We start from the raw sequence: 72,089 nt of genomic DNA, 5'->3' as shown, positions 1-72,089 counted from the left end.
CTTATCCATTTTTTTTTAATACTGGTGCCGGCAAACAGGGTTGCGAAAGATTTTCTGTTGTAGATGTAATTGGAGTTTGAATAGACACCGCGTAATGTGAACTCACACTAACGACAGAACGTCAACAGAGTACTTGTCTTGTCAAGGGTCACTTAGTAATGTACCTTCTGAATTTAAATAAAAAAATGGTCCACAAATACGTTCTTGCAACATATCTTCATCCAAGCGCCACTTAGTGATCCAATTTTTTTGAAAAAGTGTTTGAATATAACCAAAAACGGACTAGTAATGAGATTTTTAGAAATTTTTGGATCACAGCGCCACCGGCAGAGTAATATTTTCAGTAGTAAGTAGTCTATAACCTACACCGAAAATTTCCCTATCTACTATTAGGTTAGGGAATAAGTTCGTAGCGTTTTTACCGAAGACTTTCATTTAAGCAAAAAACAATAATGATATCAAAAAGTTAATGAATTATATATTCGCTGTTGCCGTTGCTTAAAGAAGTGAATTTTGTGGCACGTTCAAATATACTAATGTATGTCAACCACTTTGGTAGATATATTAATATATGATTAAGCATAATAAATTCGTCGCCATTAAATTTGTATCCTCGACAAAACTTTCTTTAGTAAACTATTTGCTCAAAGACAACAACAGTCATTCTGTTTATTAAACAAAAAAAAAAAAACAAAAACAAAAAAAAACCAAGGAAAAATCGTTCTTTGTCGTTAGTGTACAAATATTTACTTTATTTTGGTAAATAATGTAGTTGCCTACCGAATATAAAATTAAAGGTCATCAAGTCATATTATTATGGTATATATTAACAATAAAAATATATATAATATTTACACTTAAGTATACACAAACAAGTTCAAGTGCGTTATATTGTCTGTTAGCTAAGTGATTTTCGGGAGGCAAAACGGAAAAGAAAGTTCAGCATTTGCACGCTAACCGCCGAAATTAATTGCGCCTCCATAAAAATACCAGAAATTTGTATTTGATAGATGAGTGGTAGAAATTTGACGTCAAGTGGCGTTAAAATGACGCAAAGTGTCAAATAAATGGCAGAAAAAACAAAGATAACCGATTTATTTTTATAAAAATGGGATGTTATAGAGTTTAAGCGATCACTTGCAAAGCAACCCTACAATTAGGGTTGACCAAGAATAATAAATGGCTTTATGCTATGAATATAACTTATTTAAACGCTTCAGTTAAGAGGTATTATGAGTAGCGTGTAAGTCATACAGAAGTCATTTCCTAATATCCTACAGCAAAAATTTAGAATAATTGGGAAATCGTAGCTCAGAGGCTATGCCCTCATAATGAGCTCATTTAAGAATTCGCAATGAATAAGTTTTTTTTTTTGTTTTAGGGAGGGACCGTTTGTAGGCTAATAAGTAATGTCAGCGTAAGTGTACAATTTTACACCACATGTTGACAAGTTTTGACGTTTTATTTATTTATTTTTTAATTGAAATTTGTTTTTGTATTAAACCATTGCTTATACTAGAACAAAAACTATATAAGAGCGCAAACCATATAAAAAAACATGGAGAAACATGGAGGAAAACACAAAAATCGCCAGCTCAAAAAATAGTCAAAAATCAACGTAATATTTTAGTCACTTGAAACTTGCACTTACTAAACCTCATTGAACAGCAAAACAGCAAACATGAAATTTTTCTAGAAATTCAGATTAAAAAGTTTGAAATTTGTGTGAAATTCGATGAGTTTTTAGGAATTTTTTATAAAGTTTGAAGCTTTGCGTTATATGGGTTTTGTTTCATATATGTACAATTCATTTCGGATTCGTGTGATACTCTTCTTTATCCAATAAGACTGGTTTTAGATCACTGTCTGACGTTTATTGGCGTCACACACGGCTCATGTTTGAAGCCTGTTTGCAAAATTTCTGCAATAGTCTACGAAAATAAGTTTCTTTCCATAAGAAATTATACATTTTAGAAATATTTATATTTATGTTTCTTATTTTAGTTTTCAGTATTTTTTTTAATCCATTGTGAAAAAATAAAAAAATGTTTTTTGGCCATACGAGGTTCGTTCAAAGAGTAGTCAGCTTTAGATAAAAAATATATATACAGATATGTAATTGGCATTTACACCTTATTTTGGGAGTTTGGCTGAGTTCCTCCTCCTATTTGGGATTACCTACGTTCTTCGAATGGCTACGGCGGTTGGCTATTTGGGCGGTAGCCGGTAAAAAATGGTCTTCCAAACAAAGGTGTATCGTTGGCTACACGCATTTCGGGACTCACAGGTGTCTTAAATTAAAAAGATAACAAGGTTATTTATTGTTCAGTATGAATGTCATTATCGCGTGAACTACGATCTTAAAAAAAAAAATTAAATTAAAAAAAAGGCAGACTTTCACAGATTAAAAGCCGTTTTTTTACCATTTTTTGATCCTAGTTTATAGGATAATGACATAAATTTTACGTCATTTAAATTTTATTTAATCAAAATCTGTTCAATAGAACCGGCTATATCCGCGTACATTATCCTTGTGAAGACCATGTTTTGAAAGCTGATAACTTTTTACACTAATCTTGTATGGCCAAAGAAATTTTTTTATTTTTTAGCAATAGATCAAGAAATAAAACACTGCAAACAAAAATAAAAAAATATTTTTTCGTTTTCATTTTACACGCTTTTAAAAAACACCAAAAAATATCTTTTCAAATAAGGCGAGGGCGTTAAGGGGGGGGGTAAGGGATAAACGCTAAAAAAACACTTTTTTCATGAATTTATTGTAGCGAAACGGTTCAAGTCAGTTTATTAAAAGTTATTGCATATTATAAAGTAACATTTCAAGAATATTTGATAAAATTTTCATGTAAAAATATTGCAAAATGAGCGAATGAGAGCACATTTACGTAGACGTCTTTTCAAAAATACATTTTGCAGTAGTCAGCATATCTCAGCGTAGAATCATCTGAAATCAAAAAAATCGAATAATTTAGTTAAAGTATAAACTTGCCCCCAACGTTTATTTTGACGATTTATTTTCATTTTCAGCCATTTGGTAGTCGTTTGAAGTAAAAAGTGATTTTTGACGAAAAAATGCCGCCATTTTGTAGGTGTAAAACCACCTTAATATAAAAAAAATGGCGAAAAAAAATGTTGGGAGGAGGTTTTTTATATGTAAAATATGTGTGCAAAATTTCAAAAGGATCGGTTGAGTAGTTTTCAAATGCCAATGACTACGCACTTTAAAAAAAAAGGTTCGAGAAAACCACGTTTAAAGTTTGTAACGGACTATGCGCGCAACTGCTGCGTCTCGGCAGATGTTTGAGGCGGCTCGGCTTTATGCTCTATAACTTAAAAAGTTTTGCTCGGATTGACTTAAAATTTTAACACGGTATTTTTGAAATGTTTTACTACAATAACATGCAAAAAAAACAAAATCGATTTTTATCCCTTACCCAAATGAATGAATGAAAATAAATGATTAAATAAAAAAGTGAGTTTTAATATCTGCTTGCCTTGAGCTTAATTAACTTGATTTATATGCGCTATAATAACAGACTAGATGACTCAAACCTTTAGCAGTGTTTGAAGAAGATTCTCCTCTAACTTGTGATGTTAAACTGTTGCTTTACATATGAAACGCGCTATAGTTTACAAGTACCTACCTGAGAGACAAATTTCATATTTTAATCACATTTCACTAATCCATTTGAGCAAAATTTGTGAAAATTATTAAATATTTATATCAAGCGTTACGAATTGCTGTAATGAATACAAAAATTTCTAAATTCAAATATGTTGTTAAATTGTGTGTTTGTATATCCATATACTTACGTACTTACGTACATATGTAATATACATATTGTTTTCGAGTGACTTGTGTTATGCTGTACCTCCTTGGCTTGCTGCCCAACATAAAAGTTCAAGTGGTTTCATTGACTTTGGGTTCAATGAGTTTCTAGTGCCAACAACCGCGCTGGTAAATTGAAAAAGAAAATTAATAGAAACTTTGAAGTGAATGTAACTTGTACCTATTTCCGTTTATTATGTTTTGAAGCATGCTGTCTAGCCGTACCAGTCATGGACATTTGAATTACATAATCGTGAACTTTTTAAACTTAGGTGACAGGGTTGGTTGGTTTATAGAAATTTGATAGTTTAAAAGATGCGACTTCTAGGTTTTAATTTCTTCGGAAACTAATTGCTGAGCGCTTTTTAATAAAGGGTTTTCCAATAAGTTATTGTGATATTCAAAGAAAAATGCTATTTTTTGATATAAATTGTCGGGTGTTTATTTCATTATAAAGATTAAGGTATGCCGTTAATAGTGAAAAATAACATCAGGCAATATCCTTTTCAAGAAATTTTCCATAGCCGAATTGCAAAGTGGCTGCCCTATGTCCTTGATAGCCTCACGAATTCCATCTTTGAGGTCTTGAATCGACCCTCGACTGTTGGCGTAGACCTTCTCTTTCACGTCTCCCCAAAGAAAAAAGTCACAAGGTGTTAAATCACAAGATCTCGTTGGCAAATTGTGATCACCTCTTCGAGAGATAAGACGGTCCGGAAACTTTTCCCGTAAAAAATCAATGGTTTCGTTGCTTGTGTGGCACGTAGCGCCGTCTTGATGAAAATAAACGTTGTTCTGATCAATACCATCCAATTCCGGCCATAAAAAAATATTAATCATCTCTCGAAATAGCACTTGTTATTCAAAATAACACTTGTTATTGGAAAGCCCTTTATAATCGACCTATTTTTCATAGGAGTGTATTGATGCATCTACAAGCTCTTTGCCTTTATTCTGGAATAGCTGAGTTGATGAATTCCATAGCATTTTTGTTCCTTAGCCGACTATTATTATGCGTATGCCGTCATAGTCAGGAGAACGAGACGCTTACTCCGTCGTCGACAATTAGATGATCGGCATCCTCATCTTCTTTTTGATCTTCGCTGGTGTCAACATTCAGAAGGTTGGAGAAGGGTTCCATTTATAATTTTAGCAAAATCTCAGTCAATAGTCGGTACCTATTTATATAAGTATATCATTAAGGAAAATGTCTCAGGCTTAAAACCTTAGGAGAGCTGCCGTGGTACTCTATGAAATTCGGTCGGTTTTAGGGTCGCCAAACAGCTTATTCTTTTCTTACATACTTTCTTCGACCAACATGCTTTAATTTTATGCGTATCTTTCGCAAACTAGCTATAAGTTGAAGAATTTTTGCTTTGGTGTGGATTATGATGGAACACTTGCCGATAGCAGTAAAAGAAAATTCTTTATGACAACTATTGCTCCCACAATGACATCAACCATACAGACAGAGGCACTTGCCATGATTGTCACCAAATGGAATGGAAAGTTGTGGTGAGGTGGCGCGCTTCAAGCTTAATCGGATTCGAAGTGTTTTATTTGAGCAAACGTTTATATATTGAGATAACGGTCATTTGCAGATGCGACAGACACAAGCGAGCTCTTAACTATGAATGCCTGTACTATGACTCGCCTTCGTACCTTATGTCATCCCACTCGCATGATACTTGAACGAACGAAAAGTGCTCCTTGAAGCGAATGCAAAAAAATTGTTTAAGGACACCTCCAAAGAACCAAATGGCACCCAAAAACTCTCGCCACTTTCGTGAATTTCTGTACATCAAATCATTTTCTTCGCACTCTGGGAAATTTTTATAAAATCGGCAATAAACTTGCAATTACTAGTAATTTAAAAAAGAGTAGAAGTAGATTAAATGACTGTGCACCAGTTAAGCTGACCTTGTGTGGCCTAATAAAGGTAACACCCCATTAAAGCGCGAAACGCACTAACACTCCGGCAGAGTCTTATTAAATGCAATTGAAGTGGCAGCGAGCTGCGGGGCCACCAAGGACTGAACGTGAAGTGAGTGAAGTGAGCAAAAGTAAAGAGCAAGAAGTAAAAGTGAAGTGGACGTGCTGAGTTGAGTCAAGGACCATTGACGCACCACTTCACTTTGTTGGCGGCAAATAACAACAAACATAAATGCGTAAAAATGAATACGAGTCTACAAGTATATCGCCAGCAGCTGTTGCCCTTCACGTGACGTTACGCGCCATAGATCTAGGTATATTCGAAAATGTCAACAGCAACAATACAAAAAAAGTGTTACACGTAGGTATAGCAAACGGGGGAAAGTGAGTGATGAATTGACTGAAAGGAAAATGGAACGAATGGCACAACTGATGATGACACAATGAATGTGACTAAGTGAAAGCTAAAATGGGGGGAGTGCAAAGTGAAGAGGTGTATCCTATTAGAAAATACAACAAGCGCGTGCAATGCGCATTGGTGGCGTTCAGTTAGCGCATGGGAGAGTGGCAAGCGAATGAGAGCGAAATGGAATTGGATGTAATTGGTAACATTAAAAAGAAACGAAGCGTGTTCCGGCATAATCAGCATGACGCGCGCTAAAATGAGCAGTAGCTCAAGTAGCAAAACAATAAATAAATAAAAAAACGTTAGATTCTACAATACAAAAGCACAATAAGAAGGCGAGTCAACAGAGAACAGAGAAAATATTGTAAAGGCTTGAAGCAGACAACTGAGAGTGTAAAACCAGAATGTAATTCTAAAAAATCTATTGAATGCCATTTGGTGTATGTAATCCAGCTGTGGATGAGACTGATGAAAATAACACAGTACCAACAGACGTTGAACGAAAAAATAATAATAAAAAAAGTATTTCTAGTTGTGAAAGCAATGACAATGACAATGGTGTACAAACACCAGACGTAGGTAGACGGACTTGAAGGTAGAAAGGTGTCATTGACAAAATAAATTGTGTACTTAAAGTTGTTTTAAAATATGGCTGGAATTCAAGTTAAGTGCTTTAGTCTGGAATATACAAACTGCACATAGGTAATATTAATGCCATCGTCGTGAGTTGTGAAATCCGTGTGACGTACGCATCATTTTTGTTTTGATGTCTTATTAAGAAGAGCAAGAGTTTATGAAGCGTCGAGATATATAAAAAAAATTATTAGGGGAATACAAAATTAGATGTCTGCCAACGTCAATTACTTATTGCGAGACAGGGTGGCGACGTTGTTTTAATGAAGAAAAGCGAGTACGTTATATGAAAAATGCTGAAATAAAGGGTTGTAATTTTAGCACAATAATTGTAATGGTTCAAATAGCTCGTAATTTTGTTTACATATTCGAAATTTTTTTACACACTTTTGTGTATGTTTTTTTTGTGATGACATTTTTTTTTAATGGAAAAAATGCCAAAAATCAGTTAAATTTTTCAGCGCCTTAAAATTCTTACTCCGAAAGTTTCACTGAAATTGAATGAGCTCGAAAATGCGCACTCGAATTTTTTTTTAATTCTCATTAAGAAGTGTGAAATTTTGATTAAAATTTGTTAATTTTTTTTTAAATTTCTACAGTATATGAAACTTGAATTCATATGAGATTAGCAAGAGAATGAACTATAAGTTCATAAAAACTTATAAAAATATAGTAATACTCATATGATTGTTGGAATGCCTGCTCAAAATTTTGTGTTTTGATACACCCGTTTTTTAGAAATACAAATATTAATTAAAAGTATGGGAGATTACGTTCATCTTGAAATTTGCTTAAAATCGTATTTATTTCTATGACCTCATCTTTTCTGACATACTTTTTGGCCTGTATTAATAAAAAAATAAAAACTTTTTTGTTTGCATATTAAAAAATTGCCTCTACTTTAATAAATGTTTTAATATTTACCATTTTTGTACCCAAAGTGGCAAAAAAAGGAAAGTATTTTCTTTAAATTTGAATTCTTTTTACTTAAATGACAAAATTTAAAAGCAGTAAGTTTATATATCTTATAAAATGGAGTTCCGAATTGTGTAGGGTTGAAATGTGTATGCTTTTAATTGTCTACAGGTTGCTCTGATTTGCAAATGGTTTTTTTGTATTTTGAAGATAATCCCTTTGCAAAGGTTCTTCTAGGCCATTATTGCATAAACTCATAAAAAAGGAGTTTCTGTGCACCAAAATGTGTGAAAAAAATCATATTAAACATTTTTAAACTATAACAAATCAAAAATTAATTAGAGTCACGTTTATTTGCTATACAACTTTCAAATGTTTAATATCCGTTTACTATCAATTTTTTCAATTATTTCCTATTACTATCAAAATTTTGGAAAATATAAAAAAATCGACACAAATATTTGCCTCAAAAAATTTGTATTCTTGGGCACTGTTTAGAATCGTTGTACACTGTGACACTCCTATATAAATATAAAGGATACAAATAATCAATTCTCATTTGATATTTTAACTTGTTTTAGGAAGTATTTTAAAATATAATCGCTATTCGCTATCCACAAGTTCTGCTACTGTTGTGCGTTTTAAACGTCTTCGAAGAACTCAGCCCAAGTAAGGATGGATGCTGCATCGTTGACATGATTTTTTAGTCGCTGTTTTTGAGCGATAGCAAATTGTTTCGTTACTTCACTCACAGTTGGCATGTCAAGATCACGATGAACGTGGCTATTCCTTATATATGTAGTACGGCGCGTTTGCTATGCTCCGCAGGATTTTGTTTTGCAGGCGTGGGATGGAGGTGATCTACTTTTGGCTATTTGGGGAGGTTTGGGAATCTGTTGCGGTTTGATAAGCCTTAGCGTCTACTAATGAGGAGCTGTAGATTATTTAATTTCAAAGTATGCTCCCCTCGTTTTTTTTTTGATATGAACTTTTCAGCGCAGTTCGGCATCAAGTGTTATGTCGAGATATTTGGCTTCGTCGACGCATGGGATTATCGATGCTTCGTTGAAGATTAACTTGTAAATAGCGTTTGTTAAGGAAAAATTAACTTGCTCTTGTTTCACTTTGCTTTCCATTTTCCACCAATTAGGTTCTTGGAGCTTATTTGTTGCGTTTTCGATAGTGCCATCCGAAAATGTTGCTGTTGCAGATATAGCAGAGTACCCAAAATGATGCCCTGTGGAACACCTGTGTTTATGTTTCTTATATACGAATATGTATGCGTGTTTAACGCAAAAGTACCTAGTATGTATTAAGATACGATGAGAGTACCTCGAAATATTGTGCTGGCAGCATGGGCTTGAGTTTTTGGATGAGCCCCTTTTGCCATAACTTGTGGAAAGGTTGTGATACAGCAAGGAAAACGGCTGAACCCACTGTTTTCTTTTCCATAACGCTTTTTGTAGTGCTTACGACTCCATGTTTTGTGTGATTGAGCATTGAATGAGGCTTTCTGAAACCAATTTGGTGAATGGGAGTCAGACGTTTATTTTCAATGAGTTACTGTAGGCGTTTTAAAATTATTTTTGCAAAACGCTTCAACATTACTGGTAGAAGAGATGTTGGCCTGTAAGAGGACACTACGTTAGGTGATTTACCAGGCTTAAATATCATACTAATTTTGGCGAATTTCAAAAATATAGGTAGGTCTCGCAAGATAAGACACTTATTAAATAAACTGGTTAAATATGCAATGCTAGTTTTTGGCAGATAATGAAAAAGAAGCATTTTGTGTGACAAACATATATTTTTTTCTCTTTTAAGAACATTTCCAAACCTTTGTCTGTTGTACTTGGGATAATTTGAATAAAAAGTATAAGGCAGGTATTGAATGTCGTTACTACTTCTGTCGATGGACATTATTGTTATTTTATTCGGTATTAGTTATTAACTATAGATGATTTTGTTTTTGAAAGTGTAAATGAATTCAATTCGTTCTATCAGCGAGTAAAGACACATCAATTGCAATAGATGAACGAAGTACATCTGCTAATAAGACGTACTATGCAAATATAAAATTGTTCAGATCAAAGGATTTATCACTAATGCAGAAAATCAAGATGTATAAAACTGTGATACGTCCGGTTCTTACTTATGGTGCTGAAATCGGGATACTGAAATTTAATGATATAAACCAGCTATTGCGATTTGAAAGAACCATAATGGGAAAAATCTATGGTCTTATTCGGCTAAAAAACGGCACGTATCGCATCCGTTATAACAACGAAATTGAAAACTTTATTGGTGGTGGAAATGTAATACGTTTTATTAAAGCGCAGCGGATTAAATGGATTGGCGAAATCATAAGAATGCCCAAGGAAAGAATAAAAAAAAGTTGTTTACTTTGAGGCCAACCAAGAAAGAGATGGATTGATAATGTAGAAGCAGACTTAAAAGCGATAAATGTTCGTAATAGGAAATGAGGCAAGAGAGAGGCTGCATTGGAGGAGGACTGTTGATGAAGCTATGGTCCACCGCAGACTGTGAAGCTAAGAGAGAGAGAGAGAGAGAGAGAGAGAGAGAGAGAGAGAGAGAGAGAGAAATTAGTCATTATATTCAGTTAGGTGTGGCTTAAAAGTTTAAACATCTTTGAAGTAATCTTAGAGGGAAATAGTATAATTCAAATATTTGTTTCTTATCGAGCCATATAATATAAGAAAATAATAGTACCACTTCGAGATGGAATTTTCGTTTTTTGTTTCTTTTTTATTTTGTTGCCTATTGTCTAGTATAGACAGATTGTTGCTTTAAGCGGAATGAGCGACTTAATTCGGAATTATCTCAGAGTACTAAGTACAACTAATCTGGATCAATTACTCGCCTTAATTCCCAAAATTTAAACGGATAAAGGAAAATTTCGATAGCAACATTGCCGAAAAACGACAGTTAATACCAATTGTGAATGAAAAATAATTAAACTTTTAGAAAGAAGAATAAAAAAGATTCGATGTAATGCTACAATAGCTTGCACTACCACCTTCAAAGTTACATTAATTATTATTTTTTTTTTAATTTCGGAGCAGTCAGAAAAAGATTTTTTTTAATAAATAATTATATTTTAGTATCAGGAGAGCTAATACCTGTATTTGTGGCCTGGGGTCCATTTGTTACTGAAAACAATTTTAAACATATTAACTACCCCGTTAATCCGGATTATTGCCGCCGTTAGGCAATGTTATTATGGCTAAAAATTCTTAAGTGGATCCCTCAAAGATCTTTGGATTCCGTTCTCTGTTATATATGCGCTTTTTCAGTTGATTTTCAGCCCCTTGTTTTAAAACCCAAAGGGGTTTGATTAAAAATAAATTTTCTAATAACACTGTGCAACAATTTTAGGCTGGAATGATTCCAGCTTAGGATGAAAAATCTAGATCCATATAGTAAAGCCTCTTCATAGTACAGACTCTTTTAGACCTCTATTTTGGAAAGTCTAAATAATATAAGATTTTCTAGTTTGCTAGAAAAAAATACCTATGAAAATTTCTTGTGCTGACTTGGATGGTTCGCCTCCTTTCCTATTGGGCATTGCCCTTTTAATACTTACGTAAGTAGGCTAAGTATGTAAAATATCAATGGTTTCGTTGCTTGTGTGGCCCGTTGCGCCGTTTTGTTGAAAATAAACGTTGTCCAGATCAATACCATCAATTAAATACCAATTCATAAAAAATCATATAGTAGAAATTTCTGTAATAAGGTAAGCAATAATTTGTTACATTTCCAAATTGCCGATAAAATTAAATTTCTTTTGTCGCCTCAACCAGAATCCATTGCCGAAAGCTTATTATTTTGGAAGGGTTTTATTTTGTCGATTCGTGAAATTAAACAAATTCAATCACTGGGCAATGATAATATTTGTTAATGCCTTTATTGAATTTTGAAACAAACGAAAGGCTACAGAAAAGTCATCACGCGGTTTTATATCGTTTTTATCGCCCACTGTCATCAGCTTAAAGTATACCCGTGTCTACTTTGTAGCGTCAAGATTAAAATGCAAGTAAAAGTGTTTTGCTATTTATTCACTTTTGTGCGCTTAAGACTTTAAAATATGCGGAATCTTGATTTTAAGCCCGTTTACGTTTTAGTGACCTCTGGCGCTAAAATTCCTTTCTCCACCTCTAGTCGGCTCATGTATCCAAATGTCACTTTTCAACCCTACCTACAACCTTTTTCTCTTTCGGTACTGCTAGCGAATTTTGTTGTCAATTTCTGTAAGCCATCGCGATAGTGTGGCAGAGGGGTATTTAAGTAGATTAAGAGCTGTTTGAAAGACGTTTACAGAAAACAATTACGGCTTAAGGCGATTGCTATGGCAGGCAAGTAAATAAACAAAATAAACAAAGAATCATGGAGCTGATATTTTAATCAAGAGTGCAAAGTAGTTTAAGCAGACTTGGCTTAGTTGGAAAGGGTTATTAGTTTTTGTTGTACCCGTGTATCATATTTGTATAAATCTAAAAATAAAAAAAGTACTATAAATGCGATTTCAGCTGCTTTTTAAAATAAGTATAAAAGCACAAGTTGCTGAGTGGGTAAGCTTTTTGATCTTGTCACAAAATAAAATTATACAGGTTCATCGCGAGGTACTTAATACTATAGGTATAATAGTAATTTTTAACAAACACAATTTTTTTTATCCATTTTGCGATCTGTTTTTTAAACATTAAGGAAGATTTTTACTTGAAGTAATTTAATGTATTTAAGAGAAAAGCATTTATGGAATACACCAAGTGGTGCAACCATTTACTAATTTTAAGGTACATAATAATTTAGGCTAATTTATTATCCTTTGAGGTATTTTCTAGATTTTCTGTTGAGTCTGGTGAAGGTTATGGTATTTGGAATTATTTTTGTGACGAGAGGACTTGAGTGCGATTGGAGTCGTGTGTGGTGTGGTGTGGCACATTTTCTTATTTTTTCAATTATTGTGGGTACTTTGAGATCATGATGAATTTGAGCATTTGTGATATAATAAAGGGCGGAATCTTTGCAGAATTTCGATGTAGGAGTTATCTGAAGTGCTCCAAAGTTGAATACCATATGTCCTAATATTTTTCAAGATAGCTAAGTAAAGAGGGAGCTTGCTTTCGAGAGAAACATGTGAATTTCGGTATGTGACGATAATTTGATTTCTTGTATTATTGAGCTTAACGGGTGGGGGAGTTTTTCGATTTAGTGTAAATGTGACTAGGGAAGATTTTGTCTCGTTTGGCATAATGCGTCATTATTTCAACCAATGACTTATTTAATCAAGTCTTTTCTGCAGGTTTTGGGAGACCCCCCCGAGGTGGGAGTCAATTGTGACAAAGAAATATCCATTTTCCAGATAGGACTTAATAAATATGTAACAATTTATCGGTAGAGTGTCTTCTATTTTATTGAGCAAGCCATCATGCCAAATGTGATAAACGGCTTGAGATATGTCGAGAAGAGCCGCTCTGCATTATTGTTTTTTGTTCAAAGGCTTTATAAATATTATATATACTATCTATGAGTCTATGTACCTGTTCGATGGCACTATGTTGCATGTTTCGTTTTTCTATTATAGGTATCATTCTGTTGAGAATAAGGGATTCCATTACTTAAGAGGCAATAGGCAATATGCTGATGGACCGATATGATTCGACTTGTTCAGTACTGTTTTCTGGTTTGAGGATCATTTTTACTTGAGTTACTTTCCATTGAGGTTGGGAATGTAATGGAATTATATATATATATGTAAGGAAAGTGAGTCCTTATACTGGGAGTTATTTCAGTACTTTTTCCGTTATGAGGCCATATCAAGGAGCCTTCCGTTTTTAAGTTTCTTTATCACTTATTTAACTTCATTTTTAATTTTTTATGGGTGGGTCCAACTGGTGCGTGTGTTCTAGGGTAGCTTTTACTGTTTAAGCAATGCTTGGAGAGGGTTCGATTTCATGGGGCATAATACTCGGGTTAAATAACGAGCAAATGTCTTTGCCTTTTTGAGATCTGTTTTAGCCGTAATTATCTTCAAACAATATTTCATATTTTTCCAACTGTAACGTAGATATATAGCCATGCAAAAAATGCCCGGAACCCCTTGTGATTATAATTAAAAAAAAAAAATTAATTGCTTAGTTTAATTTAGATAATTTTTAAATAAAATGCGGTTAATTTTTTAGCAAAAGAGGTATGAATCGAAATTCCAAATATTCAACAAAATTTGCAAATTTTTTTATCAGAATTTTTAGAAAACTGTTGAGTATGCAATTTTATAGTACATTCAATTTTGGTCATTTAGGTTCAAGTGAATGTCTGAAGTGCCTCAAAAATCGTTTTGGTTTTAAAAAATTTTCTTTACTGATGGTATTGCCAAATGAAAAATTGCATTGCCCTTACATAGGTTGATACTTTTGCGCCACTTTGTAGAAGTTAGTAGGAAATATTTTATACAAAATAATGCCCATTGATAGATACTTAACTTCGTATTGCAGTACCAACTTGTTATTCTGTGGCCAACAAAATTTTTCTTATTTTAAGATATCGGAGATCCTACTTTCGTGCCCAAAATGAAAACCTCGTATCAGACATGTAATGACGTTTTCTTGCCGTATCACATTCGTGATGTCTTGTTCTGGCCAAAATTTAGAACTTCTTATTAAATACGAGATTGTTTTGAAGTACAAAAAAAGCTTACACATAATCGTCGCTCTATTAATAAGGCAAGGGGCTAATTTGAAGTTTTTTAATCCAGGCTGACCTAGCATAAAAAATTCCAAAATTGAGGTGTGCCCTTAAAATTACGATCTCTGGTGATTACTACTTACGACAATATCTCATCCAATCCCTGTTTTCTCAATAAGTCTAGAATGAAGCTGGGTTGAGCTGTGCATTTCTATTGACCATTACTTTCAATTTACTCTTTAACAATCGCTCTGACCTCACACTCCAGTACCAAGTTTAGTGCTGTTTCTGGATATAGGTCACAGAACTGACAGAAATTTGTTCTGCATTTAACAGAGAAAATGCTTTAGTAGTAAGAATTTTCAGCTTGCCTTTATGGAAGCTTATGAGATGTTTTAATCTTTTTGGATATATCATCCCAGTTAGGATTTGGTTTGGTGCGACTATAAGTCTCTTAGTCTCAGAGTTTTGCTTCTACGCTCTTCTATTGCCATCCTGACACATAATCAGGAAGGATTCAAGTTTTATCAGTTTCAAGACCGCCTTTTTGGTCAAAGCACCCAATGCCTCGTGCACCGGTAAACATTTGCGCTCTGTTATCTATATTTGTTAAATGTGATTTTACGTTTCTCACAGATTTAATCTTTCTATACACTCGAGGACACTCAAACACGACAAGACCTTGAGTGCAGCCTTTTTGTCGCTCAGAATGGCAATCCGCTAGTTTCACTTCAAGATTAACTTTTGCGCCTAAATAGATGGCGTATACTTCTGCTTGAAAAATACTTGAAAGACAACTCATAGGAACAGACACCTTTGTTTTGTGACCAAATGCTCCGCCGCCTATGACTTTGGATGTTTAAGAGTTGGAACATTGGCTTATATATACATATATAAAGGGTTTTCCAATAAGAGGTGTTATTTTGATAAAAGATCAATGATTTCGTTGCTTGTGTGGCACGTAGCGTCGCCTTGTTGAAAATAAACGTTGTCCAGATCAATACCATGCAATTCCGGCCATAAAAAATTGTTAATCATCTCTCGATAGCGCAATCCATTTATCGTAACTGTTGCTCCAGCTTCATATTTGAAAAAGTAAGGTCCAATTAATCCGTCGGACCATAAACTGCACCAAACAGTCACACGTTGAGGATAGAGAGGCTTTTCGACAATAACTCTTGGATTTTCTGAGCCCCAGATGTGACAATTTTGCTTGTTGTCGAAGTCACCGAGGTGGAAATGGGTCTCTTCACTCAGGATTATTTTTCGATGGAATTCCAGATCATTTTCATGCATTTCAACGACCCAATCAGCAAAGACACGATGTTGTTGATGATCGGCCGGCTTGAGTTCTTGTGTTAACTGGCCTTTATAAGCCTTGATACCTAAACCTTTATGCAAAATACGGTGTAATGACGTTTGTGGAATGCTTAATTCCAAAGAACGACGAGGAATAGACAAACCTGGGTTTTCGTCAACACTATCGGCTACAACAGCAATATTTTCGGCTATTTTGAGCGACGTGCAAGGGTTTTATTCTTCACATCACTAACTTGTCCCAACAGCTCGACAATTGCATCAATTTCTGTATTGCGGTCCGACAAGGAGCTTCACGATGACTCAAAAATGTTTGAGTTTTACGAACCGTCTCTGCCAAATTTTCATCATTTTTATAGTGAATTTTAAACATTTCAATGCGTTGTTTAAGTGTGTATCGTTCCATTTTTATTAAAGGCGTAGTTTCTACTTGTCAAATATCAAAAAATGACAGCTTTAAAGTGACATCTACCGAAAAAGCGGGCTATTCAAAATAACACCTGTTGTTGGAAAACCCTTTATAATTGGCGCATACACTCTTCTCTGGAGCTCCTCCTTTATTTATGGCATGCGTCTTGATATTGCCCCACAAACGGAGGGACCTACAATTTCAAGCCGGCTCCGAATGGCAGCAATCATTCGGAGGTTTGCCATTGCCTGTCGCGGGGCAACCGCTATTAGAAAAATGTTTTTCTTAATTTTGGTGTTTCACCGAGATTCGAACCAACGTTTTCTCTGTGAATTCCGAATGGTAATCACGCACCAACGTTTTACGACGCTTCTAGGCGGAATCTTTTGCAACTTGAGAAGCGATACTCTATCACAGAGCCATAGGAAGAAATAGGTTTTATTCGAACCATGGCTATATAGATGCAATTTGAAATCTGGGGTAGGAGCTATCAGTATTTGTCTATACTCACCACCACATTACATTCTACAAAATGCCATTGCATTTTATTCCATATCAAAACTTCGGATTATAAGATACCATGTTTCATACACCTCCGTTCTATTATATTGTTTTTTCACTCATCTCCCTAAAGCAATGTTTCAAGTGAACGCTTCTATTCAAGTGAAACCGCCAAGAAAGTAAATAAAAAATCTTGTCCCTTAAAAGATTCAACGGATTTGCCCTTAGCTTATGATTGTCTCATATATGTATGTAAGTGCAATAATATTTTACTATTGGATATTTCAATGCATTACCACAATCCTTTCATATACTAGAAAACAACATTGGCATACATACTTACATATGTAAGTGTGCATGTAGTGTTAGCCATCTACCCAACGGCTTTTCAATGCGAGTAGTATTGCATTTATTGAGCACACAAATATCAAGAAATGTTTTCGTGCATATGTGCGATAAATAAAGGCCAAAATAACGAATGCATATGTACATATATATATGTACAGCTCGCGAAAAAAATTGCATCGCAATATTTTGACTATTTTATTGATTTTTGTTTTATGTCTTTTATAATTGTCATAATTTTTTTCATTGTCGAAAAGGAAGCTATATAAATGCAGTTTTCAAGCTTCATAAAAAAATGGAAAAAGTGGATCAATTTTCATCAAAATTTCAAAATTTTTAATCAGAATTTAACAAAATTTGGGCATGTATTTAGTTTTATAATAATAATAATAATTAAGTGCAATAGCCCCGTCTGGTGGGCACATAGTGCCTTTTGTTTCAGCAATATTATTCGATTCAGAAGTAATAGGTTGTTAGCCCAGAATTCCTATCCACGCGGAGGGATTGTCACCTTTGGTATAGCTGGCCGGAACAGCTATTTGTTTCTGGGCCGCTCAGTCCTTGGTCCGCGTTTTTTTTATTTCCCACCTATCCTGCGCATCTGCCGAGCGTTCCCCTATCCGCCACCTGGGGACGCGTCCGATGGGAGACTGGGAACCTCACAAGAAATGCAGTTTTATACCCCACACAATTTTAGTATAGTAAAGTGCAAGTTTAAAGTCGCTAGAAAGTCCATTTGATTTCTATAATTTCTTGTCAATTGTCAAAAATCAATAAGAATTCGGATCGCTTTCAAACTTACACTTGAATTTTTTGTAAAACTTGGAAAAAAACTTTTAAAATTAGGATCAACATGGTCTTTATTATAGATTGACCTATGTTAAAAAAAAAACTTAAACTAATAAATAAATATTCAAAACTTGTCCAAATGATAAGATTCTATATTTTTTCGCGGACTGTATATTAGCGCACAGTAACCTTTTAGTGCTCAAATGCAAATCGTAGAATTAATTGACAGAAATTTCAGAGCCCATTTTTAATACACAGTATGGCAATTATGTGGCGGGAACTTCTCAATAAAGTAAAAGTAAATTAAATTTCAAAACATGTTTTGTTATCGACCTCACCGAGAACCTACCTCCATGAGTTACAGTTTCATCACGGGAAATTAGAACAAATGAGTAGTGCGATTTAAGGGTGGATGCTGGAATAAATTGCAATTTTACACAATGAGTTGTAGCCGCCCTAAAATAGTCTACTCACTGCTTGCTCAGCAGGAACATAGACACGATGCCATCATTCATCATTCACTTATATTGAAATTAAATAATTAGGAATGCCTTTCTGCGCGGCTCCCATATACTAACTGCTGACTTAGTTCATTCGTCTCAAAGTTAAACTAAAATATCCAAATCTTATACCTACTAACTGCTCTCGGCTAATTCAATCTCCGCCGTCAATCAGAATCGGACCACTTATTGCTTATACATAAATGCGTATTTTATTCAATTTCTACATTACTTAGACTTTATGGTGGCCAAATCAAGGTCGATGCTTAGTAACGATGTAATAAGTAACTCAACTTCAGGATCTGTTTGCATTGAAAAGTCTACAATTTTGTTTGTCATCTTCTCAATCCCGGGCAGTTCTAAGGATGCTGACTTACCATATAAAAGTAGATGGTTTCAACTCGGGCTACCAGCATAAGAAATGCATGGGAGATTTTATTCCATATGTTTATTAGAGAAATTGTCTCTTATTGTATTAACAGAAATTTTTTTTATTCGAGTTAATAAATTCTAATTCGAATTCAATCACATGAGATTGTAAGTCATGTAATGTGTTTCGTATTCCTCGCTGTATGACCAACTACTTTTTAAATTAACCATTCGATCGATGTTTTCGGCCGCCAATGAGGTATTTGATCAGTTCGACCTATTGTCGGAAAGTGGAGATAGTTTGGAGACTTTGCTTTGATAAATTGTGTATATTTCCCTTAGTTGTTGTGTGCTTTATATATTTACTTAAAATTATTTAGTCTAGTACTCTATACGTATAAAAAAATAATTGATAAAATTAAATTAGTAAATAATAAAAAAATCGCTAATCTTGACTGCATCCGTTAGTGTAGAACTAAAGTCCATACTAAATATTCTACCGTCAAAGCATGCATTCCCTCAGAACTGCCGATAAGTATGTCGTCGCGAGCATTAAAAAGAAAGCCGCTATCCAGTGTGGACTATATGTCCCGACCTAACATTCTTGTAATTTACTATTGCTGCCCACGAAAATATCCTTTGCTACGTAGTTCTCGTAATGACTGAGGCCATGAGAAATTTCGGCACCCATTGTGTCCGTTTTCCTTTACTGAATTGTTTCTTCCATAACCGAACAGTCAAATAAACCAACCTGAATACGATTAGGGAAGGTTTTGAAAAAGAGAAAGTGATATTGGATTGATGGAGGAAATGATCTTAAAATTCCTGATTGCTCGACTCCTAAATACTAAAAATCTATCAATTTGAAGGAAAAGTTCAGAGTGGACCTAAATTACAAAGTACACTGAAATATTTCTGCAAGAATTCTGACAATGGTATTAAATAGTTTCCCAAAGCTTTTGGCTGAATGTCTGCTTTGTAAATGAACAACTTTAAGTCTACTTTTGGTTTAATTTTAATTGATATCTTAATTTATTTCACTAAGATGAGGAAATTATATCGGCCCCATGACCACATGAACCCGATTATTGCATTCTCCAAACTCATGTCGGAGCTTTCGGCGATGGGTAGAAGCATTATTAATGGATGCTCTCTTTGAGAACTTCTAGAGTATGAGACTTTTTGATAAATCCTTGTTACTTAACCCTGCACCAGTCGCGCGGTCTACATATGTAATCCACCATTGTTAAATTTTAAATTTCTTGAAAATCGTGTATCGATTTCATCGGAGATTTTTGCTACTTGTAACTAACAAATTGAGAGTTACTCTCAGTTTTCCGCTGTTAATTGTCGCATGCAGTTGTGTCGCTAGAGGTTCGTGAAATTCATGGTCTACGTATGTATGCCGCGCGACCGATTACGTAAGTATTTTAAATTAGGTTTTATGCTAATAGCTAGTTATACTTTGTAAATAAAAGTGGACTTTTGGCATAATTTTTCATTTTACAATTTTGTGGAACTTTTCTTATAATATTTACATATGTATGCTACTCTGCTGAAATGACTTTGGACGAACTACTCTTGTCCTTCAGAGGGCGTTGTTCTTTTCGGCAGTATATTCCAAATAAACCTGCTAAGTATGGCCTGAAAGTTTTTGCACTTGTAGATGTTCATTACCCATACGCCTATAACTTAGAAATTTACGCCGGCCAACAACCCGAAGGTCCATTTCGGTTAAGCGACGAGAGATTTGATATCGTGATGAGAATGGTGCAACCAATTTTGAATAGACATATCAGTATTACTATGGACAATTGGTTTTCCTCTCTGAAAATAGCAAAGCAATGATTTGATAATGGAATTACAATGGTTGCTACCGTTCGAAAAGATAAAAGAGAAGTTCCCCGGGAATTTAGAATTGCCTCTAACAATATGCTCCTCAAAATCACTCACTCTCCATATACTCTGGTTTCTTATGTACCAAAAGCCAACAAAGTAGTAATAGCCATGTCTACAATGCACAACGATACAGCGATTGATTCTGACACCGGAGATCAACGAAAGCCGGAAATATATTAATAACATACTAATATATAATCGCACTAAAAATGGCGTTGATCTGGTTGACAAGATGTGTTCTCTTTATGACGTATCTAGGAATTCAAGAAGGTGGCCGCTGACTAAGTTCTATAATCTTGTAAACCTCAATGCTCTCAACGCATTATGCATTTACACAGCAAACAGTAACTATGAATCTGTCAAAAGGCGTGATTTTCTCATAGACTTAGCCTTGTCTTGGATGAAACCACTGGCTCACCAAAGATTAACACTTACCACGCTACCTAGAACACTGACATTTAAAATAAAAGACTTCTTGGATCTTCCACAAGTTGTAAGTCATCAAGGTCCAACGCACAATAACTACGTCGGTCGTTGCTACGATTGTGGAAAGGCCCGTAATAAAAGCACCCATAAAGTGTGTAACGTTTGCAATAAATTCATTTGTCCTGATCATTCCAAGACTGTATGTTCGTCATGTTTCGAAAACAATTAAAACATCTACATTATCTTCTGGTTATTTTATATATATTTTATACTTTTGTGAAGTATCTTAATTTTTTGTTAAAAAATGAAGTTTTGGTTTTTATTTATTTTATGTAAGAACAGAAAGTTTATTTATGTTATTTTTGATTAATATTAATAAATTAAACAATAACAAGAATACTTAAAACAAAAGCAATCGAAGAATTAAATATTTATCTTTTGTATTTTTAATTTTAAAATGGATTACATATGTAGACCGCGCGACCAATTACGTCAGTTTCAGGGGCGCGACTACTGTAGGGTTAAAAAACCCATAAGAAGTAGTAGTATTTGTAAATACCGCTGATTAATGCTTCGAATTGCCTCACAAGTCGTCTCGTCATACTCCGGTCCTCACAGCGACATCTTCTGCCACAGTTGAGATATTCTCAGCAAAATTGATACTTCGGAGCCGGCCAGACCTAGAAGCATCTCGTGTTGCCCCATAATCTTTGAGGTGAGCGGCTAACCGCCGTAGCTTTTGTTCAGTTGGAGTCGGTCGATTAGTAAATCTGTACCGTAATTTATGATGAGCCATCCATCACGGTTGTCGAATTATTCTGCAATAAAAACAAAACAATTATTTTACGGCCCTAAGAAGTATAGTGACGATTCGAAACGTTAGAAGGCGTCAGTGAGAAGAATGGTATATACATATTTGTTTTCAGAAATAAACTAATAGTGAAACTATTGAAGATAGAGTTATCTTATGTGACAGTTGAGCTGCACTCACTCCTAGACAGGCTAACTGGACTTCCTATTAGCTGTGTAACACCATTCAGCTTTTCTAGATATGGGACCCTAACAAGAAATATAGAAGATGAGAGAGGAGGCTGCGACAACTAAACCAATAAGTCCCAAAACCCTCTTGGCGGTGAAACAATATACCACTAAAAATAATTTGGTAAAGAAGACACTAAGCTAAAAGAACTGTGCTGCCATTACCTTATGAATTAAAAAATCATAAGTCCTTGCTAGGTGGGTATCGTCTCAAAAGATTTAAACAATTTATCAATCGTTGAGGAAAAAAACTGCGATTGTTTTTCAGACATCCTCACGACTCACTGACTCATGTAGGTCGGTTTTGCGACACAGAGCCAAGGACGTCAATGCATCTGCTTTTCGAATGCAATGCGAATTTACCCAAACGAAGAAAGCAATATAGCTCTATACGTCCAAAGAAAGTGATTCAAACTCATTCGGTGTAATCTAATGACCTCTTAGACTTAAATGGCATTTTTTTCATCAAGAAGCAGTGTAAAATTAAAACACAAAATTCTTTTTAGATCCACGTGCATATACAAACGGATATTGTTCCTGGCATACGTTGACATTGATCTACAATCTATTACAAATTCGAGAAATGTATTCATCTATGACTCAATAAAAATCATTTCTTAAATTTTGCACAATACTGTGTATTTAACTTAACTATTAAATAGAAAGTGGCATAACAATACATAACATAAGTGATACATATGTATGTAGTTGCCGCTTGAGGTTATGCGCAATTTGATACACATTCGAGTGGTCGTCGACACACACACACACATCATACCCAATCACATATACTCATAATACTTATGGCAAATATTATTCGCATATTCTGTCGACATGTTAGATTTCAGCTTACATGTATGTATGTGTGCTTTACTCAAACATATTTAACTTATTTGGTATGAATATGTAAACTCAAATGTGTGAGCGAAAACCGCACATTTACAAGTGTAATACATTATTTATGTGTACGGGTGTTCTTGTATTGGAGCGTTGTGTTTCGCATATTATCCTGCGGCGCTTTTCAACTTTTTTCCGGTATTGAAAGCTTGTTCCTACAACTTTTTGTCGTTGCTTTTGTGCAGTTTGGGGGGTCACAACAGCAGACAGTCACACAACACATACACATAAAGCGCATACTCATACAACACATAGCGAAACTCATACAGTTAAATAAGCATTTATGAGACACGTATGAGCAGTTGGGCTGGCTTCCTCTTATCCTTATGCTTTTATTTGTATAGCCACAATGAAAATAAATTTGGCTGAATATCGACTTATCGATGAAAATGGTAAAATAAATTCATTTAAAGTTGAACTGTTGAAATATGAAAATGGCATTGCATGAGTGTTGTTTTATAAGAAAAATTTGGTCTCCTTAAGGTACGTCTCTCTTCAAGTATGTATGATACGTGTTAAATAAAAATACGTTCAGATATACATATAATATGTATATATACAAACAAATCCACAAAATGAATCTACCCGTTGACATATGGCAGATTACCTGTAAAATTGACAATTCATTGTCAATACTGTTGCGAAAGCCTTTTTTTCATCGAAATTATTTTGGTGTTTTTGGATTGTTTAATAATTATTAGCGATATGCTTAAAAATCAGAGGCCGCCGAATGGGTTGATGCGTGTCTACAAATCGAAGTCCGTGCGCGCAATACCCAAATGAAGAAAATTTTTTCTAAAATCGTTCGTCACTCAGCAGGGAAACCTCTCAGTTTATTTTTGTCATGAAAAAGCCCCTCATAAAAAATAGCTGCCGTTCGGAGTTGGATTAAAACTGTATGCCGATTCATTTGTGGAACAACATCAAGAAACACACCACAAATAGGAGGAGGAGCTCGGCCAAATACGCAAAAAGCGGGTAATTCAGAAATTTTACAGAAATTCTGATAAAAAGTTGCAAACTTTGATGAGCAGTTTTTAAATAATTTTTCTTGTACAAAGTTAAGAACTTTGTTTTTTATCTATAAATTTGAAATAATATTCAAATTCTCACTGAGAAGCATCATTTGTCTTTAATATGTGAACTGTAATGAGTCATAATCATTAGTCAGTTGACTATGAATTATACTTACCTTTATGACTTTGCAAAATTCTTTAATATAATAAAAGTATTTAATCAGCAGTAGCATTTGCTTAAGCTATATAAGATATAGGTATTGTGGAGAACTGAAAAAAAAAATTAAAATTTAATAAAAGGAACCAAGCAACTAATTAGTCCAATTGTTGCCTTCAACGTACAGTGTAATGTGCGTGGTCAAAAATAGTAAAAATGAAGGAGTTAAGTTTAGTTGAGATCGAAATACTCGAATTAAAAGGCGCTGAAATGTTCCATTTTTAATATAAAAATTCGCTTTTAAAAGTATAAATTTTAAAAACTGATTTTTGTTTTTCAAAAATTTACTTGTTTTGGAAACTGTCTTTATTAGGCTGTAACTTTTACATTTAGGAAGCAATTTTCTCTTATCTTTTTCATAACTAACTCTTCCTATACTTGGCTTTCAACGACTTGCTCTTCCATTTACTTATAGTTTTTCATTTCGGAATATCATTTAATAAGATAAGGCTCGAAGAAAGTAGCGAAGCAATTTGCTATAGCTCACAAATAGCGACTAAAAAATCATACTAACGATACAGCATCTAGCTTACTTCGACAAAATTCTTCTCGAAGACGTTTAAAATCCACAACGGTAGCAGACCTTATAGAGAGCGAATAGCGATTATATTTTAAAATGATTCTAAAAAGACATTAAATTATTAAATTTAAATGGCCTATTAGTATACTTTTATATACACGCTTCTAAAGGATGAATAAAAATAGTTAATAAAAAAAGGAAAAAAAATTAGGCAAGGCAATAAATACCAATATAGAAAAAATGGGAAATTAACAATCTTTTCAAAACTTTTCGTAACAGGGGTTAAAGGTAAATTATTATCTTCTATTAAAGAAAGAATTTAACCAAATAAATGCGGTTTAGTTTGTGCTTGCTTCACAATTACGAATTTGACAGTTGTCTACGAGTATTGCATCTCAGTGACTAAGTGTAAATACCCGTGCTCGAAAGCATTTCATATAGTCTCACATAATATATTTTGTATTGCGGCTATGATCTTATCTCGCCAACAGAATATCTCGCTAACATGAATATCTATCAGAAATTTAAAGTAATAAATCATACCCCTTTGTGGCCTCGTCTAGTGTGCCTCAGGGTAGTATTCTTGGAGCGATCTTCTTTGCCCTCTTCATTAGCAACATTGGAACTTGTTTTAAGCATTTCAAATTCGTAGTTTACGCCCATAACTCGAGACTTTATAGTAGAATTACATATTCGTCAACTGTTCCTTTACTGCAAAATGATTTAAGCAATCTAAATGTGGGAAGTATTAAAAATAAGCTATCGCTTAACATTAAAAAATCTTTTCATACGACCCTGTCGAAAGCTCACAATCATTTCGCCATAAATTATTCGATGCCACACACTTTTCTACTGTTGAAAAACATTTGGTTCTAGGAGCCCTTTTTGACTTAGGTTTTCCTTTTGTGAACCATGTAAATTGCGTTATACTCCTTTACTCCTTACTTTAGTTTTTGTGAATCGTTTTGCGAGAGTTTTTAAAGAACCCTATACTAAGAAAACGCTGTTTAATTCTCTAGTCCGTTCCATGTTGGAATATGCTTCTATTACCTGGAATCCATTTTATGCTACACACTCTGATAGAATTGAGCGAGTACAGCGTAGTTTCACTCGAACCCTCCAACCGCTTTGATGACCACATCTCACAATGCTTGCTGTTTGTTGATAAGTTAGAAACCTCTTGCAGTTAGACGAAATGCTCGATGCTATTAGTGGCTTAATATAAAATGTAATATAAACATTATAACATCTTAAGCAATTAGCGTATAGAAAACGTGTGCGTAAAATCGGCTAACTTTTAACATATCCGCCTACAAGGGTGGACAATACCGAACATATTTCATATTTCTAGTTTCCTGAGTGATTGCAAAAACAAAAAAATTAAATATTTCATTAAAATCGGAGCAGGGTTACTATTTTTGGCCGCCGTATATAAGGAAAAGCCGCTCAGTGCTCCGAGCGTCGATGAAAATGATAACATGCAAAGTCTTGGAACCTGAACTTTTTGGTATCATTTGAAAGCTAAACATCCAATGAAGAAAAGTTTCTAACCTAAAATAGCTAAATAAGCTACATCCTTTCATACTACAAGTAATTTGTACACACCATTTCACTTTCAGGCTTAGCATATACAAGTTATAAGAAATTTGCTAAAAATACATTTGTATTGTGCACTTTTATAAAGACAATTATGATGAACCCAAAAATATATGTATCATGAAAAAAATTTAAAACAAATATTTGTATAAATTCGTGTTTGAAGATGCTAAAACCTCAAAATTGGAAAAATTTCGAGACACAAAGAAATTTCCTAAACCCTTCTAAAATTTCTTTTATGGTTTATGGTAAATATATATATAATCGGTTCGGAAAACTCGGTCTCATTTTTGAAATTATGATGAAATTGCGATATTATCCTTTTAGAAGTAAAGCTTCAAGAAATTCCAACAACCTTTTCTATTTTTGTCCAGTGTTTGTATGGAGTCGCAGCACTGTGCGTCGTCATACTATGCACCGTCTCCACTTCCGCAGCTGACGCATAAAACTAAAATCTGTTTGAACAACTGCTTTCGCTTGCGATAAGAATTATCACGAAGTTAGCGGTGTTTACCTAGTTTATCCATGAGCAAGTGTTTATATTTACCTATCCGGACATGTGTGTTTGTATTTAAACTTATTCAGCCAAGTACTTGGAGTGATACTTGGCTTTTGCGATCAGTTTGCAATTAAGTGTTGCAGAATTAACTTGAAGAACGCTAACTGTGCACGTATCTCTTTCTAATAAACAATACCAATAACAACAATAACGAAATGAAATTGTTGTACGTTTTCACATTCATCGCATTATGCGCTCTAGCCCGAGCAGCAGATAGCCCAGCAAGTCATAATCTGGAAATGGGTGCGCGCATGCCAGGCGATCGTCATTTAACGCGCGAAGTGATTTATGCAAAATCAGCAGTTCTACAAAAGAAGACGGGTGATTATACATACGAGCAAAAGGTGTGTAAATCGAAAATTAGTGCAGTGCGAAGTTTAACTAACTTTCCTGTTTCCGTTTTATTTTTCTAGAATGTACCAAAACCCGCCACAATTACGTACTTAAAAGTGCAGGATCAATATACAAACGGTAAAGGCGGCTACGCAACGTTGACAAGCGGTGGTCCTGGCTTTAGTTACGTGAACATACATTTCACCAGTAAACGGTGGCGTGGATATAATTTTATTATTGATATTTATGGAATTTAAATTTTTGGCCGAGCTGTTCGCCGATGGGTTTGAAATTTGAATTTTTGTGCATTTCTCATGCAACGTTTGTGGCAGAATAAATTACGAATATCTTTGGAATGGCTTCATTTAAAATGATACAGTTACTTTAAACTATTTACCGCCATAGATTCGAATCGTAGGTGTAAATTTGAGGCAGTTTAGTGGTGATAATAGGGTTGATGCTCAACAATATGTAAATGAATTCGGAGCAAATGTTTTGGTGTTCGGTGGAATAATGTAATATACAAAAATTCATTTACGGCGAATAGTTATTAAAAGGGTAGCTAAATAACTTATTAGGCTTAAATGCACTTTAGTGAGTTGGAAGTTACTTAAACAGAAATTGATTAATGAACTTAGGGAAAGTATCGTTATCATATTTGAGAAGTCGCATAACGAAAGCACCCGAAACATTTCGCGAGTATTTGAACGCGCGAATAGAAATCGACAAATTTTTGAATATTGATGTCGATTATATTTCATTAAGTGCATATCAGATACAAGGGCTAGCGAACCAGTATTATACGAAGCCGAGTCGATTTGTGGCTTAAATGAGAAAACTAATGCTTACAAAAATATATCATTACAAGGTGGTCACGCAAAGCTTCAAGGCAGTTCACCGACAAAAAGCGGCAAGCCCCAGGGCTTCAAAATACTGCTTCAAATGTATTTTACAGCGCAATTTTTTCAGTTTATTTCCTATTCTACTCAAGCCTACAAATACACCTTTACGAAATACTTGAATCACTTAATATGGAATCAGTCACCTGTACATGCTTTTGAGCAGATTTTAAGTTTTTTTCGGGGACAAACAAGCTATCGAAAGCGGCAAAATTTCATCTCAGCGATATCCAAAATATAAACTTTTGTTGCATAGTGTAATTTCTCCAAAAAAAAAAATCCGCTTGAATTCGGCCTACAAACGCAAATGCCATTGGTATGTTAAAGATTTAAATTTTGTTGCATAGTGTATTTTTGGTAAAGGTCATAAAGTTATCTGGTAACTCGTAAAAAAAATACAACTTATTTTGGTGAGATATTTCTATGTTGCTGAATATTTTTGTTGTTGTACTTTCTCTAACCGCTCATTCGACCTGAAATAAGAGTTAGGGTCCCTCAAATGGCAGGGCAAAATAGAACCCTGTGATACCAAAAGAATGTAATTTTGTTTCATAATGTAATTTTTTCAACAGCATATTCAGCTGAAACTCGGCTTTAGGGCCCCGCAAGCTATCAAACGCATGTAAATACTGTCCAAAGATGTCCAAAAATATATTTACTGAAAGTTTGTTGCATAGTGCAATTCTGGTGAAAGTCACGAAGTTCACCAAATTTTATGATTCGGTTGCAAAAATAATAAGTGTAATAAGATATATCAATGTGTTATATATATGTTGCTCACTATGTTTGCTGTGAGGCAGTTATTTAGACAATTATTGGTTTTATAAATATGCCGGACTTCTTCTTCTTAGCTTCACAGTCCGTGGTGGACCATAGCTTCGTCAACAATTTTTCTCGACTTTATTCTATTCATGCCATCATCTCTCCAGTTGTGTACGTTCATTTCAAGATCTGATTCGATGTCGTCTAACCATATTTTTTGTGGGCGCCCTCTTTTTCTTCCACCAATAGGTGTTAAAATGAAAACTTTCTTAGCATTTTGCTCTTTCGGCATGCGCCAGAATCCTTTGGTATTTGATAAAACGTATTACAGTTTGTCTTTGAAAAATTGCTTCGATTTTATTGTTGTAGCGAATACGTTAGCTGTCGTCTATTGTTTTAAACTGACCATATATTTTCCTTATGACGCGCCTTCCGAAGCACAGCAACTGATGCATATCATTTGTTTTCAGCGTCCATACAGGTATCTCTGCGCCATATCTAAGGACAGGTCGTATCAGTGTTTTGTACATTCTTATTTTCTGTGCTGTGGACTAATCTTTTGGTTTAAATAGCTTCATGCTAGAATAATAGGCCTTACTTGCAGCCTGGATTCTGTCGTTAATATGTAGATACCGCCGAGTCTATGTCTGCCGATAGTTTAAAACCTAAGCATTTAAAATCAGTGATATTTTCGAAAACAAAGTTATTTGTAGTTAGATAATCGCGTGTAGTGTTGTTGGCTGATCGAATCATGTATTATTTAGTTTTCTCAGTATTTACAGGTAGTCCTAGAGCTTTAGCATTTTTATTGGCAAGTTCAAAGACGATTGTAAGAGTGTTTCTGAAAATCATTATCAAATTATGTTCTATTCGGGCTTACATAACATATTTCTTGAATAAATGCATGAATGCGTTAAATTGAATAGTGAACTTTATTTCTCACTTCGCTATCACTTTTCTACCTTATTTCTTGTAGTGCACAAATATTTGTTTGATGTCTCATTAGTTAATCTGCAATTTCAACCATTTTTCCAGGTTGCAGCATAGTCAATACTTCCATGCTGCAAGCCTTAAACCAAAGCCCTTTAAACGTTGCACGGGTCAGTATCGGTGCCTATTTCTTATCTGAGACTGTTGTTGACGTGCCAAGACAAGTTTTTTTGTATTGAAAATAGGCTGTCAGCCTAAGGCCAGTTCCCTTTCGGGGGTTCTAACCATAAATATTTTGTTCCAAGGGCTTCCACCAAGGTTTGCCGGACATTATTCCGATCACTGGCGCTAGAATTATAGCTGTATTTCCAGTGCAAACATTGAATTATTGTAATTAAATTTTAAACGGCAATAACTCGTAATAGTATCTGTAGCCATAAATTTACTGTAAATCAATCAAATCTTATTCTTCGGCAAACGTCTAGTTGAGTGATAAAAAATGCTCCATCTATTCAATATAAAGTTCCAAAATTGATTACCAGATTATGAGCCAACAATTTTTACTCCACTAAATCAATATTCAATGCAGAAACTGCGTTTTAATGACCTCAGCTTTAGCCTCATCTATATATTGAGCTGAATTGACCCAGCAGCACAACAAAACGATATCCAATATCGCCGTTATGGATGCTTCTTTCGAGAACTAAAGGAAGAAAAATTTTGACCGGGATAATGACGCCAATGATTAAATGGTTATAATTGGTGGCGAAAAATGATCACGAGGATTTGAATTGAGAACTCAATCATTTAAATAGATGTGGAAAGAAAAGTTAAGAGTTAAGTTATAAAATTGTTCATATTTGTCAAAGTTTGTCAACGTTTGGCGTGCATTAGAAAATGCAAAGCTTTTTTATAAGTCACAAAGCAATGGGGCAGTTTCAAATGAATATTTAATTTGCCATAAGTAAGGATTTTGATTTTAGAGTCCCTCAGTCTGGCCTTTTGGGTTCATTATTTTGCATTTGCATTAAGAATTCAAATTCGAAACCATTTTTCTAGCGAATTAAGTTCGAAAAGTTTTTGGATTTGAAAAATTTTCAGTTAGACTTGTAATTAGCGCCGAAAACACCAAAGTATAAATTTTTAGCAAAACATAAAGCATTTCATGAAAAAAAGGAAACGGAAAAAATTCAAGTGTTATTGAGTCTGATATAATGAATTTGCAAACTTTGGCCAAAAATTTGTGTCCAACACTCAACAAGCCTTTTGCCATTTTAGCAAATATTTTATTGAGTTCGCGGAGCCGTTAGTAGCTTAACTTTCTTCATGAACGAATTTATAATTAGATATAATTTGAACAGCTTGCAATATTTTGGTAACAGTTAAGAGATATACAAAAATGTATCATAGATCCACTTGAAAAAAAGTACGGTTTGTGTTTGCCTTAATTTTTTTGTTCCTTTATTTTTTCCCCCTTTTTTTTTCTTTTTCTTTTTTTTATGATTTTTGTATGGTGAAGCAACTCAATGTACGTACATATTAAAAAATATTTGTACTTAAAAGTTTACTTACACACGCACAAATATTTATACCGATTTAGGCAGCGCTTTATACCTTTTCCGACTAGGCAAATATTTAGAAAACAATGAGAAAATAAGATAGAACTGAAACCGAAATCCTAACGCTAGATGAAATTGCACAAAATCATATATATGTAAGTAAACACGCTAATGCTAAGGCAAAACCGAAAATATAATAATATCTGCGTGCTCAAGGCAAATTACCAGGAGAGTCATTTAGTGGCCCCAAATGTAGGGTTGGAGTAGATTATTATGGTAAGGTTGGCCCAACACATACGCACAAATGCCGCTAGGAAACATTCAGTAATTCAGTGCCAGCCTAAATGCGCAGTATGTAGGTGCAACAATTGTGTGACCGCTGACCCTCCGCAGCTAACGAGCCTGTCAGCTCAACAAAAACAATGTTTAGCTAATGATAGCATCCTTCTGGCTATAATTTAAACAAATGGAAACTCCATAGTTAGTTAGTTGGAGTTTAAGAGTTTAAGTGCCGTGTGTTGTTTTGTTGATGGCGCGGTCTTATGCCTACATACATATATATTTACTTATTAGCAAGTGGTTTTGCATGTTGGTCCCACAAAGAGCGTCGAATTACTATTTTTTATTTGCTTGCCTACTTTTTCATTGTTTTTCATTGAGCTATGCTATGCTATGCTATGCTATGCTCATGTTGCTTTGTTTAGTTGAGCAATGTTTTATTCTATTCAGCACTGGTTTTCTTGCTGTTGTCCTAAAATAATATTTTTTGACATTTGCATACACGACAGTAATGAATGCGTACAAAGTAAGTAATTGTATGTAAATATTTATGTTGCTTTTGTTGAATTTTATTGAGTTCAGAGTCAAAGGCATATAGAGCTCGCATAAAAGTCATTGAGCTGTAGAATGTTAAACCGCCATTGGTAAGGTAGAAATTAGGTATTTCTAGTTCATGAAATGGTATTTGATAAAATAATTCATACTAGTTCGAAATTAACTACAATTGGACTAGTTACAAAACGATCAATAAGAGAAGTAGTCAGATAACAGACATTTCGTAGGGAATCGCCTTGATGAAAATAACCCTTATTAGCATTGAAAGTTTCTACGCAAGATTTTTGGACCTTTACACATAGGTGACGGTGGATACCGCAGATGATGGAACAATGAGCCTTACGGTGACATAGACGTAGTTATCCGAATGGAAATAAACGCTCCAATATATTCAATGTAAGGAAAGTATACTTTGCGTTGAAAAGTTCAGGTGGGGAAAACTTGGCCTCACTTACTGTCCCCTGTGGCGCCGGTTAGCACGAAAAAGAAATTTATGGCGTGCTTTGTTTACATTGCTATACATTTGATTCTTTCTAAAGCAGCTGTTTTTTTTCTTAGGTACAACACATTCTAAGCTTTCTAGAAACGTAATAATACGTTTAGAAAAACAAAGTACCAAGGATGCCCGGTGGCGGAATAAGGTTTTAAATTTAAAGTTTCTCCCTTGCGCTGAGAACAAGAGTAACTTATTCGTGTGGTTTAAGTTGTCATGATGTCGCAGTGGACTGGTGAACCACTTGCACTTGCAATCAAAGCGTATTTGAAAGCCAATAATTCATTGTGCAATTGCTCGTCATAAATTTTGCTTACGTTACAATATTCGACGTTTACGTAACGCTCTAAGTGAAGACTTGATTCGTTCATGAGTGCGCAGGCTTCGAGCAACAAGTTTGGTGGCAAAACTTCCCACGGCCGGGGCTTAGCCGGACATCGAGAACGAATTAAAATATTGAGCATGTCACTATAAGTTTGCAACTATGATCTACGTCAGTCCATGCAGCTGCCTTGGGATTTCCAAACACTAAAGAACAGAAAGATTATGCCTTCAAAATTGAAATCGTGCCAGCGCTTAAGCCTAAAGCCTAAAATTTGCGTAAAAATTACTGCTGCACAATTCTGGAGCGATTTTGTACGGTAAACACTATCTGTTAGAGTGATGAAGTCCATTTAAATTCAAATGGAAATGGAAATAACCAAATTGTCGTTATTGTCACCTAAAGAACAGAGCCCACTATTAAAATATCAACGGCCACTTTACATTCAAAAAGTGATGGTTTGGTGCACATTATCAAGCGTGGAATAATTATACCATGTTTTTTTTTAAATCGTCTAACCCAAGCAATTTCCGTGGACGGTGTTTCTGATCCGCGCACGCTAAACTATTTCTAGTAATGATTATTTTCTACCAGTAATGGTTTAATCAAAATTTGTGACATATCCTGACCATCCAGATCGCGCGATTATACCATTATGAACTTTTTTCTGTGAGGATATCCCAAAAAGTAAAGTTCGTTAAACAAACTAAGATACCATCTCAGTCCTACAAGAAAATAACGTTCGCGATGTTAATGACATTCCGACGTCTCTTCTTCAGCGAGAAGTACGGAGGAGTCAGATTCTAAGAGTGCATCGGACGTAACGGTCAAAATTTGGAGGAAATAATTATTAAAAAATAAAGTCTTGTCTTCTTTGTAACAGTTATTGAAATAAACCTGAGATTCAGTCTTGTCTTGGTTTCGTTAATCTATTTGCTTTCTGACAGGGTAGGTGATTAGCCTGCCGCTACCAGCCCTAAGTAGGGCGAATGCCCACCTGTCGTTGCTTAGGAACAACGCCTACTGCTTGAAGCGCCATCTGTGTGTCAATTTTTTCTGGCAGAAGGATCATACAGATGGTTGAGAACTTCGCTAAATTTGGTGTGCCTGCGCTATTACCGCGATTGCTCGTTTTCTCTTTCTGGCGCCACTGATGCAATGTGTAACTACGTCTTTTTCGCTAATTTTTGGCTTGTTTTAGCAGTTACAATGCAAGTAATGCGCTGACTTTTTGTGCGGGACTAAGGATTGGAAGGATAAGGTTGTTGGGGTTGAGGCATTAATTAAGGCCTAAAAATGGAACAATGTAAAAATAGCTTTACTACTTTGAGAAATGGCGAATCTAAGCAAATAATATAAAAACAACCAGACTTTTATTAAACATTTATTTATTTTCACTCGAAATGTATGATGTTATTTTAAAAATGTTATTACATATTTACTCTCTCGATAAGCGTACGAATTCCGCACCGGAAAACTATTCACTGTATTGATCTGTATTTTTGTCTCATCATAAGAGTGATAATGCTGAGCAGCCAGGGAATGCTTCCTCGATTGAAATAAGTGATACTCGAAAAGAGAAAGGCTAGCGTGAATGGCGGGTGAGCAAATAGCGCTTTATTGCTACTTGGGGAGTGTCAGACTCGTATCATAATTTAACCATTTCACCTTTCACAGGTGAGCAAAGGCTTTATACTTCAGAGCTTCAAAGTATCTCCTCATTCCTTCTTTATGAGACTCCCGGAGATGTGGTTGCTTTTTCGTCGGTGTCCTGCTCAATACTTTTAATTGCGTTTAGTGTAGGACCATTGGTTTGATGGTTTCACGCGTTTTCAGTAGCTCATGATATTACATTCAAAGAGTCAGTTTTTTCGAATGCAAACAGAAAATCAAAAATTTACACTAATGTCGAGCATTTAGCCTGAAACCTAGCACCCTTGAAAAACAAGAGGCAAAGTTGCTTAAAAAAAAAAACTCAACTTAAAATTATACGTGAATCAGCTTTTATTGAAAATGTTCAGTACTTTAAAATTTTTCACTCTTAAATTAACTATTATTATGTTTGTTTTGTTTTTTTTTTCTTAAGAGTGAATGCTCTAAAATAATTAACCTATTGGTGTTTGAAGCCACTACAGATTTAGTTTTTGCCAAGAATGTTTTCTTTTTCATTCAATGAAGTATTTAACCCTCTAAACTCTCTAAAATCTGATCAAAGAAATCAATTTAATATGAAGTAGTGGTGGCTTTTACGCATCCGACCGCATACGGTGTGATATGCGTGCTAGCATGACTCTGAAAATATGATATGAAAATCAAGGACATGTTTACACACAAGGCCAAATGTACTGGCGTGTGGTTGTCCTGTCTGCACGGCATTTACGAATTATCATTTTTAATGGAAACTATACACACATCCTGGGAACCATATAAATCATCAAAACAAACAAACTTAAAGGTTATAAATTTTGCATAATGTATACATGCGCACACATATACACATGTAAAAACATACATAAATTTCAGCAGTCAACCACATGGTACGTTTCTAATCAGATATTGTGAAGGTTAAACCGATTTCAAATGCTTTGCTCGCATGAAATATTTGCTATTAGTGGATCGGCGAAAAGGGCTTGGAAGTATTTTGGAGAGCAGGGACATACAAATAGAATCGCTAATACTTGTACACAAGTACAAACATAAATATATTTGTCCACATCAAACGGTGTTTTGTTTCATTCCGCATGTTTGAGGTGAATATAATTAAAGCTGGAATGGGATGTGTAGAGTAGCGTGATTATGCACATTTCTATGTTTGTATGAGTATTTGTACCTGGTAGAGCTAGTGCTGCTTGGTTGTGGTTACGTATACGCTATGGTAGGAAACACATGTATTCCATTGCGAAACAATCATTGGTCAAATATATAAATTTCAATATTTGATTAATATAAATGAAATATGAACGTTTAGATATGCGGTGCAAGGATGGTAGGGCGGTAGCAGAATGATCGAAATTAATTTTAAAGACAAATATGAATTAAGCGCTTGAACGTAATTGTAGCGGACAGCGGGTAATGGGTTGACGGGTACCCGTTGTAAAAATTAGAACAACTTTAATAGTATGAAATTACACTGTCGATTATTTTTACAGCAGCAAAATAATTATGACTTATAGCTCTGTTTTGTTGTTTATAGCTTTCTGGTGTGTCGCGCCAACAAGGAATCCCTCAAATAATAAATTAAGCTCAAGTACCCTATTGTCTCTAGAATATGATAGATACCCGAATACATAAGGGACGACACATTGTATGAAGAATGTCATTAGTACTAAGCCATTTCCCTTAATCTACCATTTTCTACGTTGACCTCCTCTGCAACCATCTGCAAACATCGTCAAGCGTTTTTTTTTCGGCCCAACGTCACTTTAACCCCATACTACAATAAAATAACAGGTGTTATTTTGAATAGCTCGCTATTTCGGTAGATGTCGCTTTTGAAGCTGTAATTTGCTGATATTTGACAAGTAGAAACTACGCCATTAATAAAAATGGTACGATATACGCTTAAACAACGCATTAAAATGATTAAAATTCACTATAAAAATGGTGAAAATTTGGCTGAGACGGTTCGTAAAACTTGAACATTTTTGAGTCCTCGTGCAGCACCATGTCGGACCGCAATACAGAAATTGGTGAAATTGTCGAGCTGTTGGGACAAGTTAGTGATGTGAAGAATAAAACCCGTGCTGTTGTAGCCGAAAGTGTTGAAGAAAACTCAGGTTTTCTATTCCTCGCCGTTCATTCCACTGATTGGGTAGTTGAAATGCATGAAAATGATCCGGAATTCCATCGAAAAATCATCTTGAGTGATGAGACCCATTTCTACCTCGGTGGCTTCGTCAACAAGCAAAATTGTCGGATCTGGGGCTCAAATAGTATAAGAGTTATTGTTGAAAAGCCTCTCTATCCTCAACGTGTGACTGTTTGGTGTAGTTTATGGTCCGGCGAAGTCATTGCACCTTACTTTTTCGAAAATGAGGCCGGAGCTACAGTTACGGTGAATGGATTGCGCTATCGAGAGATGATACTTGATCTAAGAATAGAAAAAAATCGAACTCTTGAACTAACATTTAAAAATAAGTAGAAGTACAAGCAAAAGAAATAATATTTGTTTTTAAATAATTTTTAAAATTGAATATCTCTAAAATGGTTAAGTTTTGGATATCAAGCAATGTAACCAATTTAATCTAACTACAAAACTAGGTCGACAACCTCGTATCCATCTTATAATAAAAGGGAAAAGGAAAATACATTTTTTTTACATAAATACGTAATGCCTGACCATCTCTTACTATATAAACAATGCAACTAGAAAAAGTGGATGCTCCAAGTGTTTCTCGACTACAGCGTGAAGTCTTTGTTACCTACGCAATAAACTTATGCCCCATGAATTTACTTCAACTGTTTCAGTAGTTTTCGTGTGCATAAAGTGTGCATATTTATTTAAGAAGTTTTGAGCTTTGAGCAAAAATTATTACTGTATATTTTACCAAAAGTTATTCGAAAAATTCTTTAACATTCGCGCCTTTGCCATACATCTAATGGTGGTTGGGTTATTAAATGCACTTATGAATCAGGTTTTTAAAAACATGAACATTTGGGCATCTCATTGCATGCATTTAGCTATAGGTTTCAACAAGTCAGTAAGTCAAATAGTAAAATAAAAATTACACATTTAAATAAAAAACACGTTTGTTTACAGTCAGATGCCATTTATTTTCATTTATAGTACTTTAAAAACAAAAAACTAAAAGAATAAAAATTGAATAAAAGTGTGGCAGAAGCACAATTTGGTCCGGTTCTCCTTTGACGGCTTACCCTTTTACTAATTTTTTTTACACCGCTATGCCCTGCACTCTTCACTCTTCAGTACGATTGCTGTAGTTATGAATTTATTCTTCGCTTTCTCACACAAATTGCTTTCACCATAAGGTTTGTGAACTGTACCCCACAGTAAATCGGCATGTGTTCCGACTAGTCTTGACGCCATAGCAGTTCATGAGTAAATATGTATGCAGCTGTTTAGCAATAGATGCCACCAGCAATGTGTGCTAGTCGATTCTAACATAACTTAAACATCATAAACCATGCTTAGACATATGATAAACAAACTGCTTCGACATATTACTGATTGTTTTTTTTGGCATCATATACTTTTGGTTTTGTTAAAATGTCTGATTTTGCGCCATCGAGAGCTACAAGATTTTTTGGAGATGCTGCTTTAAGTGAAAATCTCGTCACGTAGATTGGTTCCGTCGCTTCAAAGACCGTGATTTTAATGTTGACGACCGTCCGCGTGAAGGAAGGCCAAAAACATTCGAAGACGGTGAATTGGAGGCATTGCTTAATTAGGATCCATGTCAAACGTGTCAAGAAGAGCTTGCTTCAGTATTAGGAGCTACCCGCCAATCCATTCCCAAGCGATTGCATCCTTGAATGATTCAGAAACAGGGGATTTGGGTTCCCTGTTGAGTTAAAACCAAGGGATGTTGAACGTCGTTTTTTCGCCTGTGAACAACTGATCCAGCGGCAAAAAAGGAAGGGTTTTCTTCATCGCATTGTAATGGGTGAGGAAAAATGGATTTATTACAGCACTCCAAACAAGAGAAAGTCAAGTATTATGAACTGTTAAAACCAAGCGAAACCATCACTGGGGATCGGTATCGACTTCAATTGATGCGATTGAACAGAGCACTGCGTGAGATGCTCACACTCGGAGGTTTGTCATTGTCTGTGGAGGGGCAACCGCTATTAGAAAGAGCTTTCTTTTCAATTTTGTGTTTCATGCAGAACAAACGTTCCCCCTGAATTCCGGATTGTAGTCACTTACCAATATATTCGGCTATGGCGGCCGACAGGCGAGTATTTTTGTAAATTTATATTTTCAGTCATCGCCACTAAAATTCTCTAGCAAATATTTTTAGAATATTTTGGTCCCCAAATTTCCTATTTCACCCATTACCTACCGGCCGTGTCCAAGGCACCCGAATGAGATTTCATTAAAAGGAGGGTTGCCTTTTGTATTTTGCGCCCATTAGTGATAACACAGTAAAATAATAATGAAAATTGCTTTGTTGTTGTTCAAAATATTCTGCAGTCGCTTGAATCAGTTTTCAAAACACTCAGAAGCGAATACCTATTTAAAGGATTCAAAAGATTCTTCAGGCAATGAAAAAGACTACTTCACGTTTCATTTTTGATGTTCGGGACCAAAAAAAAACACTAGGTGCTACAGCAGAGCTGTTTGGTGGATGACCTATTAATTCGGTCTATTTATTGACTGCGCAAAAACTCTATTGTGCGATATGCGACAGCTTGGTGAAGACTGATTCGTCTTGGGTGATTGGTTGTGTACCGCTCAGAATTGAGAGCTTTAAGTTTCTCCAGTAGCCCAGGTGCGACACAATAGGATTTCTCATAAAAACAGGCGACCGCGAACAACTTTCTTTAGATTAGCTCGTCTTGGAAAGCCGGCTCATATGCTTAATAGAGCTATCCAAGATTTGTCATGTGTTGCCTTAAGTCACATTGGCTGATTTTCTTTAACATTTCTTTACGCCAATGGACACGAGTGCCTTTTCGGGCAATAGTCAAATTAATGTATGCTGATCCCAATAATGCCTAGGGATGATTCTATTTCGCGCTATATCACATGAGGATCTTGCGTTACCAATTGACGCACATCATCGATTGTTTCTGCCACAACAACCGTTTAATCCTGCAAGGACCGACGGCTACGTTGGAACGTTGGAACCCGTTGCATCAGCGCTTCACAGTAGGTATACGTGGTACTTCAACGTCGAAAGTCGAAGCAAGTTGATCAGCGCACTCCTCTCTCGATAATCCACGTCGAAGATAGAAATAATTCAGCACACGAAAATTTTCTCAACTAAATTCCATGTTTTGGGTGAAATGAATTTTTCAACTCACTGAAAAAGAACAAGCAAAGCTCGTATGTGAAAACGTGATATGTAAGTTTATACTAAAAAATACGAAACTTTTCGAATTACAACTCATCACACGTAGTGTTTTAAAGATGAAAAATCTCAAAAGCAACCCTAGTATTTCCATAACAATATTTCTTTAAAAAGCTCTTACTCTGTGACTTTGTTTATTCCTATGTCTTATGTAATATGTTAACAATGTCATTTTTTTAAATAATTGCGTAACACAAATTTTCTAGTGGGAATAACCGTCCAAGCGGTAAGTAGTGCTCGTCTCTTGTTTTGCGCACTTTTGAAACTTTTTGGATCATTTCAAGAAAATAGGTCAGATCAAACTATAAAAATGGATGGAGCAAATATCTGCAAAAAATGATGCTTATAAAATTCTTCTGCAGGACATTCAAATTTAAAAATTTGCTTCTGAAAACGATATAAAAATTTGTATGACCAAAATTGGTAACTTCGGCTCACTACAAAACAAAAAAAAAATTGTGAGACTTGCTAAATTTCTTCCAGAAAAGTGATCGATTTTGAGTTCCAATAGGTTAGGTTAGGTTAGCCTGGTTGGCAATAAGCCACGCATAGACCTTTTGGCCCCTAGCGATACCAGATGGAGACCGACCTCTATGAATACCTAGAGTAGACATCATGTAGGATGTCAGCGCTTTTGGCGAATCTAAGTAGGACTGGGAGCTTCGCTTTTGAGACGTCTTCCAGACCCTCAAACAGTGGGGCTCCCAGGCATCTTAGTCGCGTTTTTGATAATGCCGGAAAAACGCACAGAAGGTGTTCTAAAGTTTCCTCAACATCCTCTCTGCATTTTCTGCATTTGTCCGTGTTAGCAATCCCTATCTTGTAGTGATGTGCAGCCAATAGATTATGACCTGTTAGCATGCCTATAATATATTAGTTCTGCATCCCTATCGCGAGAGTGTATAGCAAGTACGAATTGAGTCAGTTTTATGTCGTTAGTTCTACAAATGACTTTTGATGTTTTGCATGTGGTCAGGTTAGTCCACCTAGCTTCCACTTGCCTTTTGATCCATTTCGTTGTATATTGTATTTAGCGGTTTTAGTATGTCATTCTCTTGCTCAAAAGGTAGTCTAACAGCACTTTTTGCTATCTCATCTACTATTTCGTTCCCCATAATGCCTTTGTGATCAGGTACCCAGTAGATATGCAGCCTACTGTTTCCGGCTAGCCTTTCTATGGCCTCCCTGCCCCGTCGAACATTTTTGGACTTAATACAATATGAGATTATTGCTCTTATTGCTGCTTGACTATCCACGTATATATTAATTGTTCAGTTCTTTCTTGTTCTAGTGTAGGCCAGCTCCGCGGCTTTCCCCACAGCAAAAACTTCCGCTTGGAAAATAACGCTGTGGTCTGACAGCTTGATAGGCTACCTTATCCCTAGTTTTGAGCAGTAAATACCCGCTCCCATTTCGTCAAGAGCTTTAGGACCATCTGTGTAGATGTGAAAAGTTCTATGGCCAGGCTTCATGCCTTTGAGAGTGCCAATAAAAGTGTATACAATTCTTGTACTACCTATGTTTTGTATTTACATGTCTTTATTAATTTTGAAATCGCCTTGTCTCTAGCCCACAATTTTCTATGTGCTTCAAAAACAATATTCAGTTAGTATTGGCCCACATAATGTACGGAATGTTTAGTATGTAATTAATGCTAGACCGTATCAAACTCCGCAAATTTCTACCAGGTAAATCTCCGAAATCATACATGCAAAGTTATAAAAGGAAACGTGAATACAATTATATATATTTATGTGAGCAAATACCTCCAGTAATAAGAATATTTTTTCACCTATTTACAAATATTCATATGTGCTTCCTGGTTTGTTATTATTTCTCCAATGCACTAGCACAAATAAACTCATACCGCACATGTTTGGCTACTGGCTACACTTTAGTCGGCATTTCGGTCATTGAACCAAAAATCAGTGATGCAACTGACTTATGGCTGGTTGCTCTGCAGTGAACTCATTATGCGTAGTTTTATTGTTTTTATGTATTATTTTCGTATTAAAAAATTAAAGTGTGAAATGCTATGTTGCAAAGTTATTGCATTAAATAGGAAAAGTTTTGAAAACTTTGTCTGTGAAGAGTTAAGAATTGCGTTTTTCCGCCTAGTTCTTTCAGTTTTATGTGCGCATGTGGGTATTTCATTATACGCATTTTTAGAACAACATTAAGAAACACAAAATAAATTTGTTGGCGAAGCTTGGCCAATTTGTGGCATACATTTTGAATATGCGACTCAAGTATACGTTAGCAAACAAGTAATAGCAAGTAGTTAGACTCATACGATACATTCTTGAGAGTATCTTATGCTGATATTCTTCAACCTCTGTTGGATAAGATGATGCCTTTGTATGTTCATACTTTATGTTGGGTAATTAACAAATCATAAACTTGGCTAATAGCTATACTTATACATATACGACATATACATACATATGTACATTCATAAATCCCATCAGGCACTGCACTATGGTTTGTTCCTAATCAGATATTATGATTTCAAATGCTTTGTTTACATGAAATATTCACAACTAGTGGAGCGACGAAGAGGATTTGAAAGTACATTGGAGAGCAGGTACATACAAATAGAATCGCTGATACTCGTACAGAAGTACATACATAAATATATGTATTTGTACACATCAAATGGTGTTTTGCTTCATTCCGCTTATTTCAGGTGAATATAATTAAAGGTGGAATGGGATGTGCAGAGTAGCGTGATTATTCACATTTCTATGTTTGTATGGGTATTTGTACCAGGTAGAGTTAGTGCTGCTTGGTTGTGGTTACGTATACGCTATGGTGGCGATAAACATGGTCTCCATCGCGAAACAATCATTGGTCAACATGCATAAATTTCCATATTTGATTAAATGAAATATGAATGCTTAGATATTTGGTATATTAATAGTGGTTGGGATAAGTGTAATCGGATATAAAATTATAGGAAAATTGTAAATTAGTGGTAAGGAAATAAGTTCGAAAATAAAATTAGATTCAATATAAATTCAAGTTAGTTTTAGAAATAAAACTAAAACTACATGAAAAATTATATATAAATTTAACTGAAAAAAAAACTTTTTTTTTTTTTTGAATTATTAGAATTATTACAAACTTGAATTAAAGAAATAAATTTCTTAGTGGAAATTTAAGTTTAAATTGCAACTAAAGCATAAGTTAATATTATTTTAGATACTCTCCAATGTCAGAAAATTTCTTTCGTCATCCTCTTCTCACCCTATTTCGCCTCTTTTCTGGTCTTTCTTCTCTATGTCCTCTGTATGGTATCACAAAGGAGGAATTTGATTTTTCGTCCAAGCCGGACGCTGCATGGGTAACCATTTAAATAAACCTAAACTTACCCAGTCCTAAAATATTCACTTTTTTATACCGCTTGAATATAAAAGCAACTATGTTTGGATTAGGATTAAGAGTCGGAGCCGGAGACAGAATTAGAGTCAATGCCAGAGCCAGAGCCAGAAGCACAGGCAGTGACAGAGTCAGAGTCAGAGTCGGAGCCGGAGACAGAATTAGAGTCAATGCCAGAGCCAGAGCCAGAAGCACAGGCAGTGACAGAGTCAGAGCCAGAGTCAGAGTCAGAGTCAGAGTCAGAGTCAGAGTCAGAGTCAGAGTCAGAGTCAGAGTCGGAGTCGGAGTCAGAGTCAGAGTCAGAGTCAGAGTCAGAGTCAGAGTCAGAGTGAGAGTCAGAGTCAGAGTCAGAGTCAGAGCCAGAGTCGGAGTCGGAGTCGGAGTCGGAGTCGCTGCTGGAGCCTAAAACTTTCCGTGACAAGCTACAATTGTTGGATTGATTTGTTAATGAACAGATATAAACATTCAGATTATGAAAGTTTCAAGTGAAATCATTCTGGTTGTATATAATAATGTTGTACTATTAAAAGACCTAAGTCTTACTCTGTACTACTGATATAAATAAATAAAGTGAAATGAAATTTAGTTTCGAATTTGTCGCACTGGTTCCATCTCACCGAGAATTCATTACAACTCTATACGTAACTGTAAAATGCAATGCATATTTGTTTTTATGTTTGACTTAGAAACTACTTGACCGATGGTATTCAAATTTTGGCATCGCATTTGTGGTAGTCCCTTCACTGGGATATCATAACCGGTTCCAGAAATATGGATTATAGTTTGGACTCTGAGGATAAACAAGTTAAAGGTATTAGAATATTGTTACCAAATTTCTTAAAGAAAGCTGTACTCCAAATATATTCGTGAACAGAGTTGCTGCTATCAAATACAAACATCTAAAACCATAAAAACAAACAGCGAAAAAAAATGAAAGTGTTTTCACCAAATTGAGGAAAATACTACGTTGTGCATTTTAAACATTTGGTGTTAGGGGAGTTTTATTTTATAGCAAGGTTAACTATAGCAAGGTGTAACTAAAAAATGATAAAAAATACAATAGCATAAGTAAACTATTAGAATACGATTTCAAACGAAAAGTGCGAGAAAAAGCTTTAAATTAAAAAAGTAGGGTTTCCACCTGCCCAGAATTTATTTTTAAAAATTAAGCGAATTTTATATTGTATTATTTTCAAATAATTTTTTTATATTAAAGCTTAAATAAAATTATATTGTTTAAAATATCTGTCACCTCTCTGAAATAAATTTTCATAACTATCTTTTAATTAAACTTAAACTTTGAATATATGAAATACATTTTATAATACGTTTCAGCGACTCAAGCTTAAATTCTTTGCCACCTGCCAGTTTTCTGCAAGTTGCGCATTTCGTTTACCGAGCCGATCGCTGCATCTCTCCAGAGGATAATAAAATACTCAAAAGAAAGCATACATTGCATGCATGCCACAGGTATCCACCGATGCACTGCATCAACAAGCTCGTCTCACTAAGAGTAGCTTTCTGCATAAGTCCCACTTAACAAAAAGTGATTTGCGACACCACACAGGTGTGGTTTAACAAATCTTCCGAGCTATCAAGCACAAATCATGCAATTTACACATTACAAAAAGCTCTTAAAATAAGAAAAAAACAGTGTTGCCGACTTTTGAATTTCAAAACGTAGCCAAATTTGAACAAATGAGTGTTGCACTAAAAAAACACTATATTTTTTTTTTTAAATCCAAAAACACTTGTTTCCGTAGCAGTTTGCCTTAAAAAAAATCTAAAATTAACATAAAATAATTAAATATAAATCATTATACAATAATTATAAAAGAAAAATGTGATTCTAGACATATAAATTTGTGGAATGGAGTCCAGACGCACAGAACAAATAGGACCAGGAGCTCGGTCAAACATTCAAAAATAGATGTAAGCACGAAACATACAAAATAGACAAGTCACAAATTATTTCCAAAATTTATTTTCCCGGCTTATGGCCATAAAATTGACTTCAGGACATATTTTGAATTTTGCTAAATGTTTTGGCTATCGGCATGTCAACTTACATCAGGTGGTGAATTGTACTTGTCACAATAACAACCTATTTTTAACACATGTTTCAAAGGGAACAATGCATTGCTGAAAGAAGAGGTAAATGGTCTTGAATTTTGCTTTCAAACGTATTCATTGGACTGAAAATTCGCTGAGCTTCTGTATTTGAGTATGGCAATGATAAGAGCCGAATTGCCAATTGCCACATCTTCAAATTCGAACCGGTTTAGCTTTAATTGTCTCAAATTAATTCATATTTCAAGTATATGTAGTTTAAATTTAAGCTTAGAAAAAAATATTAGAAAGAGCACTTGGAAATAAGCCATTTTTTGGGGCCTAAATTTCCAAAAAACACTACATTTATTGATTAAAAGAAATACTTTTGGCAAACACTTTGTCAATTAAAAGCGCAAATTATTTTTTTATAATTTTATATAAATGCGATGGTATAATGCCAAGAGAATGGTTAATTATAGCATAAAAATATCTACATAGTATTTACTAATTGGGCGGCCGCCGTGGCCGAATGAGTTGGTGCGTGACTACTATTCGGAATTTCACAGAGAGAACGTCGGTTGGAATCTTGGTGAAATATTAAAATTAAGAAAAATTTTTTTCTAATGGCGGTCGCCCCTCGGCAGACAATGGCAAACCTCCGCGTTTATTTCTGCCATGAAAAAGCTCCTGATAAAAAATATCTGCCATTCGGAGTCGGCTTGAAACTGTAGGTCCCTTCATTTGTACTGTAGGTCCATTCAACATCAAGACGCACGCCACAAATAGGAGGAGGAGCTCGGCCAAACACCCAAAAAGGGTGTACGCGCCAATTATATATACATATATATATATATATATCATATATATATATGTATTTACTAATTTACTTGAAACTCACTCACGAATAGACCTGGCGTCATTTTGGCGCCACAACTCAATCCAGTTAAAATCGAATAAAATTTTAACATTCATAATAGTCTGTATCAGCTTTTCTCACATACACTTGCACAAATGACTATACTCGCATAATTGGCTGCAAGTTGCCAACACTACATATTACCAACTGCTAAAGCCTACGGCCAATTACATGCATGCCATTTGAGTATCCCGATATATCTGCTATTATTTTTACAGCAAACTGAGCGCATGACTGCAGTCGATTGCGGAAAGTATTGATTTATAACCATACATATGTATGCGTGCATATACGTATGTATCATATTATTATATACGGCTGCTCAATAAAATAATAAATCAATTGGGTTGACTGCTGTGTATACGTACACACAGATGCTGTTCTAAAACCTATAGATCGGTAGGAGTAAATGAAAGTAGATGATGTATGTCTTAACAATTTGGTTGTGCTATCGAAATACGCCACTAATAGTATTCAATGATGTGCGCTGGCGCCCAGCAATTAAACTGTCGAATTTTTCAGTAAATTTGAAATTTTTATTTTTCGTCAAACTCTTCTAACTGGCGCTATGAACAACGCCGTAAATACATTTTATGTGAAAGGGCTTTAATATTAATTTTGTACGCTCACTCAAAGCCGAAAAGAGAAACACAAACACATAGCCACCTGCAGCGATGCCTTTTTACCATTATTGATCACACATCCCTGTGGATGTGGTTTGGAAAGTGCCAGCGTATAATAATAACTATAGAAGAGTGCATATGTAGATGTATATATACATCCATGTAGTCAATAAAGTGATGTGTGCACATTAGCTTGTACTCAATATTTGAATGCCTTAGTGAAAATCAATAAATACGAATTTTTAGAATGGTATTAAAATTCGAGCTTGAGTGCCACACGAGCTGTTTATTGACTGATTGATTGCTTTTGTCTTATAAACTTGAGGTCAAATTTTATGCAACATTATGCTCAAATACATATTTGGGTATCGAACGAAAATCATTAAACTTATAGCAACACTTTGATCAGTATTTCTGGACATTTGTCTTTAATATTTTCTTTAAATATAATATACTAATTTGGGCAAAAAGAAATCCATTATTTTTTCGTACAATATTTTAAAATTGTTTTATGGTCGATTTTTAGCTTCTGGACGATGCCACAACTACTAACATGACGGTCAACTTCAGGCATTTCTGTGATTTTATTGACATTTTATTTAACATCAAAAAGTCCTGAACGGGATCGAAGAAATCAAAATTGCACGTAATTAGCTATTATGGTATCGACACCATAAACACCATTCACAATTTCAATGAATTTTCTCTGACACAATTGAATGAAATAAGCAAGAAACAGCACAAACATTTTCTTAGTGTGAAATGTCACCTTGACAGCGAGCATAAGTTTCAAATTGCTTTATCGATCACTACAACCATTTACTGAGAAAATAATGGATTTCTATTTCTCAAACTTATTATACGTAAAAGTTTGGGTAGTTACTGTAAGCATTCCTGGGAACCACAAAGTAACACAAAAAGAATTATTTGTTTCATTATATTTTTCAAAAATCTGTCACTTATAGAAAGATAGATTATCCTTGAATTTCATGGGCTATGTCTGAAGTGTTGTGTTGGTGAAATATGCGAAATCATTGTAAGGTCTGAAATTTCTGCTCTGTTCAGAAACGAACATTAAATATTACAATGCGGGTAAATTTAACCGAAACACGGAAATATTTTTGACCAGAGCTGCTACCATATCAAGTTTTTTTATATAAAAAGTAAACATAAATAAAAAATTAATAAGGAAGCTAGTAGAGGTGTGTTCAAAAAATAAAGTAAAATTTTTAGTTTCGCGGGTTACGTACATTCGACTTCCGATTTATATTTTTTGTTTAACATCTTTAGTTTGTTTGTCTCGCAATAAATAAGACAAGTGCTTTACGTGTTCAGCGATTTTCTGTTATCGAAAAAAGGGATCAAAAAATTGCATCAAATTGTGTATAAAAAGTGGAATTAAGTGCTCAAGAATACTTGATATGTTGACAGTGGCATAGATGAGTGTACTCTGAGTCGAAAAAATGTTTGCAAGTGGTACAATATTTTTACAGAAGGCCGAGAAGATGTGAATGACGACGCTTGCTCTCGACGCCCCAGCACTTCAACAACCAAAAATGAAGAAAATTGTAAACTGAAATTGGAAAGTCGTCGAATTACAATTAGAGAAGTTGCTGAGGATGTCGGCATATTGGTTCGCTCATGCCATACACTTTTTTCGGAAATTTTGGGAATCAAGCGTATGGCAGTGAAGTTCCTTCAAAAATTGCTGAGTTTTTACCAAAAACAACGTCGCGTGAGCGTCGCTCAGGAATTGTTGAATGACGTCAACGATGGTCCAGATTTGTTTAAAAGGGTCTTAACTGGTGACAAATCATGGGTATATGGTTATGACATCGAAACCAAAGCCCAATCGTCCCAATGGAAGAGTCCAGGAGAGCCAAGACCAGAAAAAGCGCTCTAAATTTGATCAAATGTCAACTTTTCTTCGTTTACCATGGCGTAGTGCATCAGGAGTTCTTACCACAAGATCGTGTGGTAAATAAGGTGTATTACCTTGTTAAGTTATGCGCCGTTTGCATGAAGCAATACGAAAAGAACGTTTGGAATAGTGAATAAAAAATTATGGCTTTTGCATCATGTTAATACACCTGATCTCTCATCTTTGCTTGTGAGAGATTGTTTGGCCAAAAACACGCTCTTGTTTAGTCCAACCGGAACTTTCTCCACTCGTATTCCATCCAGGGAAGAGTGGAAGGGAAGTGGCCTCACTTTTGACTGCGCCCGAATTCTTTGACATAAGCCCCATCTGGGTGCCTGGTCACAGCGACATTGCGAGAAACTGGCGGATGAGCTAGCTCACCGCCAAGGGTCAAGTAAGGTGATTTCCTCGCGAAGGGAGAACAGTGGGATCCGCCTGACTACCTGCGGTTTGCTCCTGGAAAGATGGGCTTCGAGCCAACTCAGCGAGCGCTGGGCAAGTACACAAACTTGTACGGACACGACATTCTTCTGGTCACGTGTGGATCGGGAGCGCTCAGGCAAGCTTCTGAGGTTGACAAAATCTCAGCTCTCGAACCTCGTGGGTTTTCGCACAGAACTCTATGCGCGAAGAATGCATGCGGTGAGACTTGGAATTACCTCGAGCAGTATAAAGCGGTTAACGCACTGTTATCATGCCTAAGCACCCGTATTCACCACATTTGACCCTCTGCGACTTTTTCCTGTTCCCATGGGCCTGATGCGTTTTGCGACGATTGAGAAGATAAAAACCGAATCGTTGAGACAGCTAAAAGACGTTACAAAAAATGCATATCAGAACTACTTCGAGGATTGGAAAAAATGCTGGTGTATTATATCTGAGGGGGACTACTTTGAAGGATATGAAATAGAAACTGATGAGTAAATAAATATTCTTTGAGAAAAATTAAAACTCACTTTATTTTTGAACACACCTCGTATGTATGTAGAAGATGATTTAGGAATATATATATTTGCGTTCATTTATGTGAAGTGGTGCTGAGTTTGGAATATGTATAAATATAGATGATGAAGAGGAAAGAAGAGCAGTTGAAGAGGAGCAGTTGAACTACGACAATGTAAATAAATACGATAAGTGCATCAAATAAAGGTTTGTTAATGGAAATTTTTCACTTCAGTTACTTAAAAATACTTTTGCAAAAAAGTGGCTCCAAAAACTCGTACTAGATCTCATTTTGTTCATAGTCAGCTATGCTATTGTAAAATAGCTTTCCGACTTGGAAAGCGACCTAATATATATGCTTTGGTTTTATGTATGTGTGCATATTTTATTGCACGTACTCAAAGATATTTGTGTTTCTGCGAAACATTTTTTGTCAACTACTAAATATTTTTATATAGGCATTTTTATATTTATGTACGTTTGTGAATGCTCATACGGAACCACAAAGTGGCTGCCAGTGTGCATTCAATATCCATTCCAGTGGCATAAAAATATTGTATAAATAAATAATTTCACTCAATGCAGCGGCTGTGCATGACTAAATTTTGTGTAGTGCTTTGACCATACGGCTACAACAACACAAACCAAAAGGGCACGTTGCAATGTCATATACTCTAAGCGTACGAGTATGCATACAGTAGTGTACATAAAATTGTGGACATAGGGAAAAAGTGAAAAGTGAATGAGTTTTAATAACACTAGTCTACAAATTTTAACTTTTATTAATATTCTTGAACTAAAGTAACACTTTTAATATTAATTTTCATAAGGTACATATGAAAATGTGCATTACATTCTTAACCTTTTAATGAATCCGCATGAGTTCTGATGACACTAGTCTACAAATTTTAACTTTTATAAATATTCTTAAAGTAAAGTAACATTTTTAATATTAAATTTCATAGGCTGAATACGAAAATATTTTAAAATATATTACATTCATAACCTTTTAATGAACCTCGAGTGCATGAGCTGTGATGACACTAGTCTACAAATTTGGACTTCAAAAATATCCTTCAAGTAAAGTAACTCATTTTATAAGAATTTTAATATGCTGCATTTAGTTCATACATTTTTAACCCTTTATTGGCTCACACATACAAAAATAATCATAACTTACATATTATTTCCTGTCTTTATATTTTTAATTTTCCGCAGGTTCATGAAACTTGGAAATATTATTTGAATTGATATGATTTTTTTATTGTACTTTATATATGTGCTTAGATTTGTAATCACAAATCTCAAAAACTCTAAAGTTCGTTAATTCGCTAAGAAGTATCGTGTTTAAAAAAAATGTGCGCCATATTGAACTCGGCATTTTCATCTTTTCAACTTAAATTTCAGTACCCTAATGAACCTTAATTAATATTTTCCATTTTGTTTAATCTCTTTTAGAATGTTCGGAGCCGTTAAAGGGTGATTTCATTTCAGTTTTTTGAAAAAAATTATAGGGGATTTGCAAAAATTACAATTTCAATATTATAATTTGTGCGGAAAGAAGTGAATTTGAATTAAATACCACTTATATTTTGAGGGCCGATGGCTATATTATACCTTTCTTGACCTCAACTTCACTCAATGTATGCAAGTTTGTTTTGAACATTTCTTGAAGAATTTAATTAAATTCTTCATTAAAATTTTCGTGAGTCCTAGTTTTATGTGTGATGGTGGAAGTGACATATTTAGGTTGGCAAATTCAGGTTCATGCCATGTGATTTTTTCTACTTTCATATGCATTCGATGAACCGCTTCCTGGTGTAGCATTTGTGGTTACATCTCCGTTTAAATTGGTCGCCGTCTTTCCAAGAAATAATAGCAGATTACACTGCCAGTTTCATATCAAGCATTGCCCTTTTCGCAGTATAGTTGGTACTGATCATCCTTTTCATCGCTCGAAATTCGCAAATTTTAATTGTTTACAAAACCACTCAACCAGCAATGCACATCACCAATGAAGATAATTTCTCTACAAAGTTAGCTCGTGGAAGGTTTGGCGAGCAGAGCATTGATTTTGATAATAAATTTTTACAATTTAATGGAGTTATTGAATCGTGTAACATTTCTTGGTTAAATATCAAGACTAAATAATATACGTATTTCCGCTAAATCTGATAACTGAAGCTTCACCAAGCTGGCTCCACTCTTTCGGTTGTGATCTTAAGTAACTATGTACCTTTCATTAACCTTTATACTTGATAACCTGCTGTTCTATACCTATACTCTCGAAATTCGACATTGTATTCTGCAGGGAGACTCGTCTTAAAATCTCTCTCATTGCATACAGTTCTTAAATATATTTTTCGTACTGGCTATCGAACCTTAAACAAATATTCCTGCTCACTGGGTCATACGCTTGTAAATACATACAACTAAATCAACTGCTGATATATACACATGTACATAGACATATGTGTGAGTGCAATGTTCAACTGAAACGTGTGACCGGATTTTGAGGTCAAAAGTTTACAAAGTTCACTCCCTAACAGAGATGCTGCAAAGCGCGGTTGCTACTCGTCGTTGATCGCCATCCAAGTGGAATCTATATCTACATGTGTATGTATGTATGTATATATGCCCATATGCTTGCACATATTTTTCCATATTAAATAAATTTGTGTGCAATGGAGTCGTATCCACTCATAGAGGGCAACCAGAGCATCGTTACTGGAGTGGACCCCATGAAGGGCAGCAAATTCGCTTTAGTTCATGAGTTGCGCGTTTAATGCCGCCTGGTAGCAGCGGCAACAGCGGTCGCGGTTGGAGTCCTTACGGCATTAAGCTCGAAATTTACTGCATTTCGCTAATAAAATAATATAAATACGTAATATATGGCGAAAAGGTAGTGGAGAAAGTGAATTGTAATAAAAAATGTACCAACATTGCAGTTGTCCTAAAAGTGACAGCATTGCTGACATTCGAGCGTGATGCGATTTTATCTTGGGCTTGGGTTGAGCTTATAACGCTTTTTAGTTAAATGTATATATATAAGTTGAGAACGCTAGGTTTTTTCTTGCAGTTTAGTCATAGTAGTAGGAGTGAACGAATGTGAGTGAATTCTGTAGTAGTTTCAATTTCGATAAATATTTTTTTTTGCCACAAATATTTGCTACTTTAAGTACAAAGTTTGTAATCTACAAAAAGTTCCTGGACTTTGCCACATGCATCGTTAAAAACTTAAAAATTGACACGAAAATTTATCGGAATTTTCCTTGTGAGTAATATCAAATATATGGCGTGCAGTACACTGCCATGAAGACGTAATGCTCATACGGGAAAGAGTATTGAGCAACATAATGACAAATCGCGAGATATTAAAATCGGCAAGTATACAAAAATGTCTGGCTAAGATGATGGGACGCTTTAAAAAATATTATTTTTTTGAATAAATTAGACCGAAAATCATTATTTTTTGAGAAAACTCTACCGAAACCGTACAATTTTTGATTGTTTGAAGGGCACGCTTTGTAAATAGCGAAATCAAATCCATGTGCCAATATTTTATGTTTTTTTGTACTATCATAAATATTGGAGCTCTATGGTCACGTGCGGCTTTTGAGATGGCTTTGTGATGATACTACATGTATATATGCACATTAAGGCGGATCGAAAATATATCGATTGTCATTTGCGGTTGTGTGTGTGTTTTTTTTTTTTGTTTGTGCAATAATAATTTATCTTAGCTGAGAAAATATTATCTTATTATGATAACATTGTGAGCTCTATGGATGCCAGTTTCTCTTTCACAGCTGTAATGAACCAAATTTGGTTTATTATAGTGCAGATTTTATTTTAGAATACAGACACTAGATAGAAGTCACATGACGCAAGATCTGATTAATGATACCTAAATGACCTGAAATGCTGTACTACTATTCTTGGCTAGAAACTGGAATGAGGCGGCGCATTACTTTCAGCTTAATCTGTTTCACATCAGCGGCAAGTTAAATTTGGCGAGTTGATTGCTACATCTCTCACAGGGCTAATGAAAAGGTAAATTTAAAGCATACACTTCGTGGATACTTCAGTAATGCAATGCAAAACAAACAACAAGAAACTCTTCACATAAGAGCGATACGTTCCAAGGGTCTGCAAGGGTGTTTAGCTGAACTACACTGGTGTGCTTTAACAAAACAGCTATCAAGATCAAATAAATAAATAAACGAGCTCACCTAGAAACTCATGAAACACTCACACAAGCCTAATTTTGTCAGAGCTATGAGTGCAGAGCTATCACTGGTGCTCGGAATGAAAATTGAAAATTGATTTGGTCGGGCCAAGGAGCATCAAGAAATTTGGTGGATCCTAAAACACTCAGGCGAAAAAGCCCATTGTATTTAGAGGCCTGGAAAGAGGTTAGATAGTCAAGGAGGAAAGGAGAAAAGTATGAGAAAAGGAGATAGGAAAGAATAGAGACTGAGATAGATATAGTTAGTCCTGTGAGAATTTTCCAAATTCTTTGGCAAATCTGTAAATACCCTACAGTTTTAAAGAACGAATATTACTCATTCTCACGACATCGGAACCCAAAACTCGTAGCCGTGCTCTAGCAAAGGCAGGACATAATCAGAGAAAGTGCTCAGTGCTATCCGCCGCCTCCAAGCAAGACAGGCACATCGGGTCGTCAATGATTCCAATGGTGGTCATATGCTGACCCCATGGGTTGTGTCCTGCAATAATACCGATCATCAACCGAACGTCTTTCTTTCCAACTTTTAGTAAAAAGTGTGACAGTTTCCTGATCGGACTTGGCATAAAACACTCTGCAGTTCTGCAGCGTTCTAGACCGGACCTTCGCTCTTTATGTAAATTGCATACATAATCGCTGATCCAATTCATGATTCCTGCGGAACTTATTCCAACTATTGGCTGTGGGCGAACTGTTAATCCACGATTGGCCAATTCATTGGCAATCTCGTTTCCTTGAACACTGGAGTGTCCTGGACCCCATATAAGTACAAGCCTGTTCTGTCTTGTGACATAATTTAGGTTCTTCTTACATTCTTGAACCATCTTTGAGGTTTGCTTCGCGTTCTCCAGGGCCTTCAGTGCAGCCTGACTGTCACTGAAAACTCAAATCTGTTTCCCGCTCCATCTTACCTCGACTGTCCATTCGGCTAATTTAAGAATGGCAAAAATTTCCGTTTGGAAAACAGTTGCCATTTCCCCAATAGCATAGTGATACTTATTATTATCATTTAAACGCCATCCGGCTCCAGATCCTTTTCATTCGTAGGTCCATCACTAAGGAAAATATTCGTCAAACCTCCCTGAATGCATTCTGGATTGCTCCATTGCTCTGATATCAAATTTTCTTCCAAATGAAACTATGTGTATCAGGTTGTCTTTAGGTGCCAAACACAGTAGATACTAGTCAGCATCTTAAAGAATCCTCTGTATTCCGAAGTTCCATCTTCTTGCCAGAAACCATATTTATGGAGTCTACACATTGCTTTTATTTCTTCCTGGTGTATCTTAAGATCCAAAGGGGCGCACATCAAGCATAGCATTTAGGGCAACGCCAGAGGTTGTACTCATGGCACCGGTAATGCATAAACATACACTTCCTTGCAGCCTCTATAATTCCCGGAGTGTGGACTTAACAATGCTCCGTCGTCACCAGACCACAGAGGCGTAAGTGATGATTTGTCTGATAGGTGCTGTGTATATCTATAGGACCACAGAAGGTTTCAGACCCCAGACTTTACCACAGGCTGAAAATGCTTAATGCGCGATTCACCTTCAGTGAAACGTGTGTCCCCCAAGTCAGCTTTTTATCGGTGTGGCTTTACGTTCATTTTGAATGTTTCTTTTCAGATTAATTCTTGCATACAAGAGGTACCATATAAATTTGTCTTACTCCAGTGAACGAATAGCACCATCTTTGAAATATATTTGCATTTTTCTGGCAAGCCAAATATAGGAGAATTTGTCGTTCGACACCTTTTACTTGATACGTTCTATAAGGGCAGGGATAAGTTAAGACTCTCAGAAGATTTGGTCAACCTCAAATTACAATAAAATATAAAAAGTAAATTTTGTACATTTTTTTATAACAAATATATAATGAAATAGAAAAGGGGATTTTGTCCATTTTTTTGCAACAAAATTACAATAAAATATAAAAAGTAAACTTCGTCAATTTTTTCATAACGTGGTGGTATTTCTTAACACCCGATGAGCCAAGTGATATCTTCCATTCATATTTTTGCAACTTTGCGTAGGTCTGCACCGACATTTTCACTCCACCCTAGTATACATTTTTGAGCAAATATTTCCACCAACAACTATGTCGGTGATAAGTAAGATGTGATGTCTCAAATCAATGCAAAAGTAAAACAAACCATTCGAATAAATATCAATACACCAGAGGCAAATTTAATTTAAAACAGAAACGTGTCTTTCTTATATTTACATGAATTTGGGCAATCAAAAATGAAACAAAAATACATAACTAAAATTTGGTACAGGCAACCACATAGCTGTTTAAGTGTATATGTGTTACTTAGCATACAAAGTAATCACACACAAAACAGGCATATCTTTGTAAGCTTTACGCTTTTATGTAAACATTTGTATGCAAACAACAAGTAGTGTACCTATGCGTATAGAATTTTGTATAAATATGATATGCATTTCTGTATGTGCGTAGGGCAAGAGTGTGTAAATATGTAAGCATGCCGAGTAGTATGAGTGATTTCTGGCATTTGACTAGAATTCGCCTGAAATTAACCTAACAAATATTTTTGACACAGCAGCCATGTCATGCTCTTCATTGCATACTGAGCTTACCAACTTAACACCACAGGGAGGAGGTTGCTGTACAGGAATTACAACGTTACTACGCATAGGATAGCTACAGTCATATTCATTAAATAATTTTGTTGGTTTGTCAATTGGAGTATGTCAAATAATCAAGCAGGTTCATGAGGGTGAAAGTTTAAATACAGTGCGTTCAGTATTCCGTGTGGGATTTTTGCAAATATATTGTAGTTGATAGATCTGCACTCACATACGTGTTATACGTCTATGCTGCTCATATTTCACACTTGAATAGGTTTCTTTTTAATACGATTTATGCACATAGTTGGCTGAATGGTGAAAAGATGAAATCGTCGAAAAATAGTTAGAATATGAAATTATTTAAATTTCTAGTAAACCAGATGGTATTCTTGTTTAGTTATAGAAAATAAAATAAGTTGTTGCAAAAATACTTGCTCTTCAATTGAAGAAGAGCTCGTATGGATGAACAACTTGACAAGCTCATTTTTACAAGTAAGTGTTGAAATTTTTGAAATATGTAGTTGAAAAAGTAATAGAGTAATTTCATGTCAAGTAATCCAAGTATTTATTTGGCGGCCATCGTAGCCGAATGAGTTGGTGTGTGACTACCATTCAGAACTCAGAGACACCTCAGTAGGTTCGAATCTCGGTGAAACACCAAAATTAAGAAACATTTTTTTCTAATAGTGGCCGGCGCTCGGCAGGCAATGGCAAGTCTCCGAATGTATTGCTGCCATGAAAAGGCTCCTCATAAAAAATATCTGCCATTCGAAATCGGCTTGAAACTGTATGTCCTTCCATTTGTGGAATAACGCCAAGACGCACGCTACAAATAGGAGGAGGAGCTCGGCCAAACACCCAAAAAGGGAGTAAGCGCCAATTATATATATATATATATACATATGTATATATTATATATAATCCAAGTATTTTGGATATGCTCTCATATTTTTCTGAAAATTGATTTATTTATTATTATTAGCTTGAGTATAAAAACAAATGGAAAAAACTTTTATAATTTTTAGATTTACTTACTATTGCAAAATTTTTCTAAAGAGTTTTTTAAAGTGTTATTATTTTTAAATTTTTTTACATTTTTTAAATTTTTAATTTTTTTTTTATTTTTTGGAGTAAGAAATATTGTTTGATTAAAAACTTTTTTTTGATTAAAAATTAAAAAACTATTTATTTTATTTTTTTGTTTTTTTTTATTTATTTATTACCTCCTTGGACACATTTGAATTCCGAGACACGTCATACACTTCTTTGCGCCAGGAGCGGATGCCGTGTTTTTTTAAAGTTATTTTTCTTTTGCAATTACCAGAAGTTATCTTAATACCACATGTGCCACATATATTTTTGAAATAAACAAAAAAAGTAAATAAATGAATGCATTTACATATTACTCCAAGCAACCAGAAAATAGTTTTCAAATAAATCCGTACCGAAGAGATTAATACTATAGGTCATACTCAGTCTGAACTGACCGCCAGGCTGCTTCCCTCCAAAAATTTATAAAAAATAAGGAGTTAAGTTGGCATTAAATTCCGGCGCGAAGAGGAACAAATTTGGGCACATATAGAAACCAGGATACTTTTGTGTTCATTGTAATAAACTATCTGATGAATTGGCGAACTGTGAATCTGTGCCTTAGTCAATAAGTCAACAGTGAAGTGGATGCGGAAACACTGCGCGATGACGGAATGTTTTTTATCAAGCAATGAGGAAATAATTTACTACAACCTTTTGGTTTAATCACGTCGATTGGCGCGAAATTGGTGGAGCTTAAGTGCTAGCTCTCTTATTAAAATTTTTCATTCAGAAGTAATATTTGATTATACTTTTCGATTTCTAGTCATCTGAATTTTATCATCGCCAACTCGTATTCTATACTTGTCTTCTTATGGCGTTTTGCTTCTGATTTTACGGATCCGTGCACTTTGCCTCGCCCGAACTGCCTAAGCTGAAGTATGTCGCCTTTATTTGGAGGCTATATCGTCAGGCCGCATCAGTAGACTTGAACGCATTCTAAAGAAATTTCTTCATTTTCCACTCAGACCTTTAAACTTCGCTGATAAGACTCTTTCATACAACGCAAGGTGTACACTGGCAAATTTAAAAGCTTTACAAAGTAGAAGAAGTTTACTTTCATTCTACTTTATTTTCGTTATTATAAATCGGCAGTTGACTCGCTATTACTCTTAGAACGCATTCATTTTCACATACCTCAAAAATGCTTTGGAGCAATTATTTGTTCTTCCTAGAGCCGGTTAGAGATTTCTCTTTGGTTCATGATTTTTCAACTTTCAAAGTGTTACTCAATTATTTTTTCAAATAGTCTAGTCGCGAAATATGTACATAGAACTGCTACAAATACTGTTAGTCTATGTAGTGTGTAAGAAAACTAGTATTTCTAGATTTACTAAATAAATAACTAAATATTATAGACAGTTCAATATATGAATACGAATAATATCGTTTTTTCATGGCCAGTTCAATGATGTGAATAACTAATTGTCGAAGAAAAATGCAGGTACTCATATTGTAAATCAGGACGGTTGTAAAATGCCGTCTCTTCCCGCTTTTTCTTATATATCTTTTCTTCCCTTCTTGTCTTTATTTTTAGGTCTTAAGTATTATGGATACACATGCCTGATTTTGTAAATTTTTTAAAACTAGTCTGGGTTGACAATCCAAAATATATATATTCCCAAGTGTATTTATAAAATTAAAAAATAAGCTTTGTAAAATTAAATTCACTTTACAACCAAAACCATAAGCTTTCGATTACAAAAAGAGTCCATTTCTTCATATCGATTAATCTGAAAGATAAATTTAACCATTTTAAACTTTTTACTTTTCCTCCATACTCCTATTGTCGCGCCTTATCATCACATCATAAATTTCGCTACCCTTTAAAAACAAATTTCCTAGAGCATACATAAATAATTTACTTAATTGTGTAATGAAATACAAAAACATTCAATAACAATAAACAGCAGACAAAAGCCAAAACCAAAAAAACAAAAAAAAAAAAACAAAAAAAAAATAGGTCAAACGCATTCTCCCCTCAATTCAACCGCGAAAGTGCTGCTCTTATACTTTAATGAAAATAAAAATAAATTCTTAAAAATAAAACCAAAACTGAATCGATTCCCTGTGGGCGCGCCGGCAAACCACCATATACACCCACATACACATACATTCATATGAGCACACAATTGCTCGCAATCACCAAAATCAACCCTTCCTGCTTAACATACATTTCAACACATTTCAGTTAGCAATCAAGCGACGCACTTGCTTTATTTATTATTGCCATTGCGGTATATGCATGTTCGTTTTCTTCACCCCACTTCCGCCTACTCTTTCGCAGAATATCCTTTGCAGCCATGCAGATAACTTCACTATTCACGCTTCATTTTTATTTCTATTCAACATTGCCCGGCAAGCATTTAGCCAGAGGTGATACACAAAATGGCTTACACAAATACATATGGACGCACCCCTACATACATACATGCAGTTGTTCGACTACAACTGGCTATTACACTACCGGCCATCCCTATCCATCCATTCAATCTTTTTCAAGTAGCCGGCAACGCTATCGTTTATTTAGCGCCGACGGCGATTGTGTAAAAAATATTTTTTTTGTTTTTAGGAAAGATAAGGTGGCATACCAGCGTATAGTTGTGGAAATAGTGTGGCAAATAGAAAGCGGAAAGAGGGTGTCTGCTTAAGCCTTTGATCATCAATAAGCGCGGCAATAACAAGCAAGTTGTAACACTGTTAAATTCTATGGCTTTGTTCTTTATCGATATGCTTTGCGGCGAGGACTGGGGGTTTATTTATATATTTATGAAAATATAATTTTGCTTCTGTAATTCTGTGTTGTACACTACAATTTAGCCGATTTAGTTTGGTGTTCTTTACGTGTTTATTGCGATATTTCAAATACATTTTTACATTTGAAGTTTGGTCATGATATGGACTCTGCTGTGAGTGGTTTTAGGATGCGTCAAGTAAATTTGATAGGAGTAAGAGCTCCAAATTTCTATGTGCTTATCTTCAAAGGAATATGAACTAAAATAAATAAGCAAATGTTGATATATTTCAATTCAATTTAGGGAATTATTAAAAAATAATTTTTAGGGTAGCTCGCCAGTGTTTGAAATATAAGCTATCGATTTTGTTGAATTGTTTTGATGCATCAGAAATTTGGTTTATGGCTAGAAATTTACAGAACAGGTCGGTTGTCGCTTGAAAAAAATAGGGAATTATTAAAGACATTCGAAAACCTTCTGAAATCGAATAGGTATACAAATAATTAACGATTTTACTTCACCTCACCATCTAATTTCTACGTAAAATCGGTCTCTGAATCCGAAAGCTCACATTATTTTCTGTTTTATAGTTTTAAGATGCCGTCTACTAATAGTTTTGAGTAAAAATAAGAAGTAAATCATTAAAATTTATATTAATATCTGGAAAATTCGTTAGAAAATCAAAACGAGACATATTTTGCAGTAAGATCAGGGTACAACGTTTTTTTTTCGATTGAAAGTGTAAGAAGTATAAAAGAAACTGACATTCGAAAATTCTTGTTTTTACGCATTCCGTCTGACTGATATCCCTGTAACAATTTTAAGATATGAAAAAAAGTTCTTAAAATAAATATAAAATTTATTTGCATGAGAATAAAACAAATAAAGATTAATAATAACAAATAAAATAATTAATAATAAATAATTCAAAGGTGGGAATTTGGTTATCACTAACTAGTTTTTCGGCCAACGGGTTCTGCAAATAATAAAAGTTTTTGTTTTTATTATTTTATTTTTATGTTTTCTATTCTTAGATTTTATATAAGCCGAAACAGGGGGGGAGTTGGTTGGTGGGAAATCATGTTGATTACGTAAGATGGTCTGGTTAGGGTTGTTTGTGTTTTTTTTTTTTTTTGGTTCTAAGTAAATGCAATTCACCGAAAACCTGATCTTAGGTAGGCACCTTGAAGTTGCGCTCTGACTCTATTAGAAAATTTTCTTGTAGGCGCCGTTAACGATAAATACTACGCCTACTATCCTGCATTTAGGATTTCGGATGTAGATGCGTATAGTATTCATCATCGATATAATATTTCTATTATATAATATATAACGATTCGATGCAAAAAGATAGAGACCGGTTGGTGTCGAAAGTTTATTTTAGGATATTTTTAAATATAAAACAAAAACATTATTTTCTTAGTTCTTAGAAAAGTTCATTCAGACAAATTTAAAAAAAATGTTTAAACCTCGTATCTCAAAGGGGCTCATCTAGACAGCCGGGTATTAAAATTAATTAAACTTGTTTTCTTTTAAATATTTCTTCAGCATATCAACAATGTATGTGTAAAAAGATTTTTCGAAATTCATATGCATTAATATAGATGTTTACAGACACTTTCGAGCTCCTCTTCACACTAACTTTATATGTAAAAATTTATTCTGAAGACTCAAATAGTGAAGTCAGAGTAAAAATTGACTGCTTGTCATGCTTGAATGCACCTCTGAATAGTCAGATTTCTTCAGCGTCTTTCAGGCGGAAGTTACAGCGACTATGAGCAACTGGGAATAGAATCATTAGGAAAAGATGTTTTAATCTTCAGTGATAGCTAGGCTACAAGTAAAGCTTTACATTTAACTTTAAACTTATTTCAGATTATCGCCCGTCTCTAGACTGAATAGCTTTACAGTGTAGATTTAACTCCACATGGGTCTCAGGTGATAGAGGCATTAAAGGTAACTGCATATAAATTGATTCCGTTTGGTATGATGAATGGTAACACTAAATCACTCAGCAGCTACTCATCTAATCAAAGCTAATCTGCCTTCTTATGGTAAAGATAAGACGCCTGAGAAACTACAAGTCTATACGGGTATTAGCTGCTTGCAGAACACGCAACAATCTCAGTCCGCAACTTTCTTGTTTCCCTATCCAATCCTATCCTATTCAGCCCCAAACTTTTGCATACTATCTAAATTAACTTATCGTATGCGTTTTCACATTTTGAAGGGGATTTTGCTGTAAAAATTTATATTGCTGTACTGTGCCCACCTAAATTAAATATCTACTTAACAAGGGTGATAGCTAACTAATTTGTGATATCGTCTAAGTATGCTGCTTCTTCCCAGCTGCAATCACTCCACCCTATCTAAACTGTACATATATGCATATCTGTGTAAGTTCATCTATGAATATCCAAATAGTTTACAAAATATTTCAACTATACCAAAGTCTATTTTTTCACAAATTAATACATCGTGTGCTTAAAAAAAATACAATGTTGGTAATTTTTAATTGCATTAACATCATTTACAATTTAAGTGCATATTAAAATCAATATTTTCTTTACCGAATTGAACTCATAAAAACACACAAAAAGTTTATTGAGTTGCTACAAAAGCAATAAACAATTTTTTGAGGCACATACCAGTGTTTTTGCTCATCAATCAGCCCATTTCAGCTGGAAAAATAACAAATGTTGCATGCATAATTAAATAGTTTTGTCGTTTATTTACAATGTAAAATGTTTTAATGTTTGCGGGTGAATGAGAATGTATTACTCTTCTGAATTTGAAAAAAATTGCGTAAAATTTTGTATTTACGACATAAATATTAATGATTAATATTGTGGAAAACTTAAACTACTTGATGCACGAAAAAATTCACGTACATAATTGCTGCTCTTGAGGGACAGCAGAGCGTATGAGCAACATTTTAAAATTAAGTGTGTTCAAGGGATTTGCCATCGCCCTAAAAACACAACTTTTTTTACCTCAAATTTAAATATGAAAGGGCTTGTATATGCATGTATGCAATTTTACCATTTGAATCGCTCAACAGAAAAAACATACTTTTAAAATCTCTGAGCACATTTCCTTAATAAAATACATTGTCTACAGCGCAATAAATTAAAACGCAATATATAATATTTTTTTGGAAATTTCAATGTTTTTCGTTGTGGAAATGGAAAAAGCTGCTCTATTACACGACTGGAAAAAATGTTTTTGTTTTTTAAATACAAGCATTACACTAGTCTCAAACTAGTTAATACGAGCTCCAGACTTCCGTAATCATATTGATTTCCAAAATCACTTAATTTAAGGACAATGAGTTTTTAGTGTGGTGAGATTTCCTGCCCGAGAATAGGCTGGGGAACAATTTCTTATATTTATAGGCTCTTTGGTCTCTATATTGAAAAAAAAACATTATATTTGACATACCTCCAGAATAAATGAACCAAATTTGACGATATTTTCATTGATAAATAGCGTTTATCCAGAAAATGTTACCCTCCAGGAGTATTTTGCTGGAATCAAAATATTTCCAAGTTTATGGTCTCATTGAACTCCTATTATAGACAAAAAGGGGTTTGCAAAAGATGCGCCTCAATACGCGACGCAGTAGACGGCGGTTGCTGTAAGTGCAAAGGCGACATTTTGAACCATACCTCACCCACTATAAACAAAAAAAAAAAAAAAAGACGCGTCTCGACAGAACCAGTTTCTTGAAATTTTTCCCCGAAATTTTGAATTGTCAACTCATTCGGATAATTATTTCCACTATGAAATTTACGAATTTCATTATATGTTGTTTTGAAAGACTAAAGATCAAAATTTGATGAGGACTTTAGAAATTCACCCTTTCTCTAAAATAAGGTTTTCTGCGCCGCTAATAGAAGGCGAATACAAGAGTAAGGAATATGTAGCAAAAAAAAAAGATAAAATCTATCAGAACTTGAGGAAACTTCAAACATTAAAAAGTCATTCAAAAAGTAGTGGAAGAATAGCGCACAGTATTTGCGTTGGTTTTGCAAAGTGTGGACAAAAGTGTTGGAGAAATTATGTTTTTGTGCTGGTGGAACAAAAAAACATTTTTACTCCTAAAATCGTTTTAGATAGCAAACTCGATGATTAAGTACTACTTATAGAGTTGATACTAAATCCCGTTGGATCAATAAACAGAAAGTCTGTAGCATATGAAGTGACAAGTGCAAAGCCAGATTTCTATGTGATTTTAGAACCCGCATGAGACGAAAGCACACCAACATTTTGATTGGCTTAAAATATTTTATTTACTTTATTTTGTGGATTTTCGTTATTATTTTCACGAAAGTATAGCTGCCTGACAAAGAAATATTTATCCAAATTTTAAACTTTATACAAACTTTTCTTCACTGGAATTTAACTGGAATTTTAAAAATAATTCTAGGTAAGTGTGAAGTCGCTCAGAAATTACGTTGATTATGATGATTAAGCGTTTCCTTTCGCGGTGTTGCGTATTTGCTCCATATAACGGAGCCCCCATTTTTGTTTATATGGAAAAATGCGCAACATCGGTAAAAAAAATCAACTATAGGAAAATATACTGACACAAAAAAAATTTCTCTTTCTTCTTCTTCTTGATGACCGCCTAAGCGATTTCACAATATGTTCGCTTTGCTTTTCTATCCAGTTTGGAAAAAGAAGAACTAACAGCGCGCTTGTTAAGGCCAATGCTGTCAATATTATCGGCTTACGCCAACAATTAAACTCTCTTATAAGAAATTGCCTCTTTATTTTACTACAATTTAATGGGTTATAAAAGTTTTTTTTTTTATTTAGATTAAAATATTTAATGTTTCATGAACATTTTTCGAGTTCTTATAAATTTTGCACAAGCGAAAGCAAAATAGTCAAAACTTGTCAAAATGTTCGGGTGCTATAGCTTTTCGCTGGCTGTATATGCATACCTATATGAGCTATATGAGTATCTAAAGGATGCTATCACAAAATATCAATAAGTTTTCAAATAAATGGTAGTCATTTGACAGAAAAAGATGGCCACACCTGAGGATTATGGTGGAATTTTCAGATGTAAAGTATTCTTAATATTGAATATTGGCATATCTGAGAAGAATATACCCTAAAATATTAGTGCTCCCAATCCAACAGCACTTTTGTTTGTGCAAAAATGTATAATTTTGTGCCACGTGAACGTCATTTGCGGGAGCTTTTAACTTACTTCTTTAGTAACATTTTTTAATTAACAATAAATTTTTTTTTCGTACTACCAAACACAATTTTACAATTGATATTACTACTCCAGACTGTATAAAATGGTTATGTAATATGGCTGTTTTACTTGTTGACAGGTTGTGACGCCGATCCAACTCTTTGTGGAATCACTGGGTAGTAAAATTCTACCTCACCCGCTGTATTCACTAGATAATTCAGCTTCCGATTAACACCTTTTTCAAGCGATGGTGCATAGCCTGACAGACCAGCGCTTTACATTATATGGAGATATCAAATTGGGCCGATGCGCGGATAGCTTCAAAAACTGAAGATCTTTTTCGGACGTAGCTTCCGAATGTTATCAGAAAGACGAGAAAAGTAGGAGCTAATATTTGGGATAATACTTGGAATAAAAGCCAAAGTTCGATTCTTTTCTTAATGGTTTTTTTGTTAACTTATTTATACATAAAAAAATAAATAATTGGCGCGTACACTTCTGTTAGGTGTTTGGCCGAGCTCCTCCTCCTATTTGTGGTGTGCGTCTTGATGTTGTTCCACAAATGGAGGGACCTACAGTTTCAAGCCGATTCCGAACGGCAGATATTTTTATGAGGAGCTTTTTCATGGCAGAAATACACTCGGAGGTTTGCCATTGCCTGCCGAGGGGCGACCGCTATTAGAAAAATGTTTTTATTAATTTTGCTTTCACCGAGATTCGAACTAACGACCTCTCTGTGAATTCCGAATGGTAATCACGCACCAACCCATTCGGCTACGGCGGCCGCCACTTATTTATACACCTAATAATATTTTACGCCTCTGTTCTATATATATGTATATATATATAGCTCACAGATACACATATAAGTATATGTTACCGAGGCCGATTCAGTGTTTTTATTTCGACTGATTGATTTATTCCATTATTGATTTATTCCAATTTTCGTGTGAAGTTAGTACTTTTGTATTACAATTGTGAAAGTTTTAGAGACATAAACTTTTTCTAGCTATTTCTGTGGTAATTAGATGCAGAGCCAATGCTAAAAACTATTAATCCAACAACAGAAAATTTTAACTTGACTAAGCACACCGAATAAAATAAAATCGAAAATATGAATTAATTACGTCCACTAATGAAAGTAATATCTTTCAATAAATACAAGATGGGTTTAACTTAATTTACATACATTATTCATCTCTTATTAAATGCAAATCGACAATTAAAGCATTACCTTACCTTACAAAACGTCATAACATAAAACTTAATCATTGCCAGGAGCATGACACACCTTTACATGCTGTGCTTGTCGAATTAAAGATGCAATAATAACAACGTTTGCTATATAAAGTAATACCTAATAGCTAACAAGCGGCTAAAACAATGCATATCTATGTACTCGTGTGTACAGTACATGGAAATGAAAGTTAAAGTAAAAGCTACATAGAAACTTCTTCAAGGATCCACAAGAAATATTCACCTTGGCTACGAAAAGTTAAAGCAAATAATTACGAAATGACCTTTCATTGCATACACGCTCGTATGCAACTACCCTGCAGGGAAAGCAATTGTTTTCTAACTGTTGAACTTAACCAAAGTTTGGACACTCAACAATATTCGCTTCATATCAGTTGCTGGTGAATTTAGGAAAGTCTTTGCTTAATAAATTTTTGGAGAACTTTCCATCAGAAATAGAGTACCACGATGCTTACTGCTGGTACAGGTGTTGCCAGCACTTTCACGCAGGGTATGCTTTCATGCATGTGTGTACTCCAGGAGTATAACTGCATCACGGTCGACCACATTCAGTGCAATTGCAAGAAGTTTAATCATTTCGACGAAGGTGAATGCACAAGGATGCACTGCATACAAATTTGCAAAGGGCTTTCGTGTTGTTTAGCGAATTTTGTAAACATTTGAAGATATGTAGGTGTGTGTGTATCTGTTACTAAAACCAACCACGTGCAGTAGTCTCTAACGCCTTGCATACTAGTCTACATACTTTGTGCATTATTGTGTGAAAGGTAAAAACATTCAAGTTTACATAAAATAATGTAAAAGTTAAATATACAAATTTGAATTTCTTAAATTCCTCAGTATAAATATCCGCTCGAGTCAGGTGTGTTAAATTCTACTACAAAATATTTAAATTCGACGAAGCTATGTTCATTTGATTGAGGCCGACCTTAATTAAGAACGCTAAGCACGTCCACCATGAATTATACTCACGTATTTCCATTTATCTTATTCTCCCACGCTTATCCCAAAACCTCATACCCATGTGCCGTCAAATATAGTAGAATTTCAATAAGAAGAAGTTTCAGCACACTTATATCTTATTTCGAATTATGGAGATTTTCAGGTAATGATGATTTATGCCTTTACCCGGAACAGCACTTTGCAAATGAGTACCCCAATACTACATACATGGGCACGGCTTTATGAGCCTGCCGAAAATACGTGCCAAACTAATAACCGATTTTAATGAAACCTTATGCAGAGGAGTGCTTGGGGTCGCTAAGTATGAGTGTGTTATGAGTCACTTTTCATAACTAAATATAATTTGTCATTCTACTGAGACCAGTAAGAAAATGGATTAAATGTGTTTGAGCTTAATATTGACCACTCACACAAATAGAAAAAAAAACAGCAAGATTACAAACCACAAATGGTTAAATCAGAAAAACAAAACAAAAAAAAAAAAAAACATTATTGTAAAAGTAAAACAGAAAAAGAAAGTAAAAAAATTAAATAAAAATAAAAACAAATATTTTATAAAACTTAAAAAACTTCTCTTCTTCTTAATTGGCACGATAACCGCTTACGCGATTTTGGCCGAATTTAACTAAAGCGCGCCAGTCGTTTCTTTCTCGTACTAACCGGAGGCCTTCCTCTTCCTCTGCTACCACCAGTTGGTACCGCATCGAGTACTTTTAGAGCCGGAGCATTTGTATTCATTCGGACGACATAATCCAGCTAACGTAGCCACTTTGTCTATGTCGTCGTAAAGCTCATACAGCTCATCCGTTTCATCGCCAGAGATATTCGCCGTTGTCAACGTGCAAATCTTACACAGAATCTTTCTCTCGAACACTCCAAGCGTCGCTTCATCGGATGTTGTCATCGTCCACGCTTCTGCGTCATACGTTAGGACGGGCCTGATGAGAGTCTTGTAGAGTACTAGTTTTTCTTCATCGAGAGAGGACCTTACTACTCAATTGCCTACTTAGTCCAAAGTAGCACTTCTTGGCAAGAGAGATTCTAAGCTGGATTTCAAGGCTGACATTGTTATCGGTGATAATTCTGGCTCCTAAGTATACGAAGTCTTTTACAACCTCGAAATCATAACTGTCATTAGTGACGTTGGCGCCGATACGCGAGTGCGCCGACTGTTTGTTTGATGACAGGAGGTACTTCGTTTTGTCCTCGTTCACTACCAGACCCATCCGCTTTGCCTCTTTATCCAGTTTGGAGAAGGCAGAACTAACAGCGCTCTTATAAAAAATTGTGCCTGAGCGATTAAGTTCTGCGATGCTCTCCAACATCAGGTTAAAGAAGTTACACGACAGCGAGTCACTCTGTCTGAAACCTCGTTTGGTATTAAACGGCTCGGAGAGGTCCTTCCCAATTCTGACGGCGCTGCTGGTGTTGAGCAACGTCATCTTGCATAGCCGTATTAGTTTTGTGGGTATACCAAATTCAGACATCGTGGCATACAAGTAACTCCTTTTCGTACTGTCAAATGCAGCTTTGAAGTCGAGGAATAGATAGTGTGTATCGATTCTCCTTTCATGGGTCTTTTCCAAGATTTGGCGTATTGTGAATATTTGGTCGATGGTAGACTTTCCAGGTCTAAAGCCACACTGATAAGGTCCAATCAGTTGGTTGATGGTGGGCGTCAGCCTTTCACACAATACGCTCGCTAGAACCTTATAGGCGATATTTAGAAGACTAATCCCGCGGCAGGCAAGCTTTCATCCGACCATATTTTGCATAGGAGCTGATGCATGTACCTTACCAGCTCCTCGCCGCCATGCTTGAATAGCTCAGCCAGCAGTCCGTCGGCGCCCGCGGCTTTGTTGTTCGTTAGACGCGTTATCACTATTCTCACCTCGTCATGGTAGGGTAGCGGAACAACAATTTCGTCGTCACCGATTGGGGTATCGGGATCTTCACATTCTCTGTGACATGCGCAGCTATCACTATTTAATGGGTTCGAAAAGTGGTCCCTCTATAATTTAAGAAAGCCCTGGATGTCAGTCACCAGATCGCCGTCTTTGTTCTTACAGGAAAACGCCCCGGTCTTAAAACCTTCTGTAAGCCGTCGAACTTTCTGGTAGAATTTTCGGGCGTTGTTCCTATTGGCCACCATCTGAAGCTCCTCGCACAAACTTTAAAAACTAGGTGTCAAACGAAATAAAAAAAAAAATATTAAAATAAACAAAAATGGGTTCAAAAATACTGCATCCTCTTCGTGGAGCGCTCTGTGCATTACTTTTAATTTAGGGAAATTACAGATATTACAAGACAAACAATTAGGGCAGACATTTGTTTGAGTCTACATACACAGGTGCGAAATATGAAATACCTACAAAAATAAACATAAACAAAGAATACCACAAATATGTACATATAAATTAAATAATACAAAAAAAAAGAACGACTGAGCTTACTGATAGATAATGAAATACAAAATACCAACAAAAATATCAAAAAAAAAAAGAAAACAATAATTAAAAAAACACAAATTATATGATAAGTAAAAAGTTATTATCGCAGTAAAAACAAAATAAAAAAATCAAATTCAGTCATCAATAAAAATGTTTAAAAGTTAGAAAAGCAATAAAATATTAAAATATAAAAAAATTATTAAAATAAAATAAATCAACAATTTAACAAAAATGTAAAAGGGGGCCCAAATATATTGCAACCTGCTCGTGATAGATTTAGTGTAGGAGAATTGCAGACGCTATAGGACAAGCAATAGGCACAGACATATGTTTTAGTCTACAGACACAGAGGGCAAAAGATAAAATATTTACAAAGACAAAAAAGTACACCAAATATAGTAAAATGAGTGAGCTTATCGATATAGAGAAAGAAATATGAAATAACTGCAAGGAAGAGAAGGAGACTATTGAGCATTTTCCGTGTAAATGTCAGGGCTTGGCGGACAGACGGTTAAGGTCGCTGAGTGCTGCTTTCTTTTACAGCCTCGGGCAGACCGCCATCTAAATACCACCAATCTTCTCCATTATATCAACAGCTCGGACTGCCTGTAGATATCTTCCTGTTGGAGGTCTCGTAATGGTTATGTTGTAAAAACTATAAAAAAATAATTAAAAATATAATAGGGTACGAAAAATAAAAATCGACCAGCCGTAAATTCCTGGAGATGGCTTCTAATTGAGACTGAAATATTGATAAATAAACTATAGCAATAATTTAGTTTGTTTATTGTTATACCGGCCTTGAGCTCATAAAATAAAAATAGGAGAACTAAATATTTTGTTGAAAATAAAAAATATAAAAAATAAAACTGTTAAAAATAAAAAGGGGGGTCAACCTCTTCGTGTTGAACCTTGGAAACTGCAGGAGAAGTACAGGTGTTACAAGACAAACAAAGCTGACTCCAGATTTTTAATTACTTAGCACGGAAAAGTAGGCACGTTAAGGACCAAATTTTAAATGTGAAACTAAACAGTTCCCAAAAGTGGAATCAATTATACTATATTATGCTTGTATATAGATATAAGCCACATAGTGTCTCAGAAGTCACTTCAGTATCACGGTTAGTAAAAGGTAATGATGATGAAATCCATTTAATCAATCTCATAATGTTTTTTCTGGCTGCCCCTTAATATTTGTGAGATTCTCTTATTCCGGCTAAAATTTATAAAATCACTACATATCGACAAATTTTCACTATTTATTGATTAATTTTTTTAGTTTTGAATATCCCTTTTGCAAGCTTTAAATTTTGTACACGATTATGAAAAATTTAACAAATTTTCGTCAAGATGTCAAACTTTTTAATCAGAATTAGCAAGTAAATTTTTCAGGATGGTTTAAGGCTTTAGAAGAATTTTGTAATTATGCATCTCATAAAAAGATACTAGTAATGAGGGAGCGTGGAACGCATATACTTCTTCGACTCATAAGGAACTATACCACCCGAGTGCATAAAAACGTAACTATTGAGTCGGGGAATAAGTTCGTAGCGTTTTTACCGAAGACTTTTATTTGAACGAAAAACCATAATTATCTCTGTAAGTTAATCAATTATATATTCGCCATTGTTCGACCAATTTGGTGATGCTGCTCCGCCAAAAATCGCCTAGTCTGGTGTCAAAGAAATTGTTGAGCCAGTTTTAAG

The 72,089-nt window shown here is 35.0% G+C and overlaps 2 protein-coding genes across 2 annotated transcripts; one reads left to right on the top strand and one right to left on the bottom strand.

Annotated features, from left to right (window-relative positions):
• The first annotated feature begins 26,866 nt into the window (after positions 1-26,866).
• On the top strand, positions 26,867-27,543 carry LOC129245245 (probable salivary secreted peptide). Its single transcript, XM_054883292.1, has 2 exons — positions 26,867-27,180; positions 27,250-27,543. Exons 1-2 carry the CDS (start codon positions 26,992-26,994, stop codon positions 27,424-27,426), a joined length of 366 nt encoding a protein of 121 aa, XP_054739267.1. The 5' UTR covers positions 26,867-26,991; the 3' UTR covers positions 27,427-27,543.
• A 15,895-nt stretch (positions 27,544-43,438) lies between these two features.
• LOC129244142 (clumping factor A-like) lies at positions 43,439-44,008 on the bottom strand. Its single transcript, XM_054881758.1, has 2 exons — positions 43,998-44,008; positions 43,439-43,802 (listed from the first exon to the last, which is right to left on the bottom strand). The coding sequence occupies exons 1-2, from the start codon at positions 44,006-44,008 to the stop codon at positions 43,439-43,441; spliced, it is 375 nt and encodes a 124-aa protein (XP_054737733.1).
• Positions 44,009-72,089: the final 28,081 nt, after the last annotated feature.

This window comes from Anastrepha obliqua, chromosome 4 (assembly GCF_027943255.1).
Source record: "Anastrepha obliqua isolate idAnaObli1 chromosome 4, idAnaObli1_1.0, whole genome shotgun sequence".
NCBI lineage: Eukaryota > Metazoa > Arthropoda > Insecta > Diptera > Tephritidae > Anastrepha > Anastrepha obliqua.
The sequence above is the reverse complement of the archived record's forward strand: the minus strand, read 5'-3'. Positions and strand labels throughout refer to the sequence as shown.

What these genes read in the sequence shown, in the direction of transcription:
- LOC129245245 (XM_054883292.1), top strand. Translation starts at nt 26,992, where the DNA reads ATGAAATTGTTGTACGTTTTCACATTCATCGCATTATGCGCTCTAGCC. An exon ending in ATTATACATACGAGCAAAAG is followed by an intron (nt 27,181 to 27,249) that starts GTGTGTAAATCG and finishes TTATTTTTCTAG; the next exon opens with AATGTACCAAAACCCGCCAC.